Here is a 72,089-nt window from a genome sequence, read left to right as displayed (position 1 = left end):
TTGAAAATTGTTTTTAATTATATATAATTACACATGAACTATGTAGTTCTCACAAACTTTCATTTTTGTCTTGCAGAGTGGATCTTCTCCTCATTCTCGTTCACATGACTTGAAGAGGAATCTAGAATGATTTAGGGCTTGTCGTCTTCATTTTAGGGGCTATATATATATATATATATATATATATATATATATATATATATCTTTGTTACATGTACATATCTTTCATGCAGTTTACTAACATTTGATCATTCCATCCCATGGGACTTATTTATTTTGTGCACTTTGATTATATATTTCATTTTGAGCATGGACTTGTTTCATCACACATGGACTTGATACATGTATGTGTACATGGACTTGTTTATTTTGCGCGTACTTTGATTATACTTCATGTTGACCACATGTGGACTTGTTTCATCACACATAGACTTGATATACATATGTGTACATGTGATATATATGTTTTACGAAAACTTCTAGTACACATACATACATGTTTTATGGATATTATATTTATTTATTTATAATCATCTGGACATACGTGTGCAATGTTAAAAACGATTGACATACATATGTATATTAAATTTATACACAATTTAATTTAAATCTATATATATGTATGTGTAGGTGTACTAAAAATAAATAAATACATTAAAAATAAATGAAGCTTGTAATTGTTTAACTAGAGAACGTACACATATACACATGATCAATTGATATTTATAAAAATAGCACACTTGTACACATGTATACATTAAAAATAAATGAAGCAATTGATTATTTTTAAAATAACACATGTACACACATTTTATACATTAAAAATAAATGAAGCAATTGATATTTTTTAAAATAACACATGTACAAATATGTACTAAAAGCTTATATGAAAAAGTTTAATCTGTGCATCTCTTAAATCTATATATTAAATCTATATATTAAAGAACTCAATATTCTAAAATCTAAAGTATTATATAAGTTTGATCCAATCTAAGACATTAAAAGTAGTTTCAAAAGTGATCTAGATAAACTAGTCTCCGTAGTTTCAAAAGTGATCTAGATAAATTAGATCTCCATAGTTAAAGCAGTTACAAGATGTAATACATGCGCACAATTTTTTTTTAATCAGAACTTAATTAGAATTAAATTATTATTTTTGGCAAAAGTGGGAGACTACTTAAATATATTAATATAATAATAAAGATGTTACAGACGAGCATACCAAAAGAAAAGAGCTAGGGGAGAAAACCCCCGGGTATAGCTCGACTCGACAAAGTAGAGACCTAAAAAACTAAAGATTAAATCCTAAATCCTAATATCTAAAAGCTAAAGGGTCATTCCCAAAACTAGGCCAATGACCCTTTTACAAAGATGATAATCAGTAATCATCATTGAAAGCCAAGTAAGCCCAAGTGATGCTGACATATATTAGTTGCAAACTTTCAGAAGCTGGCCAATTAATAAAATACCAAAATCCGCTAAAGGGAACATCAAGTTTCTACCATAGATTTTTTTTTTGAAACAGTGCCCTTCAAATATCTATTCTTTCATAACCGTTGGAAACCTTTCCAAGTCATCATGTAAATCAATAGGTAAGATCATACTCCCAATGACCCACTAAGGTGAAGTAGAACCAATTTTGCAACCATCCAAAATAAGGCTATGTTGAGGAGGAGCATTGAGATCTGGCACGGGATTATGCAGAGCAGCCGATTGAGCATTCAGGTCTCTTGTATCACCAGAAGGAGCGTGAGGGAGAATAAGACGGGCATTGAATTTCTACTTAATTTGAACCATCATTTCATGCCCAATGTCCCTATAATGTCTGTCTAAAATCTTTTGAATAAGAGCACAATTCTGCATTTCCAGAGAGTGTTTGATGTTGTCATAGATTGAAAGGAAAACATGCCTATTAAGGAGGAATTTCTATAGAAAGATACCACCTATGTGAGCTCCCCCAACCCATAAGTCATACCTCTGCACTGCAAGCAAAAGCTTATTGTCTGGGAGGAAAGCATCTCTGACCACTTTAGCAACTATAATTTCCAGTAGAGACATGGATTGAAGAAGGTCAAGAGCATTAGAGAGGAAAATTGAAACCAACTGAGAGGGGAAAATGACTCTCCTTGATTGGGGAAACAAAATATGCTCCCCAATTATCCTTTTGATACTCTTCCGCACCTGGTAACTATGGGAAGGAAAGACCGAACCAAGATGTTCATTTGTTATGTGTTAGGAAAAAGGTTGCTCCCATTCTTGCACCAAAATCTTAACCTTGTAATTATGAGGCATGTATTCAAGATACTCTCTTCAGCATGTATGACATACTAGAGAATTATGCATGTCACCCATCCCTTTAATTTCCCTATCTAGCTGCATAAAGAAAACGTTAGCTTGCAAAGCGAAAAAGCTCGCCGATTGAAATTGGAATAAACTTGCCAGAAAATTGGTGGAGAAGATAATAATAGCAATGTGTCTGCTCAAGCCTTGGATTTCAAGGGTAGAAAATACTGGCACATGGAGCAATGTTTTCACAGGCTCAAAGATAACAAATCAAGATTTTTGGCATGGGAGCTGCCACCAACAGGCCAATTAATAACATTTTGCACATGTGACCATATGGATTATGAATAATATCCCAGTACGCGTAATATATTTCTTGCAGAAAATCATGTCAAAGTAAACCCAAAAAAACTTGAAATGATGATTAGAGTATTTTTTAAGGAACTAATATTTTCCTACAAAGACCAAATCCGACTTTAATGTATCATCTAGGTAAGAAATGATAAAGTTTAAATTAAACCCATCTTTTGTCGAGTCAACAACTACACCATCACAACCCAGGTTGGCTAGCCTATCTGCGAGCCTATTTCCTTCCCTATATGTGTGTGACAAATGAACTTCCTCAAAAGAGTCTAATAGATTCTACACTTGAGTGAGAACATAATGAACATGCCAATCAAAGGAGCTCCTACACTTACAAGAATTAATAATAATAGAGGAATCCCCCTCAAAATGAATTTTAGTGTAGTCCATTTGTTTGGCTAGAATCAACCCTTGAAGTAAAGCCTGAGATTTGGCGAAATTGTTAGTACCTGGAGGCAATGTAGATGATTTGTAGGCTCTTAATCTCCCTTTATCATCCCTAATGCAAGATCCAACACCTAAAGTACCTGGATTCCCTTGAGAAAAGCCATCAAAATTAATTTTAATAAAGTTACTCTGAGGAGGTTGCCAGATGATAGAGGCCCTGTAAATTTTGATTTTATTGTCTGATGATGGCAAAATAGAAGTAGGAAAAACAACCTATTTCCATTCCTTAAGAATGTTTGCATCCCATGAAGTGAATAATGAATGAGCATGCTTCTGCACAAAGGAATTAACCAATTCCGAAATTGCTGATTCTAAATTTTCAAGAAAGGATTCAATAGAAGATGACTGATTCCTGAAGATTCTTTTGTTCCTTTCCCACCATACTGACCATAGGACTGTTGCTGGAATTATCCACAAGATGCAAGAAAAAAGGGAGGATCTAAACAAAATTGGCCATGATTGAAATAAGTCCCAGAGGGAGATTGGGAGGGGCATAGAGAGACTCAGTTTTTTCAAGATGAAACACCAACATTGAAAGGAAAAAGAACATTGGAGAAACAAATGATCAACATCCTCATTGGCTTGGCCACATAAAACACATAAAAAAGGCTAAGCAATCTATAGTTTATGCAGTTTGTCACTAGTAAGAATTTTTTTTGAAGGGCCAACCATGAGAAGCATCCTGGTTTTGGTAAAATTATATTGTTCCAAGAAAAGAAGAAAGGCCTTTATTTAATTTGTTGAGTCACCTTTTTTTATAGAGCTTTATAACCGAGCTTAACTAAATAAGAACGATCTTTAGAGGGAGCCCAAATCACTTTATCTTCCTTATTAGACAAAAAATTACTCGATAAAGATTCAAGGACTAATCCCAAAGCATTATTATCATCAATTATTTCAGAGAAATTTTTCCAAATTACCTTACCTGAGTAAAGTTCAACTACAACTACATAATCAATAAGTTTATCTCCCCACTTTTGGATAGTAGATGAAATTACACCTTGTAAAATTTGCAGTTGGGATAATGGAGTATACCCATTCTAGGAATCATTCCAGAAAAGGGTTGATTCACCATTATTCACTTGCCAAAAGATATAGGATGTGATCACTTCTCTGGATAGCATCATGAAGTCCCACATAGCAGAACCTTTGGGGGGATTAGAAATTATAAAGATTCTATTGGGCTGAGAAGAGTCAAGGTATTTCGTTTGCATAATTTGACACCATTTTGTGTTAGGTTTAGCATACATTTTCCATACCAACTTGCCTCCAAAAGACAAGTTTCATTTAGAGAAATAATGTAGGCCTACCCCTCCCGAGACCTTATCATTCAACATGCTAGATAGGGAAGCAAGAGGAATCTTGTCTCCTTGAGATAAGTTACCTTTCTAGAGAAATTCTCTAATAATTTTCTCTATCTAAGTTATAACAGATTTAGGAGCCTTGAGCACAAAGATGTAATAATTAGGGATTGTAGTTAGGACAGTTTAATGAGGAGTATTCTTCCTGAGAGAGAGAGCCATCTAACTTTCCAGGCTGCAATTCTATCTTTAATTCTATCTATGACACTTTTCCAATAAGAAGACCTATTAGCTCCCATGAAGAAAGGGATGCCTAAATAGGTGTAGGGAAGTTCCTCAGTCTTGAAACCAAAGATTTAAGTAGTCTATTTTCTAACAACCGACCTTGTATTGAATATGAATATTTTGGATTTGTGTGCATTAATCCTCTGATTTGAAACTAACAAATAAGCTTCCAAGGAATGTTTCATGTGCTTAGCTTCAGAGATAGATGATTTACCATAGAGAAGGGTGTCATCTACAAATAAAGTATGGGTGACAGCAATGTTAGTTCTTGGAATTATAATCTTGTGCCAATTTTCACTATCATTCTTAGAACTGATCAATCTGCTAAGGGCTTCAGCCATGATTATGAATAAAAAAGGGGATAAAGGATCCCCTTGTCTAAGGCCTTGAGTCTCAGAGAAAAACCCCAATGGGGACCCATTGATGATGACTGAAAAAGTTGCTCCTGATACACATGCCTTGATCCATTTACACCATTTCTCTGAGAAATCAAATTTGTGAAGAAATTTTAAGAGGAAATTCCAATCCACCTTATCATATGCTTTCATCTTGTCAAGTTTAACAATAAAGGAAGGCAATTGAGATGAATGAATTGAGTGCAGAACTTCATGAGCAACTAGAGAACCTTCAAAAGTTTCCCTTCCAGGAATGAAACCTCCTTGTTCAAGAGATATAATTTTTGGAATTAGATAGAGAAATCTGAGATAGATGGCCTTAGTGATTATTTTATAGATAGTGTTGCATAGTGAAATAGGTCTGAATTTTGCAAAAGTCTTTGGGTCCTTAACTTTGGGGATGATTGCAATATTTGTGGTATTGAACATTTTTAAAATTGAAGAGGTTCTTCTTGATTCTTCCAGAACAACCACTAGATCAACATAAATTACATCCCAACATTTTTGGAAAAAAAGGGCCGTGAATCCATCAGGCCCCGGTGCTTTATCTTGAGATAGTGAAAAAAATACCTTATGCACTTCTTCTAAAGTGAAAGATTTCGCAAGAATATCATTATCTTGCTGTGATACTAAAGAAGGAATGGGGGCTAAGACTTCTTGATCATTAACATTGGCATTATTAGCAATTGCAGAGGGAAGAGGAGCTAATAAGGAATTGAAAAAAGTAACTCCTTCATCCTGAATCTCCTTCGCATTAGTGAGGACTTTACCTGTCTTAGCATCATTAATTGAAATAATAGTGGCTGCTTCTCTTTTTTCTTTTGTAGATGCATGAAATTTTTTTGTGTTCCTATCCCCTTCTTTCAACCATAATTCCCTAGATTTTTGTCTCCAATAGATTTCTTCTCTTTTGCTAAGTTCTTCCCATTTGGATTGTAATTCTCTTTTCTTATCATAAGTGGAAGCATCCATACCATAAAAAATGATATGCTGATGAATATTATTAAGTTCTTTAGTAATTGATTCTTTTTCCAGGAAAATATTTTTGAATGAGAAAACATTCCAAAGTTTAATTTGTGCTTTAACAAACTGCATTTTCTTGAAAAATTGGTACATCCTAGATCCAATGAAACGTGGAGCACTCACCCACCATTGTCTCAATAGAGGGAGGAAATGTGGATGCCTGAACCACATTCTCTCAAACTTGAAATTTGGACGATAAGAGGGTATTTGAGAGGTTGAAGAAATGGAGAATGAAAAAGAAAAGTGATCTGAGCAAATAAGAGGTAAAATGTCTGTTTCAATTTTAAAATTTTTAAGCAACATATTTTGAGAAATAAGAAATCTATCTAATCTCTCAGCAATTTGTGCAAAATCTCTTCTCTTATTTGTCCAAGTAAACAAGCCTTTCTGAGGGACTATATCTTGTAAGGCATTATCAGAAATGAAACTTACAAAGTCATCAATGGTTTTTTGTGGAGGGATAATACCTCCTAATTTCTATTGAGCAGAGACAATGGCATTAAAATCCCCACCCAAAATAAAATTCTGATCAGGGGATTGCTGAATAACCTCAGATAAAGAGTCCCAAAGCTTCTTTTTCTCATGGGTCTGGGTAGGATCATAAACATTAAAGCTTTTGAAAGAGAGATCAAAACACTGAACATTTATCATTTGCCAATTACTGTTTTCACCGACAATCTCTAAAGTTAACTTCTTTGGATTCCATAAGACTAATAGACCTCCAGATGTCCCTATAGATGCAACATGAGAAGATTTCCAGTTAGACCATTTACAAACCATAGATTGAAAAGTATCTGAAGATAATTTTGTCTCCTGTAAAAGTATAATATCTGCACCTGAAGAGTCAAGCTGGAGCTTGACTTGATTTCTTTTGTTAGAGGCATTAATGCCTCTGATATTCTAAGAGATGAAATTCATTGTTGTCAAGGGGAGTGAAATGCTCTCCTTGGTCTTTTTGTAACTGAAAATTTCACATCAAGGGGAGTGAAATGCTCTCCTTGGTCTTTTTGTAACTAAAAATTTCACATCTAAGGTGGATTGTATTCCAGCCTCAATCTCTTCTTTAAGTTTAGCTGCACTTATTTTTCCCCCTCTAGGATTTGGAGAATACTTTACATGATCTTGAAGAGATGGAGACTGGAAGATGGACAGGGATTGTGAGAAATCAAAGGATGATTCAAAATGTTTTGGAGTACTCAGATCCTGATTATTGGAATTCTCGTCCTCTTGAAGATTAGATACAAATGGTGATTGACAACAAGAATGATGCATATTATCATCTTCATCATGATAAGATAAATCAGAAGATTGTGGTCCCTTTGTAACAAATGGAAAGCCATTAACAATATCAAAATCAGGGGACAAATCATTGTTCTTATGAAACTCCATTTCAATTTGTGTGTCACAATAATTTCTTGGAATTTCATTAAGATGGTGGACTTCAGGTACATCTTCTTCTTGCAAAATCTCATCAACAATTTCATCAAAAAGTTGAGATCCTACAGATCGAAGCAAACCATAAGCTATTAACTCCAGATCATCTGAAGGATTTTGGGGGGCTGGGTGCTGGTACCATTGAAGGTAGGAATATTTCTTGTGGTAGTCTGAATGAAAACTGTTCAGAATATGGATTCGTACCTTGTTATGAACAACCTCATAAACTAGGTTTTCAAAGAAATCCATTCTCTCTTTTTTAGGACTCAAGAAGGTTGGCATGTGAAAATTTCCCTCTTTTAACATTAGGAAAATTTCCTTAGTTATACTAAACTTGCGACATGTCCAAACAAAGATCTCAAGGGGAGCTAAATACTGGATAGATTGATTCATCTGAGATGCATTTCAAAAGGAAACAAAGAATTCCACTAGTGACTTGAGAAAGATAAGGAAAGAGTGCTCTGATTTATAATTGGAAAACCCTTGATAGTCAGCCATATGTGAATTAAATTCATAATGTTTCCAACAATTTTGAAGAGAACATGTTGAAGGGTCAGAAGAATGATCTTGACACACCTTAATCTCTGAATAAGGTGGACCTTGACATTGAAAGTTAAAATGACCCAAAAAATCTGATTGACAGTCAAGAGCAATTGGATCTTGTAGAGACACTATTTTCTCCCAACAACCATATTTTGAAGCAATAGAGATTGAAGCCAGAAAATCCTTGGAGAGATCCAATAGTAAACACACTCGAGTAGGGAGATAGTGATGAATACTAAGAGGGGGGGAGGTGAATTAGTATGCCAAAAATCTTTGCACTTAAACACTTTGCAAGACTGACAGTAAACCGGTAAAAAATTTTAGCAGACAAACCGGTTAACATACATGCAAACCAAATAGCTAATAATGCATTCACCCACAGAAGCACAAACACCATAACAAAAGAGATTTTGACGTGGAAACCCAAATGGGAAAAACCACGGTGAGATGGAACTCACAAGTAACTATCTGTAGAATAGGAACTAGACCGGTTAAGGTCTTACAATGTTCTTTACCAGAACAGATCCTGTTAGGAATCTCAATCTCTGTTAGGAGATAAGTCCGATTAAAGACTACCTTGCTAGAGGATTTTAGATCCACAGATGTGAACCACCTTGTTAGAGGATTTACAAAAGGCTTTTGGGCCTACCCGGTTAAGGGCTACAGACTTGTCAAAGATGTGAGTAATCAACAAGTGTTTGATCTAGCTAGTAGCATAGACTACTTGGTTAGATCCTTGGTAGCTCATTCCTAATGCACTCCAGAATTACTTCAGTCTTCTACACATTCATATTCTCTCCAACTCCTCAATCACCTTAAACCCTAGCAACAACATAAACTTTCACTATATCCACATCAACAACCTAAAACCCTAGACATGATGTCCTTATAAAGGAATTTGATTTCATGTCGGTCCAATAGGATTACATTAAAATTTCCTAGGTTCAATGAAAATGGACATACTTGGTACCACGACATGAAAAGGCACCGTTAATGTGTCGGCATCATCAAACAATCAGTGGATGGTAACTCATCACAAAATGTTGGTTGGTAACTCATCACAGAGTATTACCGGTTCATACAAAATGCTGGTTGCTGGTTTGACAAAAATGAAGACTGGTAAAAATGTGTTATGCCGCTTTAGTCCCTCCTACCACTTAGTATCCATGAACCACTTGGGGTCAACATGCCACTTCAGACCGGGAAACACATTTTGCAAAACATCAATAGTCTAAAGGCTATTATACAACATACCGGTTGGAACAAATACCGGTTGTGCTCAAACTCATACATATAAAGGAGATCTCAATGCAAGTGTGTGTCCATCAATGACAATCACAACATAAACATCAAAAATGCCAACAATCTTCCCCTTTGGCATTGATGGCAACACTTAGGAAAATAAAATTTTGACATCTAAGTGTTTTACAACAAAATCATGCCATTAGCAAAATTGCTCCCCCTAAGCATATACACTATCCCTTTGGCAATACAATGTATAACAATTTTGCATATAGAGCATAAACATTGAGATATTTAGAGCATATAATCAAAATTTTGACTACCAGATACTTCTCCCAAATAGAATTCTTCTCCCCCTTTGCCAACAATGACAAAGTACAACCCTGTTTTCATTTGATATTAGAATAATAAAAGTTTATGACAATAAGGAATGATACTTGTCAAAAATAGATTTAAAGTCCTGCAAGAATTTTTTCATCGACAAAGACCAGGACTCAAGTAGGGAGGTGGCTACTTCTTTTTCTGTCTACATTAGGGAGACATTTTCTTCCATGGCATCAATTGTGCTCATCTCCTGTGTAACTATCAAGGCATCCAGGTTCAGATAGCACTTCTGAAGAATTTGTAGTCGTGGGAGTAGAACCAGTTGTAGCTCCTACAAATCTCTAGACCCGGTGCTGATCTCTTACACCATTTTTGCTAATTGGATGTCAAACTGGTGAACGGTTTGCCCATAAGTTGTAAAGGAATCATAAGGTGGCTTGAATGTGCTCATGTAGGACTGCAAGTCCGTTTGAAGCTTTTGCTTATGAGCTAGCACATCATCATAGAATAGATGGGGTTGGCAGATCTTGCTGAGTAGCAGATTCCCCTCATCCAGAGCGTCCCTTATATCCTTTTGTTCTTTCTTCAGTTCAGATCAGAGCTCATTCAACTTCTTCAATAGAGCTATATTAAGAGCTTTTTGATGCTCCTTTTTGACATTTGCCTCTGCTGCCTCTTCTAGGCTCTGCACCTGATCATCCACTACTGTGCATAAGAGCTTAAGTTTAGCTAGTGATGAATCGGTGTTGGGAAGATTTGTACCGGGTATCAAACCGGTAAGAGTTTCCACAGCTGCTTGAATTACATCCTGCTCCTTCTTCCTTCGAATGATTTCAAGGTGCTCTTGAGCTACCTTGATGCTCTGCATTAGCTCTGTTTCACTTGTAGACTAGAGATCGATAGGAGTGGTGAGATCAGCTGGTTTAGCTTGACTCCTGGTTGCCTTCAGAGTCTCCATCTGGGTGCTCTTCTCCGCTTCTCCTACCTTGTCCTCTTCCACTTTCTTCTTCTCCTCTTCTCTCCTCTTCTCCACTTCCTTGTCCTCCTCAACCTTTTTCTTTTCTGCTTCCTTCTTCTTCTCCTGTTCCTTATCTTCCTCTTCCTTCTTCTTCCTCTCTACTTCCTTCTTCTTCTCCTATTCCTTATCTTCCTCTTCCTTCTTCTTCTTTTCTTCTTCTTTCTTCTTTTTCTCTTCTTCATCCTTCTTCTTCTTCTCCTCTTCATCTTTCTTCTTTCTCTCCTCTTCATCCTTTTTCTTCTTCTCTTCTTCATCCTTTTTCTTCTTCTCTTCTTCTTCCTTTTTTCGCTTCTCTTCTTCATCCTTCTTCCTCTGCTCTGCCTCTTCCTTTGCCACTTCTTGTCTGTCCTCAGCTTGCTTATCAACTTGTTTAGCTTGTTGGTCTTGTCCTATTGACTTAGATGGTGTTTCCTGAGTAACATCCTCTACGTCCAAATCATCGACAACAATGGTGTCGATCTGTTCAACAACCGGATTTCCTTCATCATCAAATACTTCGTCCGGTTTGGATATAACCGGTTCTTTTTCAGCTTGTCGGTTGGCTAGATGCTCCTTGTGAGACTGGACAATAGTTGTCATATAGTGATGAGTGTCTTTTTTGACATCATCAATTCTACCTTCTAACAGCCAGAGTCTTCTTCTTCTAGTGAAGAAGAGTCCTTTATTTTGGTCAATAACATCAAATAATTCAGAATTTGATAGGTCAGGAAAGTACTGTGCAAAAAATTTCTCCCTAATTTCCTGTTCCTTTTCTATGGCAATGTGCCATCTATTGTCTAATGACATATACAAAGAATCTGGTGTCTGAGATTTAATCTCTGAGGGTGACCGGTCATTAACACATAAGTATTGAATTATTTCCTTTTCAATTGCTTCCTTTTCATCATCATTAAAGTCATCAAAACACTCAATTAAGTCATGTAGCACTTTTCTCCTAATATTCTTTATTGTTCTTTGACAATGTGTCAAAGGTTTATAGGAAGAGATATCTATATTTATCGGTGCAGATGATGCCGGTTCATTCTTTGTCTTTCTCTTTGTTTGACGTGTTTTCTTTGGCTTTTCCTTAGACACAGTTTCTTCTGAGTCTAGAGAGGTATTCCTTGTCTTCCTCTTTCTCTCAAACACTTTATCCTGTGTCGCTTCCGGTTTCATCTTGGCTAGTGACCGCTTGGTCACTTTTGGAGTTGCAGTAGTAACCGATGCTGATGCTACAGGCACTACCTTTGCCTTCTTTACTGCAGGTTCTTTTCCTTTCTTTGCAGAGGGTTCCTTGATCGGTGTAACCCTTTCCAGATAGGTTCCGGTCCTCTTTTCCTTAGGATCAAGAGGTGAGGCAATAAGGGTAGAGGCATACCCTTCCAGCATATCATACATCACCTCATAGCCCATTGGCTCCACTTCTTCCTGTCTAGGCTCAACAGCCTCCATTATGCATGGATCCACCTTGATGGTGAAACAAATATCGTCCTCATATTTCTTGACAATGTCACTAGATATTCTCATTCTTTGGCTCATTTTCCGTCTGAACCCATCAAAATACTTGTTCAGAATATCACGGTAACCGGTTCCAATTGCTTCAATGCTTTCCTTGATTTTCTTGGTCATCGGTTGTTCAACAGACCACTAGACATCTCCTACTCTTGGAAATTAGCCTTGGAAATAGAATAACAACCCAACCAGTAGTTGCCCAAACTTGAACCTTAGTGCATTATCCTGTTTGATCGACTTCAGATTCAACAGGAGTTGTCTCTGCATACCGGTGCACAGATCAAATGATGCATCCTCCTTTATCATCCAGTAAGCGGCATTTACTGCTGCAGCAGATACAAAGTTAATTCTGCTAGCTGAGAATGTTCGGTATCCAATCACCATACATGCATACTTCACAGATCATCCCTGATATAATTGACTGTCATGCCTCGTGAGTCGCTCACTGAACCGGTGAGCTTGGACATTTCAGTTTTGCTTACTGTCCTTAGGGTTGACACTTCCCCTGTGTTGTAGAATCCAATGACTGTATGAATTGCCTATGGCATGATATCATGTGTTCTCTCTAGGTACATCTTATCACCATGGACTCTGCTTAGAATGATCCTTATATGATCCTCTGTGAAATCCTCTAGGAAGTAAACAACATTGTGGAGCTTCTTCTTCTCCAAAATATTAAAATTCAGTTTGATCTTCTTATCCTTTCCACAAAATAAACCTAACTGGGAGTGGATAGCTAGAGACCCTAGGTCTTCAATCTTGCAATCAAATTCCCTCTTCTACTATCACACCAGCCGAGACTTGTGATAGGGCATTATACTTAGACTTTCATTGAATAAAACTTGTAGACTTGATAGATGCACTAGAACTGGTATGAGATGCGGAAGCCATGATAAAAATTTCAAGAACTCAAGAAATACCTTTTGAAACACGTGAATTTAGGGTTGCTGAATCACCACTTTGTGTTCTCCACTTGACCATTTGCAATTTGAATTTGAATCTCCTTTGTAGTTTCTCAATTTCTCAAAATCTTAGCTCAAATCACCTTTTCGTCGCTCTACTCTTTGAAAAACTTTTCTTCACTTAAAAATTGATAGTGAGAAATGATTTGAAAAATCCTTTTAATCATATTTCTCACCTACCGCAATTAATGCTCCTCAATTAGGGCGTAAACCCTAATTCGCCTTTTTTTACCATTTTCGATCTTCTGCTAGACGACATGTATCACATACCGGTTAAGGTCTTTTACCGGTGTAAACCGGGGGTTTGAAACATTTCGCCATTTGCTCCCCCTAAGCTTTTCTGAAGCTTAGTTTGCCAGTTTCGTGATTTCCACACTAGGTGCAGAAACCGGTTCCTCTTGTAACACCGCTGGTTTCTTCTTCTAGGTTTTGTTCATGTCCACTTGAATAGTGTCAACATCAATGTTTCCTTCCAGAGTGACCGATATATCATCAGATATGTCCTTTCTTGATCTAAAGAATCTGGCAATGTGACCTGGTTTGTTGCAGTGATAGCAAACCAATCTAGGTGCTCTCCAAGGTCCATTGTTCATGTTTCCTTTCTTCCTTCTGCATGTTGCAGCAGTGTGACCATGACCATGACATACCATACAGTTTTCTCTCCATCCGGTTGCCACTTGATAGCCACCACTTCTTTGCTGATGATTGAAGGCATTAAACCGGTTGTGATTCCGGTTCACATAAGGTTCAGGACCAACTCCTTGGGTCCTCTGAGGATATCTTCCAGTGTTATTCATAACAGACCTGCATTCAGATGCTCTATGCCCATACTTGTTGCATGCATAACAGTTACCATCAAATCTATAGGACCCAGGCTTATCATTTAGGAAATAAGGAAAATTGTTGTAAGCCTTACTCCTACACACATTTGCAGTATGTCCTTCTTTAAGACAGTTAAAGAAAACAAGTTTAAACTTTTGCTTACCTTTATCCGTTGATGCCGGTTGTTTCTTTGATGTTCCAACATTTGTACTAGAGGTCTCACCTTCCTCATGACTGGAATAACCAAGTCCATTGGTATTCTTGACCAGTTTGGCAGATTCAAGCTTTTGCTCTAGCTTGACAGTGCTCTTGTTGAACTTAGCAAGTATTTCCTTTGACTCAAAGAGTTCTTTGGAAATAGAAGCATTTGTTTCCAATAGGTTTTCATTCTCAGAGATGGAAATGTTAAGTTCTCCTTGCATGTCTTCCTTTTCCACTTTGCTTGCATGGATTTGAGTAGTTAGGGCACTGATCTCTTGTTTTAGCTTGGAGATCTCATGATCTCTTTCTCTCACTAGATCTTCAGCTTTCCTCCGGTTCTCAAGCTCTTGACACATCCGGATAGTTAGTCCTTCCACTTCCTTTCTTAGGTTGGAGTTTGATTCATTCAACTTATTTACTTCTGCAATTAGGGCTTCCATGTCTGCTTCATCTGAAGAACTATTTTCAGATAGCTCCATCAGCATTTTTGCATGTTCTCTCCTTTTTGCTTGAGATGCCTTGTATTTGACCATAAGATCATCATAGGCTTGCTCAGAATGAGTGAGCCGATGAATAAGTTCCCTTATAGAGTATTCCCCCATATCTCTTTCCAAGTGGTTAAACTTATAGAAAGGTAGGCTCTGATACCAATTGATGAATACTAAGAGGGGGGGTGAATTAGTATGCCAAAAATCTTTGCACTTAAACACTTTGCAAGACTGACAGTAAACCGGTAAAACAATTTAGCAGACAAACCGGTTAACAAACATGCAAACCAAATAGCTAATAATGCATTCACCCACAGAAGAACAAACACCATAACACAAGAGATTTTGATGTGGAAACCCAAATGGGAAAAACCACAGTGAGATAGAACTCACAAGTAACTTACCGTAGAATAGGAACCAGACCGGTTAAGGTCTTACAATGTTCTTTACCAGAACAGATCCTATTAGGAATCTCAATCTCTGTTAGGAGATAAGTCCGATTAAAGACTACCTTGCTAGAGGATTTTAGATCCACAAATGTGAACCACCTTGTTAGAGGATTTTCAAAAGGCTATTGGGCCTACCCGGTTAAGGGCTACAGACTTGTCAAAGATGTGAGTAATCAACAAGTGTTTGATCTAGCTAGTAGCACAGACTGCTTGGTTAGATCCTTGGTAGCTCGTTCCTAATGCACTCCAACATTACTGCAGTCTTCTACACTTTCATATTCTCTCCAACTCTTCAACCTTAAACCCTAGCAACAACATAAACTTTTGCTATATCCACATCAACAACCTAAAACCCTAGACATGATGTCCTTATAAAGGAATCTGATTTCGTGTTGGTCCAATAGGATTACATTACAATTTCCTAGGTTCAATGAACCTAGAAATACTTGGTACCACGACATAAAAAGACATCGTTAATGTGTCGGCACCATCAAACAATTGGTGGATGGTAACTCATCACAAAATGCCGGTTGGTAACTCATCACAGAGTATTACCGATTCATACAAAATGCCGGTTGCCGGTTTGACAAAAATGAAGACTGGTAAAAATGTGTTATGCCACTTTATTCCCTCGTACCACTTGGTATCCATGAACCGCTTGGGGTCAACATGCCGCTTCAGACCGGGAAACACATTCTACAAAACATCAATAGTCTAAAGGCTATTATACAACATACCGATTGGAACAAATACTGGTTGTGCTCAAACTCATACAAATAAAGGAGATCTCAATGCAAGTGTGTGTCCATCAATGACAATCACAACATAAACATCAAAAATGCAAATAGATGGGTCATCTCAAAAGGTATAAGATCATGCTTTACAAAAATACCCATCTAATCTGAAAAGAGTTCAATTAATTTCAGATCTTTGTATTCTAAAGGGAGGGTAGGAAAACAAATCCAGAATGGGGCAAACTTGCATATGTTTGAATCTGCTTTGAAATTAGGAATCCATGGAATAGTAAATAAACCAAATCCCTTGCAGAACCAACCTTTAAATTGGTGGATCTTATCTCAATTTTATTTTGACTCAAAAATTGCAATGAAGAAATCAAAACCATTATCAGTATAAAAAATCTCTTTAATTCCCGCCCAATATTTTTTACTCCAATCTTTTAATTCAATGGGTGATGGAGAGGACTTCCAAAAATTACCAATAAGATCCCATTCTTTAAGATGGGAGACTTGTGGCAATAGTAGATATTCAGGGAGCGTGATCGAGCAAGCAACCTTTTGCCTGACACTTTCCGCCATGAAAGCATATTTCTTGTGAGGTATCTCATTACCATGTAGCTGTGTGGGGGAAAAAGCGAGACTAGGTTATCATGCCCTAATCCTACCTTTTGTCACACATTACGGAATACGAAAGAGCCTAGAGGTATCACACAATTGGCTACTTCTTTTTGTGAAAGAGAGAGCCACGGGCTACCTATTAGGATTTCTATTCCTTTGTTGTAATTGAAAGGTAAGATTATGCAAGTTCAATTCCTAACCCTAAAATGCAAGTATGAACTAATGATAAGATTGCAGAATTGAACTTAAACAATGGAAAGCTGAAAACACAGGGACAAAATAAGAATGCAGATGCGTACCTAGAGTCAAAATCTGACTGAAAATGTTCGGGATGGGGGCGCGGGCGCCACTGTCCTGATTCTGCACCTGAAACTGCACCTGAAACTGCTGTTTTTGCACTCTGGAAACTGTCCAAAATGCTGTCTGTCAGGAGGACCAGGGCGTCCAGCGCCTCTGTCCCAGGGACCAGGGCACCCAGTGCCCCTGTCCTGGTAGGACCAGGGTGCCCCACACCCCTGTCCTGATGTTCTGCTCTGCAATTTGGTGTGGGGTGCTGTCTCGACCTGCTTTTTCTGGGTCTGCAACCTGTGGCATCGCCTGAGTCTCGAAACCTGCACTTATATCTGAAAAAGGTGTTTGGGCGGCTATATAGGGTTTTGCCTTAGTCAAACTCCCGCTTCGGTGATTTCCACCTCCACGAATAGCCAAGTTGTATTGTAAAAGTAATGTGTGTGCAGACCTTGTGTGTGTGCAAGATCTAAAATGCAAGTAAGCAAACTAGAGCAACCTAGAAAGTAAACCCTAATTGCTTGTTAATGATAATGTGAACGCTCTAAATCAAGATGAAAAGTGATCTAAAGCATGAATAAATGAGATATTGAAGCTTATGCAAAGACATGAAAACAACATGAAACCATACCCAACCCCCAAGGGAGAGGTACAAGCCAATCTTTAGTCGGTGATCTCCTATTGTTCTTCAATGTCTTCCAAGCCCTAAATGGATGAATGGATTTGATAAATGCTTGATAGAGGGATGTTGAAAGTTGTTGAAGTCTTCAAAGATCAGCTCTTTCACTGCATATGAGGTTCCTGAAAACAAAATTCCGATCCCTTCAAATGAAGAAAGAGAGCTCTTATGTATGAAACCCTAGGTCGTAATTTCGTCTTTTGGCCGACCTAGAGATTGAATATCTCGCCAATTTCTTGGGGTTAAGCTTTATTTTATGATTGGATCACGCTCCTAAAATTTTGGGAAAAATGTCCGGGACCGTGTGCACTCCAGGCGCCACGGTCCTGACAACTTTTCACCAAATTTTCAGGGCCATCAGATATGATGATTTTAGAGAGAATCCCGAAGTTACAGGTGATTTCGAGATGTTTTGACCCCCGAAATCAAGCCCCCAAGCTCAGAATAGGGCCTAATTAGGATTTTTGATTAAGTAGTGTATTGGAAGAATAAAATGAAAGGGGCATGCTTTAATGAAAGGGCCCGACTTTATGATGTGGAAAATGATGAAATAGAACCTTTAGACCTAATTAATTTGATTAATTAAGTGCTAAAGGGGAAATGCAATGCAAAATGCAACTGCGCCAAGGCGGGTGCTAAACTAGGTGTTAAATTGTACTGCTTTAGCAAGTGCATACAATTTATGACGTTACATTTACTTTAGCGGTCATATGAGTACTACGTGCATATGCAAGCTAAAGTACAGAAAGTAAACATCATTTAAAAAAGGATATATCCATAAGTTGTCGGACGAAGCCCCCAGCGGTATCTGCAGTACACAGTTAGGAACTGCACCCTACAAAATACATGTTAGATCACAAAATCAACTAATGCTTACTAAGGAAGGTGATGAAATTTGTGAGTAGCTATATGCCCCCCCCTGTTTCGACTTGCTTATTAGGGAGGTGAAACAGGGTAGCATGTTTACTTACGACAAATTGTGTAAGAGAGTATTGATGAGGGATGTTCACTAAAAAGGCTTCATCAGAGCACTTTTTGGAACATCCCGAGAGTAGGGGAATGAAAATATGATTCCTACACAACAAACAGTTCAAAAATCGCATCTCCCAAACTCAAGTTATGATGAAATGAGTGAAAGAGGAAAATTAGGGTTTTGAAAGTAAATGTAAAGGAATGAACGTATATACCTTGAAAGAGACATTTACATTTGTCACTTTGTTGATTCTGAGTATTGTTCATTGCAGCGGAGCCCACATAGCCATCATCATGCCTTCACGACGATCGGAGCATCCCACGAGGATTGAGATCATGTGACAGGCCGTGATCGACGACGAGCCACTGGACGAGGTGAGTTGACTGAATGTTGACTTTTGATTTTCTGCATTTGACTTTCTGTGATTGTTTGTGGGCCCTGAAACCCGACCGTGGGTCCCACACAGGGCACCATGGTCCCTTGAGGGCGCCATGGTCCCTTGAGGGCGCCATGGTCCCTGACAGGGCGCCATGGTCCCTTCAGGGCACCATGGTCCCTGACAGGGCGCCATGGTCCCTTCAGGGCACCATGGTCCCTGACAAGGCACCATGGCCCCAATCAGGACTTGGCGAGAGATGCCAGGGTTAGCATACGATGTTCGACAGTTTTGCATGAATGATTTTTGATGTTTGACTACTGATTATAGTTATGTTTTTATGATGCAGGGTCTCCCGTATATGAGAGAGCACACGGTGGGACAGATTCTACGCAGTTTGTGAGATCAGATTCCCCGACTCACTCAGGCAGAGAGAGACACATTGTCGATAGTAGGTTTGTGGTATATGATTCTTATGCCGGCCATCCGATTTCATCCTGCGATGCTGATGGCATTCATAGAGCGATGGGATCCTGACACATGCACGTTCCAGCTTCCAGTAGGGGAGATGACGGTAACACTTGAGGATGTGTACCGCATTCTTCGCCTACCGATCAGAGGAGCTACCGTGACATATGCGACTGATCGGTCAGTAGAGGATCATCAGAGGGAGCAGGTATATTGCATAGGGAGAGTCATGCCGAGCGAGACGAGAGGTCGTATCATGGTCAGCTGGCTCTTACATCCTACATGAGAGGTGCCCCTCATGAGACGTCTTATGATAGCCATCATTGCACTAGCTGTCTGCCCTAACGGGCGAGGTACACACATGCATGGGGGTCTCACGTGGTGCATCAGGGCTATGGAGAGACATAGGAGAGTATATGCCTAGGGTCGGAGTATGCTTGCACATCTCTATCACGACCTCGAGGAGTATGTTTTCGGACAGGGTTGCAGCTTGATGACATGCACACTTCTGCAGGTGTGGATATTTGAGCACTTTACATGCACCAGGCCTGTCAGCTATCTGATGAGCACGGCTAGCGAGCGACCTAGGGTATTTGCTTATCCACGTACCAGCGAGTGGAGATTTGGAGATCTATTGTATTGGAGAGTGATAGTTGACAGATTGACAGTCGAGGTGACCGTGTGGAGACCATGTCTGCGGATGCACAGATGGGATGGGATGGAGAGACAGTTAGCATGCCTATAGAGGAACCGCCTACTGAAAGGATGATATCCACACATCATAGTCCCATTCTACTTCGACCGAGTATGGAGGCAGTTCGGGCTAGAGCAGTGTGTCCCAGCCGATGTGCCCATCTACACTCGACACTCGCGAGTCCTTCCTAGACCCAGAGCAGTAGCGAGATCGACGATAGATGATATCGAGATCACAGATATAGAGGGGTCCGATCAGGATGTGGTCATCGATTATGCTGCAAACCCCGGGGCACAGCATAGGTACCATTCCTAGTTTGTGAGATCATACCCAGGGCCTATCTTTCCACTAGATCACCCGACAGGCCATCCAGGTCCATGGAGGCATGGAGACCGAGATGAGGATCAGGGATCCAGGTCAGAGGAGCCAGAGGAGGGAGAGGGTCATGAGGAGGCAGGAGGTCCTGATCTACCTATAGGAGATCAGCCTAGTGCCGAGGAGGAGGAGGACGAGGATGACGATGAGGAGGAGAGAGATGATGATGAGGAGAATGAGGATGCAGATGAGGATGAGGATGACGAGGAGGATGAGGATAGAGAGGAGGAGGAGGAGAGAGATGATGAGGAGGAGTCAGATGCAGCTCCTCACCACTCAGGGGATGATACCGTAGCCTTAGATCCTCCCATTATTCCCCAAGAGGGGGAACACGAGGCGCTACGAAGACCTGCACCTATCGTGCACAGATCGTTCGAGCGTGGGGAGCCTAGTAGTTCCCAGTCACAGATGCTACCATATCACGATCCCTACTGGCGTGAGGGAGATCTAGGTATAGTAGGTTTATATTGATTGATTGATGTTTTGATGATATAAAATGGTACTAACACAAAATCTATTCTACTGCTACAGCTAATGTGCAGGAGTGGCGCTCCTTGATCCAGCAAGCAGTGACAAATATCTCCACGACAACGTAGATCCCTAGTTCCTCACAGGTTGCGTATAGACCTCAAGGGAACGCGGGTCGACATGATGATTTGTTTTCCCAATTTCGAGTACAGGTAGAGATATGGAGGGAGAGAGAGCGGGCTCTATCAGAGGACCTTCAGCGAGCACAGCGTGATCTAGTAGCAGCTCAGGCCGAGGCTACCTCGTATCACGCTATCCTTATGGATAGGGATCGTAGGAGTTCCTCTTGGAGCCATTCACGATCTATATCACGGTATACCCCCATGGGTCCACCTGCACGGCCGGATTAGGAGGGAGCATCTAGTCGTCACTCTCTAGCCACCAGCCCTAGGGATAGGAGATGATTTTATGATGTAGGGTAGGTCACATTTTGGATGTGTAGTGACCTACCTTTGTATATTGATCCACATATATATATATATACATGCTTCTTTGTTTCAAACGTGTTATCTTTAATGCCTAAACAATGTGTATTGTGATTACAGTTAATACATTTGGTAGATGTACATGTATGTTCTGAATTTAATTTCCATGTGATTGATTTCTCAATGCTCCATGATTAAATTGATACATGTGTGACTTAATTAAATTTTTTTAATCAAGTACTACATTGATGATAAGGAAGAAAGTATGTATTAAGCCTACGAATCATATAACCAATGTGATTTAATTTGAATTTAAACACAACATGACATGATTCAACTTAACACAAAAACATTGTATAATATGTCAACATAATGAAAATGTAAATCTTTCGTAATTTACATAAATGAATTCAAGACAAACCATAAAGTAAAGACACATGCTTGTTAGGAACGAAGCAATATAGATTAAACAAAACATCATTTAATTCTACTTGCTCTAACAAAGATATGTTAACATATTATCCAATTTTGAAGAAGTGAGAAAGGAAATAGATAAATGATAAGGAATGAGGAATTAAGCATAGTATCTACGCAAGTGCATAGCGTTTATAGGGTCTTTAAGAGGCGTACCATCTACATCCGCTATTTTGTAAGCACCTGATCCATAATCTTCAATAACGATATACGGTCCAAGCCAATTAGGACTGAATTTTCCCTTTTCTTCAGGTAAGGCATTCACATTGCGCTGATTCTCATAGAGCACTAAGTCACCCACTGAGAAGGAATGTTGAATAACCTTATCATTATAGTTTCATTGTAGAGTTTTGTGATACGCTTGAATATGCTCAAGAGCATTTATACGCTGTTCATCAAGCATCTCAAGCTGTTGAAGTCTTTGTTCTCTATAGGAATCATCATCTATTATACCTTTGAGAGAAACTCTAAGTGATGGAATCTCTAATTCTAAAGGCATGATAGCATCAGCACCATAAACAAGATTATAAGGAGTAGTTCCCATGACAATTCGTACACCTGTTCGGTAGGCCCAAAGAGCATAGATTAGCTGATTACTCCAATCCTTACCATGCTTAGTTACGGTTTTGCGAAGAATTTGTTCGATTATTTTATTGGATGATTCGGCTTGACCATTTGATTGAGGATAGTATGGTGTAGAAAATCGATGTTTGATATGATATTTCTCGAGGAATTGCTTCACATCTTTATTCTTAAATGATGTCCCATTATCAGAGATTATAGTGGAAGGTATTCCAAATCGAGAAATAATGTTTTCTAGAAGAAATCGACAAATCACTTCAGCTGTAGTGGAGCGAAGAGGAACAACTTCTACCCACTTTGTAAAGTAATCTGTTGCAGTTATAATGAAAAAATGTCCTTGAGATGAAGGAGGAGAGATTTTACTGATGAGATCCAACCCCCATGCAGAGAAAGGCCAAGAAGCTACCTGAGAACGGAGTTCTTGGGTAGGAGCATGAATCAAATTATTGTGTTGTTGGCATTGATGACATTTCTTAACAAATGAAAAAGAATCCTGCTGCATAGTTTGCCAATAATATCCCATTCAGAGTAATCTTTGAACCAAGGATTTACCTCCAAAATGCCCCCCATAGGCACCTGAATGCACCTCTTCAAGAGCAATAGGGATTTCTGATTTGTTAAGACAGCGAAGGAGAAGACCGTTATAACCCCTTCGGTAAAGAACATTAGAGAGAATGATATACCTAGCAGCCAACTTGCGAACTCTAGCCCTGGTGTTCCTATTGGCAGAATCAGGAAAGGTACCATCAGTCAAGTATCTTACGATATGCGAGTACCATTCATCTGAGTCTATGAAGTCGCAACATGTCACCAGGCTGGAATCATCCACAATAGCTGGAGAAGTAAGGTTGTGAATAACAAATTTAAGATCAACCACAGGGTCCTCTAAAGATACAAGAGAAGCCACACATGCCATTGCGTCCGCATGTCGATTATCTTTTTGAGGAACAGGTTCTATGGTGTAAGAATCAAATTTTTGTAACAAAGAGATAGCAAGGTCTTTATATTGTGATAACTTGTCTTGTTTCACTTGATACAGTCCTGTTACTTGTCTTATAATCAGTTGAGAATCTCCAAAAATATGTATGTGTTTTATATTCAAAGCTGAGGCTACCTTTATTCCTGCTATAAGAGCCTCATACTCAGCAATGTTATTGGTACATAAGAAATTGAGATGGTAAGATAAGGGAATGGACTTCTTTGTAGGAGAAATCAGAACAACACCTGCCCCCGATCCCATACGACACTTAGAGCCATCAAAGTATAACTCCCAAGTTTCATCTTTTTCTGTACAAAGGATGAAATCGTTAGGAAAAGACTCAGGGTTAGGGAAGGAGAAAGGTGAAGGGGCCTCAACAAAGTGATCAGTCAATGCTTGCCCTTTAATTGCTCTTTGTGAAACAAATTTAAGGTCAAATTCAGTTAACATCATAACCCACTTAGCTAGGCGTCCTGATAAATCAGTTTTAGAGAAAAGATGCTTCAACGGATCAAACTTTACCATGACGTGGACTTCTGAATTTAAAAGATAATGTCTCAATTTCTGAGTCGCAAACACCAAGGCCAAGCATTGTCTTTCTATCGCAGAATATCGGGTCTCATAATCGAGTAAGGTACGACTTATATAATAAACCGGACACTCCTTACCATCTTTATCATGTTGTGCCAATAATGCTGCAAGAGCATGAGAGGAAGCCGCTGTATAAAGAAGGAAGGGTTGAGAAGGTTCGGCCAGTCGAAGGATAGGAGGATTAGCCAAATACATGTTTAAATCTTCAAATGCTTGCTGACAATCCTCATTCCATTGAAAAGTGATATTCTTTTTGAGAAGTTGAGTGAAAGGAAAAGTACGATCCGCAAGTTGAGATACAAACCTACGAATAGCTTGAATTTTTCCTTGTAAGCTTTTGAGTTGAGACACATTTCTAGGAGGTGGCATGTTGACAATAGCATCTATTTTCTTAGTATCCACCTCAATCCCACGATGCGAAACTATGAATCCTAATAGTTTTCCACTATCCACACCAAAAACACATTTTCGGGGATTCAAGCGCATGTGATATTTACGAATCCTTTCAAAGATTTGACGAAGGATCTTAATATGATCTATGCGAAGAATGGATTTGGCTAAAACATCATCAACATAGTCTTCTAGAATCTTATGCATGTGATTGTGAAAGATAAGGGTCATCGCTCGTTGATAAGTTGCACCGGCGTTTTTAAGTCCGAAAGGCATCATTATCCAACAAAACGTACCCCAAGGAGTGGTGAAAGTAGTTTTGAATTGATCTTGAGGGTTAATGAAAATTTGATTGTATCCTGAAAAACCATCCATGAAGGATAATAAGGCATGTCTTGCCGTAGAATCAACTATCATGTCAATGTTCGGAAGAGGGAAATCATCTTTTAAAGAAGCCTTATTTAAATCCCAAAAATCGGTACACATTCTTATTTTATTATCTGGTTTAGCCACAGTGACAATATTTGAAATCCATGGGGAATAATCAATAGGGTGGATAAATCCAGCCTCCAATAACTTTTCAATCTCAGCCTTAACAAGCAAAGCCACCTTAGGATTCCATTTTCGAATCTTTTGTTTCACGGGCTTAGCATCAGGGACTAAGACAATATTATGAGTAACAATCTTAGGATCTATACCAGGCATGTCAGAGTATGTCCAAGCAAAGATCTCAGGGAATTCATGCAATAAATCTTCATATTGTTTTTGTTCCTCTTCATCCAAACATTTCCCAATTTTAATAACTTTTTCTTCATTGCAAGGATCCATCTTAACATTAGTGGTGTCACTTATGAGAAGATTACTTTGTTGAGGAGTATCCTTTAGCTGAGGGAATTCTTTCACAATCTCATCGTTATCCGTCTCTTTTCCAAAATAGGCTTCAGTGTTCAAACAATAAGGGAGTCCCCTATTGTGATGATAACGAGGAAGAGTATCATATGCTCCTAAAAATTCAGCTAAAGCATCATCGGTAGGGAAAACATCAAAAGCACAAGCACACGAAGGATCCTCATCAATGTACTCGGGGTGTTGCATTGACAGAGAGGTAGAAATAGCATTAACACTAATACAGGGTCTTCTAGAAGCTTTAGTGCGCTTACAGGGATTGTAGCCAAGTCCAAAGGCATGGTTGTGAAGATTATTCTCTAGAGGAACCTTTATTCCTTGTTCGTGAGCACCACAACCATTTCCATGATACCCATGCTTAGCAAAAATGCGAAAACCACGACCATAACGATCAGCCATTTCAGAAAGAGAAGGTGGTTTTTCATAAGACAACGAATCAAACTCTTCAGAATTAGAGGTGCGGGGAGAAGAAGTTTGAGAAGCGGCCACAAAGTTATTACTCATAGGTTTAGGTAATGTTGATTGATTTTTAGCTTCTTCCTTCTTTTTAGCTTTAAGATCTCTAGAAGGAACCTTATATTCACCTACAAAGGTAGGATTAAAATCAAGGGATCCCCAATCATCGTCTGCGAGAACTTTCTCAGGATCAAAATCCTTCTTATGTGTAGTTTCAAGTCGAGAAGAGTCTTCTTCAGGAGCTCCAGACTCATCCAAAGAATTTTGATCATCAGAGAGTGAGGATTCACCGATAGGTATCTTATTTAAAGAGTCACCACCAGACGAGGGCGGCTTAGAGGCACCCCCTTTGGAAGTAGATGTTTGCAAACAAGCTTGAAAGTTGGTATCACCTATCAAGGTATATGTCTTATTGTTGTAGATAAACTTAACTTGTCTGTGCAATGTAGAGGGGACAACTTGCATACTGTGAATCCAAGGTCTCCCTAATAACAAGTTGTATGTTAGATTTCCCGACATAACATGGATAGGAGTAGGCAAAGTAACAGGCCCCACTGTGATGGGTAAGGTGATAGTACCTAATGAAGTTTTAGCCACATTATCAAAGCCTTGAATAGGATGAGAGTCCGGCTCAATTAGAGATGTATCCACATTCATCTTATGCAAAAGATTAATGCTACACACATTAAGACTAGAGCCATTATCTACTAGTGTTCGTCTTATAGCAGTGTCTTTCATGATAACCACAATCATCAAGGGATCATATTGATGTTGGATTTCACTAGTAGGCAACTCATCTTGGGTAAACACAATTTGAGCTTTAGGATTCATCACAGAGTTAACCAAAGATGCTATATTATTAGATGTATTCGGTGGAGGAACATTCAAATCTTTCAAGGCATCTTGTAACATTCCATGATGAGCGGAAGAAGTTTGAATCAAATCCCAAAGGGATATCTTAGCAGGGGTAGCTTTAAGTTGTTCTATAAGATCATATTCCTTGCCAAGAACTTGTGAAATACGCGGAGCTTGCGGAAGAATTGGTTGAGGATTCGGAAGAGAAACTGGAATAACAGGAGGAGGACTAGGCTGCCTATTATTTCTGGTATGATAAGTATGGGCAACCGCATGATAACTCTCTCTAGTTATTTGCTTGGCATAACTATAAGGACTTATAAGTTTTATTCCTTGCATAGTGATGATTGGTTTATTCGGAGTACGAAAGGAATCATGATCATACCCTCCTTGGACAGTAAGGAGAGGTGATTTAGGACCTTGAAAGGTGGGAGAAGGATAAGCACCTTGGACTTCAAAGAGAGGCTTTTTATGCTCATTCAAGTTTATCATGTTAACCAATTTAGAAGTTTTGTTTTTGTTTAGAGATTTCGATAAAGCCACAAAGTCATCAAGAGCATCATCCAACAAAGCATGATCATATCTATTAAAAGGTTTATCTTTTGATTCAAAAGGAGACATCTCCTCATAGAGGGGATTGTTGAAAACAACCATGTTACTAGATTTAGTGGAAGAGTTGATAGGAATGTACCTTTGAGAGGATTCATTCAACTTATCTTTCTCATCACAACGAAATGGCATAGTAACAAGGTTTATGAGTTTTTGGTAAAATGAAGGTTTGGTATCTTTAGGGTTCAAAAACTCATCTAAAGCTTCATCTAATTCATCTTGGCTATACTCATAATAATCATCATAAGAATGAACATTTTGCAAATAAAAGTCGGACATTTTGAAATAAAAATTGCATGAAATTTAAACACACAATGCAAAGAAACACACTCTTTTTTTTTTTTCTTTTTAATAAAAATGAAATGAAAACACACTAGATCTAGATCTAGATCTAACAAATGCAATCCAAGAAGAAACAATGATAGATTCACGTCGGGTTCACCAAAATGTGTGGGGGAAAAAGCGAGACTAGGTTATCATGCCCTAATCCTACCTTTTGTCACACATTACGGAATACGAAAGAGCCTAGAGGTATCACACAATTGGCTACTTCTTTTTGTGAAAGAGAGAGCCACGGGCTACCTATTAGGATTTCTATTCCTTTGTTGTAATTGAAAGGTAAGATTATGCAAGTTCAATTCCTAACCCTAAAATGCAAGTATGAACTAATGATAGGATTGCAGAATTGAACTTAAACAATGGAAAGCTGAAAACACAGGGACAAAATAAGAATGCAGATGCCTACCTGGAGTCAAAATCTGACTGAAAATGTTCAGGACAGGGGCGCGGGCGCCACTGTCCTAATTCTGCACCTGAAACTGCACCTGAAACTGCTATTTTTGCACTCTGGAAACTGTCCGAAATGCTGTCTGTCAAGAGGACCAGGGCGCCCAGCGCCTTTGTCCCAGGGACCAGGGAACCCAGCGCCCTTGTCCTGGCAGGACCAGGGTGCCCCATGCCCCTGTCCTGATGTTCTGCTCTGCAATTTGGTGTGGGGTGCTGTCTCGACCTGTTTTTTCCAGGTCTGCAACCTGCGGCGTCGCCCGAGTCTCAAAACCTGCACTTATATCTGAAAAAGGTGTTTGGGCGGCTATATAGGGTTTTGCCTTAGTCAAACCCCCGCTTCGGTGATTTCCACCTCCACGAATAGCCAAGTTGTATTGTAAAAGTAATGTGTGTGCAGACCTTGTGTGTGTGCAAGATCTAAAATGCAAGTAAGAAAACTAGAGCAACCTAGAAAGTAAACCCTAATTGCTTGTTAATGAGAATGTGAACGCTCTAAATCAAGATGCAAAGTGATCTAAAGCATGAATAAATGAGATATTGAAGCTTATGCAAAGACATGAAAACAACATGAAACTATACCCAACCCCCAAGGGAGAGGTACAAGCCAATCTTCAGTCGGTGATCTCCTATTGTTCTTCAATGTCTTCCAAGCCCTAAATGGATGAATGGATTTGATAAATGCTTGATAGAGGGATGTTGAAAGTTGTTGAAGTCTTCAAAGATCTGCTCTTTCGCTGCATATGAGGTTCCTGAAAACAAAATTCTGATCCCTTCAAATGAAGAAAGAGAGCTCTTATGTATGAAACCCTAGGTTGTAATTTCGTCTTTTGGCCGACCTAGAGATTGAATATCCCGCCAATTTCTTGGGGTTAAGCTTTATTTTATGATTGGATCGCGCTCCTAAAATTTCGGGAAAAATGTCCGGGACCGTGTGCACTCTGGGCGCCACGGTCCTGACAACTTTTCACCAAATTTTCAGGGCCGTCAGATATGATGATTTTAGAGAGAATCCCGAAGTTACAGGTGATTTCGAGATGTTTTGACCCCCGAAATCAAGCCCCCAAGCTCAGAATAGGGCCTAATTAGGGTTTTTGATTAAGTAGTGTATTGGAAGAATAAAATGAAAGGGGCACGCTTTAATGAAAGGGCCCGACTTTATGATGTGGAAAATGATGAAATAGAACCTTTAGACCTAATTAATTTGATTAATTAAGTGCTAAAGGGGAAATGCAATGCAAAATGCAACTGCGCCAAGGTGGGTGCTAAACTAGGTGTTAAATTGTACTGCTTTAGCAAGTGCGTACAATTTATGACGTTACAGTAGCTTCTTCCTCCAAACTTTGAATGAATCCTGAGGAACCCTCTTGAATCCCTCAAAATATGGCTTCTGCATAGTCTTAACATGATTTGGATTAAAGAGTGGTCTAGGGCTAGAAGAAGATGCTTGAAGTTTATCATGATCATGCAGAGGGATATTATTTGGAAAATTCAGAAAGCTAGGTTTATGTAGAGGAATAGAGTTAGGCCAAGAGGGAATCAGGTTTTTTAGAGGGATGCAGTTAGGCCATGAAAAGGGAGATCAAGGAGGACCTTTCAAAGGAAAACCATTAGGGTTTCTGTATTTTAAATCTGACTCTTCCCTAGATCACAAATTTTCTAAGAATACCGAGTTTCTATCTGGTTGTTTTGAAATAGGGGGCCACTCCTCCTCGCATATGTCAAAAACTGGTTATTTTTCCTTCGACAACCACTTATAAGGGTGAAAGCAATTTGATGATAGATGGTGTAGACCTCTTTCTCCACCTACCCCTTGTTGGTAAACTTTTGGTGATGAGTGATTTCCATGATGGCCTCTAAACCCTCCACCTGCTCCTTGTCGATAACCACTCTATTCTCTACCACTGTACTGAGTCCATGCCTGGGATGAAGTTTGAAATTTTTTTCCCACCCAAGTCCATCTCCCCTTCCTCCACTCCATTCTTTCTTGGTACCCCCTCATTATTAAAATTCAAACCTAATACTTTGACAATTTTCCATTGAAATACTTGATAGATAAGTCTGAGTACAATTAGAATTAAATTATTAAATGTATGTATATTAAAATTAATTCAATTTCTTGAGGTCAAATTCATAAATTTAACAAATAAATGATGCCTACCAATTCATTAGAAATCCTGATATAATTAGATGTTGGACCAACTTGACATTTATTTACCTAAGATATAAACCTAGAACAACAATTGAAAACAGTTAGATGTAGAAATTAAAAATACAAAAATTAACTAAGTCAAATTTAACCAAAAAAATGATGCATGTACCAATTAGGACATGACTTAAGGGGATGCACACCTTATTGGGACATGTTGCAAGAAAGGGGATCAAAGTAAATAGGACATGTGGCTTTACAAGGGGAATGCATTTGAAAATAGGACATGGCTTAAGGGGACATGTGGCAAGGAAGGGGATCGAATTAAATAGGACATGACTTAAAAGGGGAAATCAACTAATTAGGACATGTGAGGCTTAAGGGGATCAAACTAAATAGGACATGTGACTTTTAAAAGGGGATCATTTGAACTAATTAGGACAAGGAAAACTTTAAGGGAATCTATCTACATAATTGGGACATGTGGCAAGGAAGGGGGTGGAACTAAATCGTAGACATGGATTAAGGGGACATAAAATTAGAATCTAGATGGAAACTTAAAAAATGGTTTCAGAATTTATTAAAAGAAATTTAACAATTTATCATTGAAAAACATCAAATATAAAAATTAAAACTAAACATTTAACAAAAAAAATGATGCTTACCAATTCATTGGAAATCTTCATTTAATTCTAAAGATTCATGAACTCGTTTCACATGCCACCAACAACAAAAAGCTACTAAAGATAAACCTATGACAACAAAAAATAGTTAGATATATATTATATATAGGAAATAGGGGGGTGAATTTAAGTTAACTAGGACATGGCTTAAGGGGAAATTAACTAATTAGGACACATGAGGCAAGCTGAAGGTGATGGGCATAATTGAGACATATGGCTTAAGGGGATCAAACTAGAAATAGGACATGTGGCTTAAAAGGGGATCATTTGAACTAAATAGGACATGGCTTAAGGGGAAATTAACTGATTAGGATATGAGGCTTAAGGGGATGGGTGTACAATTGGGACATGTGGCTTAAGGGGATCGAAATATTAAGGACATGGCTTAAGGGGACAAAAAAATTAGAATCTAGATGGAAGTGCAAAATAGTTGTTCACAATTTAAATGAATTATGAAAACCTATATTTAAAAAGCAACTTATCAATTTATCATTAAAAGACATGTACTTTTAAAAACAAGAATACGTACCTCTATATATTAAGTACTTATTCCATTACATGTACCACAGTTGTGTAAGAGCTCTCAATAAGGGGATGGACCTTATATATATCAAACAATAATATTTAAACCATAGATCAAATGGTACAATAAAAAGAAATTATATATATATATATATATATATATATATATATATATATATATATATATATATATATATATATATATATATATATATATATATGTACATACATACATACCTCTTTATTTAAATATTCCATTGTACCATCTGCATCCTCTCTTTTTTCCAAAGCATCTATAATTGTCTCGTGATCTTCCATAGAAATTGTCCACAACTTTTTTATTACTAGGTCTGCTGCAATATATCACTAGTTGTATATTTGTTGCAACAATCAAATGTGAGTAGTGTATTATCTTCTTATGTGTTTCATAATCTTCAAAAGTAGGCAAACCATTCTTCCTTGTCAAATATTTCCTTAGCCAAGTTCCAACAACTACCACTGAACCAGTCGGATAATGAAAACTATCATCATCTTCTCGAGGATTAACTAATTTGTGTTTTGTCTCAACACATCGAGCCAACCAATATTCTGTTTCCTCTTCATTGTCCTCAGGTGCAACAGCAACATACGCATTTCCTACAAACAAAAAATTAATAAATTATCAAAATTTAGAATAAAAAAATTACCATTTTTAATTTACATTAAATATAAAAAGTTTGAAACTAATTTTATTAAATGGTCAACAAAATAATTAAATGATTACCTTTTTGTATAAGGTTTGAAACACGATCATAATCATTTGATACAAACAATTGATCATTATCTTCAATTATGTTAATCTGATCTTGTGCTTGAGTAGGATTCAACGATCTTTGATTCCAATCTTCAACCCATTCGGTATTCTCACATACATCAGAATCACTTGAAATAAAAAACTGGCAAAAACATGCAAGTTCCCTAATCCATATAGTCCATGTGCTTGCATTTGAGCTCTTAAATGAATGCCATTTTACTAATCCGCTAATTGTCTCACAATCAAGTTTGGGCACAATGTTTTTCTCTTCAACTAACCAAAATAATCGCTGAATTGTAGAGTTCACACCTAATCCAATAGATAAGGTTGTATTGCACCAATCTATAATTGCACATGCATCTTTAAATTTTAAATTATCTTCAAATTTTAATTTCTCTCTAGCACGAATTCTTTTAACGAATGCACTAGCTCCATCATGTTCTCCTTTACCATGTCCAACTTCAAAAAAACTCCATATATGTTGGATATGTTAGACGATTTAGATAACCGGAAGACAACTGAGAGGGGGGGGGGGGGAATCAGTTGTCACAGATTACCAGAAGCATTAGAAATTTAAACTCTAATGCTGGAACCCAAAATAATAATACTGGAATAGCAGTTAATCCAATTAAGCATAAACAATAAATATAGATTAAATACCATCCACACAACACCAAGATTTGTACGTGGAAAACCTGATAAAGGGAAAAACCACAGTGGGAAGCCTACCCACAGTCAGATAATACTTCTGCACTAAGTATGTGAATTTACAATGAAGGGGCCTGCACTTGCAGGAAGACCAACAACCTAGAGCACACTGCTCATCACAAAAGGAGTCTCACTAACTACATATAAATCCAGACTACAATCCGGAGAAGTGTTGAACTGAAAATAATAGCATCTCCTATGCTTGAGTATAGTTCCGGTTAAGCTCAATATCAGAGGACTAAATCCTCTTATATAAACCCAATTCTATCTCCAATGATCAACCAACTCCTCTCTCTAAATGATATTACATTATTCACACATTACATTCCTTGACCATGACCTCTTACAATAACCATGATGATCTATAATGAGATCTTACATCTTATTTATACAAACCCTCAACCATAAACAATTAGGTCGGCTACCAGACAATAAACCAATTACATAATTACAAACCATGTCGGCCTTAGACCAAAATAAATAATATCCAACACATAAGACATCCCAGAAATACAACAATAGGTCCTATCCACACGTTTCATTAATGCCGGTCCATAACCTAGATCAATCGGGACCAAGTATAGGTCCACACACTTCAACAATGCTCTCCAAAAGCCAAGTCTCAAACATGATCACCAACAACATCCTGAAACTCCATCAGAAGCTGCACCAACACCAATTATGCAATTCATCAAAGATCTCCACCGAAAGCTCTGTCAGTGAAATCCTCGCTGGAACTAGAAAACAATCTTCTAAGTAAGCAAGATAGCATCCAATCACCAAACCAAAACCAACTGACCAAATATGAGTATAAGCATTATGAACAAGCCAATTCCATCACCATATTATACCGGAGTCAACTGGATCATGCCAGATCCAAGTTAACCAGAAACTACTCAACCTACCTAGACCAGAAGGGTGCCAGTAAAGCATCCAAACAACTAATGTTGACATCAATGACAAAAAATCAATGCAACACATAATCAATTCCACCAAATGGACAACAATCTCCCCCTTTGGCATTGGTGGCAACATTGGATGTGAAAAACATCTAATTACCAAGAAATGCCAAACAAGTCTCCCCCTGTGGAAGACAACCAACAATCTCCTGCATATAGCTCTGAATATCAATAAATTTCCCCCTTTTAATAATATCTCTATAAAGTTTTGAATTTCTTTTTCACATCACTATCTCGCCCCCTTTGACATCAATGCCAAAAATCTGACAAAAATATCAAAGCAAAAACATAAACCACTGAATCACAAAGCTAACTACTCCCCTTGAGCAATAGCATCCCCACATCAATGTCGGAATGAAAAATATCTCTGATAATGCATACCGAACTGATGCTAAACCGCATCAATCAAGTCTCTACCGGAGGGGTAGAAACTCCCAATCTGCCTCTGAAGTACTCAAATGATTCCTTAGGCAAAGGTTTAGTGAAGATATCTGCAATCTACTCTTTAGTGTTCACATAGACCAGTCTAACTTCATTTGCTTCCACCTTTTCCTTCAAAAAGTTGTACTTGATAGATATGTGCTTTGTCTTAGAATGAAATACGAGATTCTTTAAAATATCAATAGCAGGAGAGTTATCACAGTGAATAATCACCGGTGCATTACAATCCACATTCATATCCTTCAACATTTGCTTCATCCATAGAACTTGTGTACAATTAGTAGCAACAACAACATACTCAGCTTCAGCAGTAGATAAAGAAGTACATGATTGTTTCTTGCTGATCCATGAAACCAACTTCTTTCCAAGAAAGAAAGCTCCATCGGAAGTACTTTTTTGGTCATCCACATCTCCAGCCCAATCAACATCTGTATATGCACATAATGTAAAGTCCTCATTTTTAGGGTACCATAAACCATATTATGATGTACCTTGTAAGTATCTAAAAATCTTTTTCAGCATACTCTCATGATTTTCTCTAGGATCACTCTGAAATCTTGATACATTACAAACAACATTCATTATGTCAGGCCTAGTCTGAGTCAAATAAAGCAGACCTCCAATCATAGATTTGTATCTTGTAGGATTTACTGGTGCAGAAACATATTTTCTTGTCAATTTCCCACTTGTAACCATAGGAGTACTTACCGGTTTAGAATCTCCCATACCAAATTTCTTCAACAATTCCCTAGCATACTTAGTTTGACAGATGAGAATACCTTTATCAGTTTGAGTAATCTGCAAACCTAGAAAAATTTCATTCCCCAATCATAGACATTTCAAATTATTTCTCCATATTCTTAGAAAATTCGATGCATCATAACTTATCTTCACCTCCAAAAATAATGTCAGATGCAACAAATACTTCAATAATCATTATATCATCATCAGTGATCTTATAATATAAATTATTGTCAGCATTACCCTTAGTAAAACCAAGCTTCAAAAGATATTTAACCAACCTTGCATACCAAGCTCTAGGTGCTTGTTTCAATCCATATAAATATTTCTTTAACCTAAAAACCATGTTTGTATAGTCTGATAGTGAAAAACCATCAGGTTGCTCAATATAAACTTCCTCATCAAGATCCCCATTAAAAAATGCACACTTAACATCCATCTGATAACCTTGAAGTTTTTATGAGTAGCATAGTCAAGAAATAATCTTACAACTTCAATCCTAGCTATAGGTGTAAAATTCTCTCCATAATCAATTCCTTCCTTCCGAGAATATCCTTTACAAACCAATCTAGCCCTATTCCTTACAACTTGACCATCCTCATTCAATTTATTCGTAAAAATCCATTTAGTTCCAATAACATTCTTATTTTTAGGCCGTGGAACCAGAGTCCATGTGTTATTTTTCTCAATCTGATCTAATTATTCTTCCATAGCTTTCAACCAATATTCATCTTTACATGCCTCAATTACTGATACTAGTTCAACTTGAGAAATTAAACATACCACATTAGTTGTCAGTATTCTTCTTATCATTACTCTATTGTTCTTATCCCCAATGATCTGATCTTTTGAATGATTCAATCTCACATACCTAGGAGTCTTCTGACTCTTTGTTCCTCTTCCCGGTTCTTCAGTTACTGTAGAGTTTTCTGATACTGCCAAAGTAACTAGTTCAACACTCTATTCTGGTAAAGGTGCTACCAGTTCAGATATAATCATTTCCACCACCGGTTTTTTCTCATAAACTCTGATTTGACCTCTACTTAGCACATCCACTTTGACATTAGCACTCTCCACAATTCTCTGCAATCTCTTGTTATAACATCTATATGCCTTGCTTTCATTAGAATAACCAAGAAATATGCCTTCATCACATCTAGGATCAAATTTTCCAATGATATCATCTCTTCTGATATAACATTTACTACGAAATATTTTGAAATATTTAACTGTAGGTGTATTGCCAAACCATAATTCATAAGGTGTCTTACCGATTTCCCCTTTGATATGTACTATGTTGAATGTATAAACCACTGTGGTCATTGCTTCTCTCCAGTAGATATGAGGTAGACTAGCTTCCAACATCATTGTTCTAGCAGGATCCAAGATAGTTTTGTTCTTCCTTTCCACAACTCCAATTTGATGAGGTGTCCGAGGAGCTGAAAATTGTCTTCTTATACCATGCTTCTCACATAAGTTATTAAACTCACCGGATGTGAATTCTCCACCATGATCTGACCTCAAACATTTAATCTTCAATCCTGTCTCATTTTCCACTTTAGCCTTAAAGATCTTAAACTTTTCAAATGACTTAGATTTTTCCTTTAGAAAAGTAACCCACATCATTCTAGAATAATCATTAATGATTAGCATGAAATATCTATCACCTTGAAACCTTTTAACTCTAGCAGGGCCACACAAATAAGTATGAATAAGATCAAGAACATCATTAGATTTATCTTATATACTCCTAAAAGAGGATCTGACCTGTTTACCCATTTGACATTCTTTACATACCAGATTATAGGGCTTCACTGTTAGGCCCTAGAGATAACTGAGAGGGGGGGGGGAGTGAATCAATTATCTAATAAATTCAAACCAAAACAACTTAACCAACCTTAATGCTTAATACCGGTAAACCAAACTTTATACCAGTAGATAGTTTATCAGTTAATTGTAGTACCGACAAAGATTAATGCATGAAACAGAAAGACAATAACATCCACAACACATAACACCAATATTTGTACGTGGAAAACCTGTAAGGGGAAAAACCATGGTGGGAAACCTTACCCACAATCAGATGATACTACTGCAGATAGTATGTGTATACAAATGGGGTCTACACATGCAGAAAGGCCAAGCACCTAGAGCTCAATGCTCAAACACAAATAGGAGTCACACTGACTACAACTGGATGGTTACATCCAATAATGATGTACTGCTTAAAATAGCATCTTCATATGCTGGATTCAGTACCGGTGTAGTTCTGATTGCCTTCACAAAAACCTTGCTTCACCTTCAAATGATGTTTGCGTGTATAGCTTTGCTTAATCTCGCATATACCTTCTTGCACTTCCTTATCTCAATCGCATATCGATCTTACAAATAAGATCTTACATATATACCATAACCTAAGACCAATTTTAGTAGGTCGACTCTAAAAGATATTACAATAAAATAATTACAAGTAAATCAATAACCAATGCAATATCAAATTCAACATGTTGGCTTAATGCATTTACAAAAACAACAAAATCATCTCCAAAGCGTGCCGTGCTGATCTGGACAAATAAGCCTGCCGGTGCTTATTCTGGACCTATTTGCCGGTAACAACAAATATGTAAACATGAATAATCCAATGAATAAATCTCCAAGATAAAGTGTCCAAACGATGTCTTCAACATAACCAGATGTTTTCCATGTCATTCCAAGTGTCGGTGAACAATATATCCTGTCGGTGAACCAGATACCGATGACTGTGCATAAAGTCACTTGCTTGCCGGTGAACATTGCCAATACTCTCAAAGTGCTAGATTTGATAAGTGTTAAAGGTGTTGACATCAATGACAAAACCATATCAACATAACCAAAATACCAACAATCTCCCCCTTTGGCATTGATGGCAACACAAGATGGAAAAACCATCAAAGTGCCAAAACAGAAATGCCAAAAACCAATAAACCAATAATCTCCCAAAAGAGATCATAACCAGAAATAAAAAATTCAGATCCAAAGTAAAAATCTCTCCCCCTGAGAGTAGCATGTGTTTTCCTTGTGTTTTTCCATATCAATATCTCCCCCTTTGACATCAAATGCCAAAGACAATACAAAAATCAGGTTCAAATACAAAACACCAACCAACTCAGTATGCCAACTACTCCCCTTGAGAAGTAGCTCTCCTCATCAAAGCCAGACTAAAATATTTCTCTGTTAATTCGGCTAGTTGATGAAAAAACATCAATTGTCTAAGTCTCTACCGGTGGGGGTATGACCCCAAGCTGATCTCTGAGATATTGAAAAGTCTCCTTAGGCAAAGGCTTAGTGAAAATATCTGCAATCTGCTCTTTAGTATTCACATAAACCAGTTTTACTTCTTTTGCTTCAACATTCTCTTTCAAAAAATTCAATTTGATAGAAACATGTTTAGTTTTAGAATGTAGAACTGGATTCTTAGATATATCAATTGCTACAGTGTTATCACAATAGATAGTTATAGGTTCCTTGCATTTTACCTTTATGTCCTTCAACATATGTCTAAGCCATAATACCTGTGTACAGTTATTTGCTACTGCAACATATTCTAATTCTGTTGTTGATAAAGATGTGCAACTTTGTTTCTTACTAAACCAAGAAATTAATCTGCTTCCAAGAAAAAATGCTCCGCCGGTGGTGCTTTTTCTGTCATCCACATCTCCTACCCAATTTGCATCTGTGTATGCACATAATTCAAAGTTTTCATCTCTAGGATACCATAAGCCAAGATTTGTAGTGCCTTATAAGTACCGGAAAATCCTTTTTACTGTTGATTCATGATTTTCTCTAGGATTACTTTGAAATCTTGAAATAATACATTTTGCATTCATAATATCAGGTCTTGTTTGTGTCAAATACAGTAGGCCTCTTATCATAGATTTGTACCTAGTTGGATTAACAGGTGTAGATTCATCCCTTAGTGATAATTTGTCATTTGTAGTCATAGGTGTGCTTACTGGTTTAGAGTTTTCCATCCCAAATTTCTTTAATAATTCCTTCAAGTACTTGGATTGACTCAAGAATATACCTTTATCAGTCTGTGAAATCTGCAATCCTAATTTTTTTTTTATCTCTCCAATCATAGACATTTCAAATTCATGCTGCATTTCAATAGAAAAGTCTTTACATAATCCATCTTCTCCTCCAAAGACTATATCATCAACAAAAACTTTTATAACCAAGATGTCATCATTTGTCACTTTATAGTATAAGTTGCTGTCAGCATTACCTTTACAAAATCCAATCTTCAAAAGATATTTATCCAATCTAGCATACCAAGCTCTTGGAGTTTGCTTCAACCCATACAAAGATTTCCTTAACCTGCAAACCATATCTTTGTTATCTGTCAAAGAAAATCCATCAGGTTGCTCAATGTAAACTTCTTCTTCAAGATCTCCATTCAAAAATGCACATTTAATATCCATTTGATATACTTTGTAGTTCTTGTGTGCTGCAAAAGCCAAGAATAATCTATCTACCTCAATTCTAGCTACCAGTGCAAAGGTTTCATTATAATCAATTCCTTCTTTCAGAGAATATCCCTTACACACTAGTCTTGCTTTATTTCAGATTACCTTACCATCTTCATTAAGTTTGTTTCTGAATACCCATTTTTTTCTGATCACATTTTTGTCTTTAGGCCGGGGAACTAATGTCTATGTGTTATTCTTCTCAATTTGTTCTAGTTCCTTTTCCATAGCTTTAATCCAGTGTTTATCTTCACATGCCTCATTAATTGATGATGGTTCAATTTGAGAAATAAGACATACCTCTTCATTTGCTAGTCTTCCTCTTGTCATAACTCCTTGATACTTGTTCCCAATTATCTGATTTTCAGAGTGGTTCAATCTTACATACCGAGGTGTCTTCGTTTGTTGCTATTCCTTAGTTACAGTGGAATTTTTAGATGATACCGGTATAACTGGATCTTCATTCTGTACCAGTGGATTCAATGTAGGTTCATTTGTCAGTATCTCTGTTGTCGGTTTAGAGTCTATATACCTTGAAGTTCCTCTAAACTGTTAATCAATCTTCACATTTGTACTCTCAATAATTTTCTGCAATCTATTGTTAAAACATCTATATGCTTTGCTCTTAGATGAATAACCAAGAAATATTCCTTCATCACTTCTAGGATCAAATTTGCCAATATACTCATCTCTTCTAATATAGCATTTACTTCCAAATATTTTGAAATATTTAAGAGTAGGAGTAATACCAAACCATAGTTCATGAGGGGTCTTACCGGTTTCACCTTTGATGCGAACTTTGTTGAATGTGTAGACCGCTGTGCTTACTGCCTCTCTCCAATATACATGTGGTAGATTTTCTTCAGATAACATAATTCTAGCTGCATCCAAGATATTTCTGTTTTTCCTTTCTACAACTCCATTTTGCTGTGGTGTCCAGGGTGCTGATAACTGTCTTTTTATTTCATTCACTTCACAGAATGTATTAAATTCCTTAGATGTGAATTCACCTCCTTGATCCGATCTCAAACATTTGATTTTCTTACCTGTTTCATTTTCTACCATTGTTTTGAATAGTTTGAACTTCCCAAGTGCTTCTGAATTTTCTCTGAGAAAAGTAACCCAACACATTCTAGAATAGTCATCAATGATTAGCATGAAATATCTATCACCTTGTAAGATTTTAGTTCTAGCTGGACCACATAAATCAGTGTGAATTAAGTTAAGAGCATTATTGGATTTTTTGGGAGTACTTTTAAAAGATGCTCTAACTTGTTTTCCAAATTGACATTCCTTACATGCCGGATTGTGAGGTTTAACAATCTTAGGTAAGTCTCTAACTACCTTAGTAGTATTGATTTTTACCATGCAATCAAAGTTCACATGACAGAGTCTCTTATGCCATAGCCAACTTTCATCAATGTCTGCAATCAAGCATGTCTTTTCACTGTTATTCAAATGAAAGATATTACCTCTAGTTTGATTACCGGTTGCAATTTCCAAACCAGTTTTGTTCATAATTTTGCATTTTGCATTCTTGAATTGTAACTGAAATCCATTCTCAATTAATTGACCAACACTCAAAAGATTATGCTTTAAACCTTCTACATAGTAAACATTGTCAGTATTATGCTTACCATAAAGAGATATAGTACCTTTTCCTTTGATCAAATAAGCTTTATCATCTCCAAATCTTACCAGACCTCCATTGTATTCCTGAAAGTTCAAGAATTTACCTTTATCACCAATCATATGATGTGAACATCCGGAATCAATGATCCATCATCCTTAACTTCAACTTTAGCTGCCAGGGCCTGCTCTACCAGTTGAACAGTAGGTGTCGGTTGATCTTCTGTTATAGAAACAAAGACCCATCCATTGTTTGTCAGATCCTCATCAAAATCATTAGTGACTCCTTCATCAACAAGATAACAAGATTTATCTTTATTCTTCTTAAATCTGTATCTCTGATATTCAGGGTTAGGCTTGTATGTTCTTCTAGCTTCTTCTCTTAGTCTAGCATATCTATCAGGGCATGTTGAAGTCATATGACCAATCTTATTACAGTTAAAACATTTAAAGGGTGCTTTACCTTCATACTTACTTCCAACTGGACCTTTAGGCATTTTCCTTGCAAATAGTGCTTCAAGTTCTTCAAGTTCTTCATTTTCTCTCCTTCTTTCCTCAAGTTCTCTTGCATAAAAGGCTTTCCAATCAGATTTGTCAAAAGATGGTGTAGATTATGTTGATGCCTTAAAAGCTAGATCTATGTTTATAGTAGCAACAGGACCAAATTACTCAATTTCAAAAGCTAAAAGTTTTCCAATCAATGTATCCCTAGTTACTGATGTATTAGGCATTGTTCTCAACTCATTTATAGCAGTAACTTTCATTTTATATGTCGGTGGCAATCCTCTTAAAATTTTTGAAACAATTTCATCTTCACTTAAGGTTAAGGTTCCTCCACAACATTTAATACCCAAAACAATTTCATTTACTCTTTCCATAAAAGTAGAAATCCTTTCATCTTCTTCCATTTTTCAGATTTTCATACCTGACCCAGAAGCTTTCAAGTTTTGCAATTTTGACTGTGGAATCTCCTTCATTCAATGTTTCCAAATGATCCCAAATAGGTTTAGCAGTAGACCTATCTAATAATCCCATGATTTTATGATCTGATAATGCACTCAAAAGTGCTTCCTTGGCTTTGCAATCATTTTCTTCATCTTTTCCTAAGGTAGGTGGATTAGGCTGACTTTGAGTAGGAGAAATGTAGCCATTCTTTGTAACATCCCAGATGTCCTTTCCAATGCAATTTAGATGTGTCTCCATTCTGATCTTCCATATGCCATAGTTGGTTCCATCAAGTTTAGGACTGTCCTTCCTGAAATAGTTAGTAGACATTGGATCTCCTCAAGTTGTTAAACTTCTGCAAAAAGAGGACTAAGCTCTGATACCAATTGTTAAGTCCCAAAGACAACTGAGAGGGGGGGAGGTGAATCAGTTGTCTAATAAATTCAAACCAAAACAACTTAACCAACCTTAATGCTTAATATCAGTAAACCAAACTTTATACCGGTAGACAGTTTATCAGTTAATTGTAGTACCGATAAAGATTAATGCATGAAATAGAAAGACAATAACATCCACAACATATAACACCAATATTTGTACTTGCAAAACCTGTAAGGGGAAAAACCACGGTGGGAAACCTTACCCACAATCAGATGATACTACTGCAGATAGTATGTGTATACAAATGGGGTCTACACATGCAGAAAGGCCAAGCGCCTAGAGCTCACCGCTCAAACATAAATAGGAGTTACATTGACTACAATTGGATGGTTAAATCCAATAATTAAGTATTGCTTAAAATAACATCTTCATATGCTAGATTCAGTACCGGTGTAGTTTTGATTGCCTTCACAGAAACCTTGCTTCACCTTCAAATGATGTCTGCATGTATAGCTCTGCTTAATCTCACATATAACTTCTTACACTTCCTTATCTCAATCGCATATCGATCTTACAAATAAGATCTTACATATATACCATAACCTAAGACCAATTTTAGTAGGTCGGCTCTAAAAGATATTACAATAAAATAATTACAAGTAAATCAATAACCGATGCAATATCCAATTCAACATGTCGGCTTAATGCATTTACAAAAACAACAAAATCATCTCCAAAGCGTGTCGTGCTGATCTGGAATAGATAAGCCTGCCGGTGCTTATTCTGGACTTATTTGCCGGTAACAACAAATATGCAAACATAAATAATCCAATGAACAAATCTCCAAGACAAAGTGTCCAAATGATGTCTTCAACATAACCAGATGTTTTCCATGCCATTCCAAGTGCCGGTGAACAATATATCGTGCCAGTGAACTAGATATCGGTGACTATGCATAAAGTCACTTGCTTGTCGGTGAACATTGCCAATACTCTCAAAGTGCCAGAGTTGATAAGTGTTAAAGGTTTTGACATCAATGACAAAACCATATTAACATAACCAAAATAACAACATTCACAATCTTAGGTATATCTCTAACTGCTTTAGTTGAATTGATCTTCACAATTCAATCAAAATTCACACGACACAACCTTTTATGCCATAGCCAAATCTCATCAATTTGTTTAATCAAACATGTCTTCCCATCAAAATCTAAATGAAATATATTACCTTTTGTTTGTGTACCATTTGCAATCTCCAGACCAGATCTGTTAATGATTTTGCATTTTCCATCCTTGAACTGTAATTGAAATCGCTTATCCACCAATTGTCCTACACTAAAAAAATTATGCCTTAAACCTTCAACATAATAAACATTGTTAGTATTGTTCTTACCATCCAATGATATAGTTCCTTTTCCCTTTATCATACATGCTTTGTCATCTCCAAATCTAACTAGATCACCATCAAATTCTTGCAAAGATAGAAAATTCCCTTTATCTCCAGTCATATGATGTGAACAACCATTGTCAATTACCCATTCATCCTTGTCTTCAATTTTAGTAGCAAGTGCCTTCTCTTCAGGTATATTCTCTTCCAGTGCCTGAACATATTCCTTGATAGACAGGAACAACTATTCCTTCCCATTGCCAGAACCACTAGAAGAGTCTTCTGCCGGTTAATCATCTGAATCAGTAATGCCTTCCTCATCCACTATGTAGCATTTGTCTTTGTTTTTCTTGAATCTATACTTGTTCTGATATCTTGGGTTAGGTTTAAATGATCTTTTAACTCTTTCTTCAAATATTGAATTTCTTTCACGACATCTAGATGCAAAATGACCAATCTTATTGCATGCAAAACATTTAAAATGTGCTTTTCCTTCATACTTACTTCCTACCGGTCCTTTCAGTACTCTTCTAGAAAATAGTGCTTCAAGTTGCTCAAACTCATCATCTTCTTTCTTCATATCTTCTAATTCTTTTGCATATAAATCTTTCCAATCTTGCTCACCGGTTGTAGATGTAGATGCATGAAAAGTAGGTTCAGTCTTCACGGCTCTAGAAGATCCAAATTCCTCAAGCTCAAAAGTAGATAGTTTCCCAACCAAAGTATCTCTGTTGACAAATTTATTAGCCATAGTTCTTAACTCATTAATAGCAGTAGCCTTCATTTTGTAAGCCGATGGTAGGGCTCTCAGGACTTTAGAAATAATCTAATATTCGCTCTGAGTTCCACCACAACATTGAATTCCCATAGAAATCTCATTTACCCTTTCTATGAATGCAGTAATCCTTTCATCTTCTTCCATATTCAGGTTTTCATATCTCACCTGGTAACCATCAAGTTTAGCAATCTTCTTTCTAGGGCCACCTTCATTAAGAGTGTGTAACTTATCCCATATAGCCTTTCAAGATGATTTGTTTGTTAATCCCATTATTTGTTGATTAGAAAGTGCACACAAGAGGGCTTCTCTTTCTCTACAATCATTTTCAAGTTCCTTGTCCAAGTTTTACAGAGGAGGATTGCTAGATCCTAGATTAAAGGGTGTGACACCATTTAGTGTGATCTCCCAAATCTCCTTGCCAAGACATCTCAGATGAGTCTCCATCCGAATCTTCCATATTGTATAATTTGTTTCTTCAAGCCTTGATATATCCCTTCGAAAGATAGCTCTAGAAGAACTGGATGAACTTGAACTGTTAGTCACCATAGGATCTTCCTCAAGTGGTTAAGCTTTCTGCAGAGAGGACCAAAGCTCTAATACCAATTGTTAGATAGTTTAGATAAATAGAAGACAACTGAGAGGGGGGGGGATGAATAAGTTGTCACAGATTACCAGAAGCATTAGCAATTTAAACTCTAATACCAGAACCCAGAACAATAATACCAGAATAACAGTTAATCCAATTAAGCATAAACAATAAACACAAAATAAATACCATCCACACAACACCAAGATTTGTACGTGGAAAACCCGGTAAAGGGAAAAACCACAGTGGGAAGCCTACCCACAGTCAAATAATACTTCTACAATAAGTATGTGAATTTACAATGAAGGGGCCTGCACTTCTAGGAAGGCCAACAACCTAGAGCACACTGCTCATCACAAAAGGAGTCTCACTAACTACATATAAATTCAGAATACAAGCCAGAGAAGTGTTGAATTGTAGCATCTTCTATGCATGAGTATAGTTCTGGTTAAGCTCAATACCGGAGGACTAAATCCTCTTACAAAAACCCAATTCGATCTCCAATGATCGACCAAATCCTCTTCCTGAATGATATTACATTATTCACACATTACATTCCTTGACCATGACCTCTTACAATAACCATGATGATCTACAATGAGATCTTACATCTTATTTATACAAACCCTCAACCATAAACAATTAGGTTAGCTACCAGACAATAAACCAATTACATAATTACAAACCATATCGGCCTTAGACCAAAATAAATAATATCCAACACATAAGACATCCCAAAAATACAACAATAGGTCCTATCCACACGTTTCATTAATGCCGGTCCATAACCTAGATCAACCAAGACTAAGTATAGGTCCACACACTTCAGCAATGATCTCCAAAAGCCAAGTCTTGAACATGATCACCGACAACATCCTGAAACTCCATCAAAAGCTACATCAACACAAATTATGCAATACATCAAAAATATCCACCAAAAGATCTATCGGTGAAACCCTCACCAGAACCAAAAACCAATCTTCTAAGTAAGAGGGATAACATCCAATCACCAGACCAAAACCAACTGACCAAATATGAGTATAAGCATTATGAACAAGCCAATTCCATCACTAGATTATACCAGAGTCAACCAGATCATGCCGGATCCAAGTTAACCAAAAACTACTCAACCTACTGGGACTAGAAGGGTCCCAATAAAGCATCCAAACAACTAGTGTTGACATCAATGACAAAACATCAATGCAACACATAATCAATTCCACCAAATGGCCAATACGATATTGTATTCCTTCTGAGCCCTTCTCAACCAATAAAACATTCGAGCATTCTTGAATTGTCCTGTACAATTATCTGACCATATAAGATGTTCTGTCATCTAGATTCCTCTTTCTCTTAGATTTCTATAAAATATGCTGAAATAATATTGAGAAAACTCTGACAAGTGCATCCTATTATCACTCACATAGAAATGATACTCCCTTAGGATTTTTCTATTATCCTTTTTGCTATCATCTGCATATCTATAAACAATATGAACAAAAATAGCAACTTGAGTGGAATTGTAATATTGATATTGAATTTCTTCTTGTGGCTTAAGATTATAGTTTTCTGCAAAGTCCACCATTGATAGCATACTTCCAACTGGAAATGTATTTCTACATGTGTGAAATTAAGAATCAAGCCATCTAGCATGTTGAGAGCATGTCGCATATTTTGGTGCAATCTTGATTTTAAATCCTGACATGAATGCATGTACAATAACCTTCTCTATGATTAAATCGACACACTTTCCTATTTTCCCATCCTTTAAGGGATACTCAACATTCTTAAATCTTCTAACATCCACTAGTTGCTGTCCAAAATCAGTTTCACTACTCTCATGCATACATTCTACTAGTGATGAAAAATTGCCACAACTAGAACATTGTCCAGAGATACATGAACGAAAATAAAATAATTGCCCATCAGTTCTTTCACAAAATAAACTTGTTACAAATTCCTTGATTGATTCAGGTGGCATATCAATACCATATTCCTGGATAAGCATGTTACTATGCAAAACACAACGTATGTATCGAAACATAATAGTAATGAAATTGCACGTGTTTTACAACAACAAGAGATTCTTTTCTTATTAATTTTCACATACCAGGGCTTGCCTTTTTCAATGATCTTTGACTTATAGTAATATTTCTAGGTAACACAACTTCATCAAATTTTTTTCTATAAAATTCAGTTTGAGTTGTGTCTAATAGATGTTTTGGATGAGGGTCACAAACTTTCGACCCCACTCTCAACTTTAGAACATCTCTAACATTAGATGACACCCTTGTATTATCATGCCAAAACTTTTCAACCAAATATTTCACTTCAATATTCAATTTTATATTTGACCTTCAAAGTCTACCACTAAAACTCCAACTTTGGTTGATTGGATCATTTTCAATACTTTCTCTTCTTTTAGCTACTCTAACCAATGTTTTAAGATGCATCTTTAAAATTCCACTAATGTTCCTTACCATCCTTTTATTCAAGGTTGCTTTGTTCACTATGGTAGTTGTTATAGCTTGTCGTGCCGCATTCTTATCTTTAGATTGACTCATTGTACCAATAGATTCAATGGCACTTTCAACAGTAGAAATAACATGGTTAACAGATTCATCTTTTTTTGATGGTTTCACATAGATGCCTATTCTTTCATCACTTTTCTCATTTTCCACATTCTCATCAATTGCATCATGTTGACATTGAATTGCATGTTTTTTTTGATAAAAAAATTCTTTGTATATTCTATTGGCATATGTTCTTATCTGTCTCCAAGAAATCTTACCAGGAAGATTATCCAAAACTATTTTTCAATTTTTATAAAAAAGTTTCCCTGATCTTCAACAATCGGAGGATTTTCATTTTCACCATGTTCAAAAGGATTTTCACTTTCAACATTCCAAGGAATTTCATCTTTACCAACATGAAGGTTTTCATTTTCATGGACAATCCTATCAATCTCAACATTGGTATATCTAGCTTCTACTAAATCATCAATATGAATATCACCTATAATCACATCATCCACATTTTCCAGAGAAGGATTTGAAGATGTACCTAGATAATTGGAAGATGTACCTGGATTTGACGATGTAGTACTTGGAATATTCTTGATAATTATTTCATTCACATTAACATCATCCATAAATGCATCATCTACGTCCATCTTATCCCCCAAGGCATCATCTTGAATGTTTGTCTCTTCCATTGTTGTGGATCTAGAAGCATAAGGATTATTCATTTGTTGAATCCTAATTCTTCTATCTTTTTGATGTTTGGCCTCCTCCTCTCTTTTTGCTTGAATTTCCTCGATGGTCAACTCCCTCATTTGTTTCTTCTTCTGACATTGTTTAGACCCCATGATTAAAAAATTATGCAATAAATGCCACCTTCAAAAAATGGATCTAAAATTGCAACAAAAGAGCATCCAAAGGACAACTAAATCATAAAATATTATGTAAAAACTTGCACATAAGAAGACATGTTTTATCATTTTTAATAACTCTTATTTATACAAATTCAATTTTTTTTTTAATGCAAAACAAAACGGGATCTGGTTTTGTTTGTGCATTTTTAATTAATTGGAAAAATCGAACGGGATCCCATTTTGGATACAGGATCCCGTTTTAGATACGGGATCCCGTTTGAATTTTTTTTTTTTTTGGGCCCGATTGTAGGTTCAGAATTTAGCTTGGAAAATGTTGGAGAGATGAACCTGAGGCTTGGACCTGGTTGACCTGCAACTTGAAGGCCAAATCAAGCTTCATACAAAAAATGACTTAAAAAATATATCTGAACACCTAACTTTCAGATTTTTTTAAACAACAAAAACCCATTATGATACACACTATCTACATTCCAAATATATAATTTTTTAAAATAATGGATCAATATTTTAAATTTTAAAATAATTTCTAATGAAAGAGGTCCATAAACTTGAAATAAGAGGGTTTAAAATTTTTTTAATAACTTTTTTGTGTTTAAGTTTTTTGAATTTTTTTTTATATGGAATCAAACTAGAGACGATTCTATATAGTTTCAACAAAAAAATTTAATTTTTTTTAAGTTTATGTCAAATTATGCTTGCCGTACACGCAAATTTTTCAAAACAGTGATTATGGCCAATAAAAAAATTACAAAAAAAAATATATACAGAAAAAAATTACAAAAAATTATCCTCATCAAAGGTGAGTGAGTTAAAGATCTTTTCCCAAAAGGATAAAGAAAAAAACTTTCATTTAGGTCAAATTATGCTTGCTATACATGGGCATGGTATGGTCTCGAAAAAGTGCCTTTTAACCTAAAGGTTTTAGTAATGCCTATTCAAACTTCATTTTTAAGATCTGGGTATTAAAATAAATTACATATTTGGAAATTAGAATTCAAGCACTACATTTTCTATTACTCATTTTTTTCAAGATTCATTCTTTAAGTGCCATATATATTTAGGTCAAATAGGACGAAATTAAAAAAAAGGGAAAAACCCACTTGTTGGCCAAAAAGTTGACACTTCTTGCAAGCACCCCAAGAGACCAACTTCTTTCCCATAAAAGAATGCACCACTTGTAGTACTCCTTCGGTCATCAAAATCACCTTCCCAATAAACATCTATAAAATCACAAAGTAAAGTCATCATTCTTAGATTACCACAAATGAAAATCAACTGTCCCTTTCAAATATCTGAATATTCTTTTTTATAGCAGTAACATGAGATTCCTTAGGATCAACTTGAAATCTAGCAACATGACACACAACATTCATTATGTCAGGTCTAGTCTGAGTCAAATACAACAAACCACCAATCATAGATCTATATCTGGCCTGATTAGCTTTAGGAGAATCATCACCTTTTGTCAGCTTACATATAGTTACCATAGGTGTACCAACAGGTTTAGAGTCTTCAAGACCAAATTTCTTCAACAATTCCTTCACATACTTAGATTGAGATATGAAAATACCTTTGTCCAATTGAGTACTTTGCAATCCCAAAAATAATTTCATTTCACCAATCATAGACATCTCAAATTCATTCTGCATCTCTTTATTGAATCCAAGCTTCATCAAATACTTATCCAATCTGGCATACCAGGATCTAGGGGCTTGCTTCAATCTATACAATTCTTTCTTCAACCGGAAAACCATGTCCTTTTCATATGTCAACTGAAATCCATCCGGTTGCTCAATGTAAACTTCTTCTTCCAATTCACCATTAAGAAAGGCTGATTTGACATCCATTTGATAAACCTTGAAATCTTTGTGAGCAACATAGGCAAGGAATAATCTAACAACTTCAATTCTAGCCATCAGAGAAAAATTCTCCTCATAGTCAATTCCTTCCATCTATGAATAACCTTTACACACAAGTCTAGCTTTATTTTAGACAACTTCACCCTATTCATTCAACTTATTTTGGAATACCCATTTAGTTCCAATTACATTTTTATCCTTAGGTCTAGGAACAAGAATCCATGTATTATTTTTCTCAATATGATTCAATTGTTCTTCCATATCTTTAATCCAATTTTCATCTTTGCATGCTTCATCAAAATTATTAGTTTCAATCTTAGAAATCAAACCAATTTATTTTGCAAGTCTTCTTCTAGTCATCACACCTTTATTCTTATCACCAATAATTTGATTTTCTGGATGATTCAACCTCCCATACCTAGGGGTTTAAGGATTTTCTTGAATTTTAGGTTCTTGAATTCTTCCTTCTGCACTGACATTTGCACCTTCATTCTCAGACTTTTTTGGAGCAATCTGAACTTGACCTTGGGTTTGCACTACCTTTCCTTTATCTAAACTGGCATCCTAATGATCAGAATCATATCCACAAGATCTAATCTATCTCAAATTACCTTCATCAACCTTCACATTAGCACTTTCAACCATCTTCCTCAATCTTTTATTATAGCACTGATAGACCTTACTTTTAGTAGAATAACCAAGAAAGATTCCTTCATCATATCAAGCATCAAACTTATTGGAACTGTGCCTCGAATTAACTTGACTTGTGTTCAGAGTAACCTATCCTGATGGAACAACTATTGGTGTGACTCTTGCCGACGGGCCGATGGAATCTTCTTCCTGTGATCGGTTAACAGGTGAGCAAGTCCGAGATGATCCAACGGCTGTCGCTATACCGCGATAGGAAGATGATCTAAAGTTATTCCCTGCAGCTTGGTGACAAAGCATGTACAAAAAGAAGCGAGTTAAAGACTATGCAGATCAAGGTTGATCCAACGATGGTCGCTAGGTCACGATGGGAAACTGCTCGTTAGAATATCCATCACGACCCAGCGACAAAGAAGAGCTTCATTCCAAGCAGTTAGTGAGGCCATGTTGAGGTGGCAGGGCAGGGACTCTAAAGCCAATCAGGAAGTGACATGTGGCATAAGTGAGTGGCCCAGGTGAGATAAGGGTCGTGCAAATCGAGAAGATCCAATGGTAGATCCAAGGAAGATCAACAGTGGAGTAAAATTCTGGGACTATCAGCGGCTGACGCTATACCAGGGTTGTGAGGTGCTCGAAATGCTATCCCTCGCGACATGGTGATCAAGTGGTGGGACCCAATAGGAGAGCGAATAAGGCGAGTTAAAGGCTGAGCAGATCACAACTGATCAAATGACAATTGCAGAAGATTCGACGGTGGTCACTAGGTCACAATGGGAAATTGCTCATTAGACTTTCCATCGCGACCCAATGACAAAGAAGAGTTTCATTCTAGGCGGTTAGTGAGGCCGTGCTAAGGTGGTAGGATAGGGACCCTAGAGCCAATCAGGTGGTGCCACATGGAAGAGCCACATTAGTGGAGTCACTGGTTCATCGGGAGATTGGAGCAATGCTTTTGTGGTCTTTCCGATGGCCGATGGAGTAGAGACTAACTATGGGTGTGCGCTTGAACTGGAGTCCAAAAGATAAACACTTAGACATTGAAGATGGTCTTGTCGGTATATATGAATACAAACTGACCCAACTTCCTGACGAATGTGGGATAATGGACGAGTTGTGAATATAATGATCAATGGTTAGACTTCTTGGCGGTTGGAGTGACTAACTATTGTGTGAACTACATTCGACAGATGTAATCAGAGTAGCCAGAGGAAACCGAAACACAATGTTGGTTAGGTGGATGGATGTTATTGAATGACAAACCATTGGAATCCATAACGGTTATACTTAATCGATATGTTGTAATAGATGGCTGATATATATATTACCAGGTTTGTAACCTAAAGGGTGAGAGAGGTTACTATGTGATGTATGGTGTGGAGTCCTGTATGTTGGAATCCTGAGTGTTTTGCATAGGTGATGACTATGATTAGAACATAGATTCTGAGAGAAAATGCTTGTGAAGAGGATTTGTAACTTTATTGTAACCTTCTGTTAACTGTGAATATAGTGATCTCTCTTTAGTGGTGGGTTTTTTACCCGTAAGGGTTTTCCCACATAAATATGGTGTTAACTCTCTATTATCTTTTCAATGTGATTAGTTTTTTCATTAGTCTGTGTATATCTTAATTTCTGCAAAAAATTTAAAGACATACTTGCTTGATTCTCCTTAGAATTGGTGTTAGGAGAGCATTTTCTGCACTGTGCTTTCCTTACAATACTTTCCAAGATCTTCATCTCTTTTGATATAGAATTTACTACCAATTTTTTTAAAATATCTATTAGTAGGAGCAAGACCAAACCATAACTCATAATGAGTCTTACTAGTATCACCTTTGACATTTAACCAATTAAGGGTGTATACAATAGTACTCACAACTTCTCTCCAAAATACATGTGGAATATTTCCTTCAATCATCATGGTTTTAGTAGCTTCTTGAACTGTTCTATTCTTTCTTTCCACAACACCATTCCGCTATGGTGTCCTAGGAGCAGATAACTATCTCTTACCTCCATGCTCTTCACAATACGCATTAAACTCACTGGAAGTGAATTATCCACCTCTATCAGATCTCATACACTTCAACTCCAATCTAGTATCAGTTTCAACTCTAGCTTTGAAAATCTTGAAATTGTCCAACACTTGAGACTTCTCCCTTAAGAAGGTAACCCACATCATTCTTGAATAATCATCAATCAATAACATGAAATATGTATCACCCTGCAAGCTTATCACTCTAGAAGGACCACATAGATCAGTATGCATAAGATCCAACAATCCATTAGAATTATATTTTTTTCCCTTATAAGTAACTCTTATCTGATTCCCTAATTGACATTCCTTACATATCAGATTAGAAGGCTTTATTAACTTCGGTAGATCTATCACTGCCTGAGTAGAAATTATCTTAACGAAGCAATCAAAATTTACATGACACATGCTTTTATGCCATAACCAACTTTCATCAATCTAAGCAATTAGACAAAATTTACCACTATCATTCAAGTGAAAGATATTACCTTTAGTCTTTATTCCTAATGCGATCTCAGTTCTGGAGCTACTCAAGATCTCACATTTGCCATTCTTGAATTGCAAGTTATATCCCTTATTAACCATCTAGCCAACAGTCAAAAGATTATGCTTTAAACCTTCAACATATAAGACATTATCAATATTATGCTTGCCATCAAGAGAAATAGAACCTCTACGACAGATTACACAATCTTTGTTATCACCAAATCTTACTATACCACAATCATACCTTTCAAAGTTTACAAATTTACTCTTTTCACCTATCATATGATGAGAGATACCATTATCAATTACCCATTCATCTTTCTCCTCTACTTTAGTAGCTAAAGCTTTCTCCTCATTAATGCAGCTTGTAGAATCTTTAGTTACAAGGTCATCTTCCTTGATAGCAATGAACACAAATTCATCTCCTTGATTACCCTTATCTGACTCATCATCTGTCACACCTTCATCAGTAGCATAATAAAACTTCTTCTGATATTTAGGCTTATATGGCTCAATTGGTTTTTCAGGATTTATATCTCTTTCCAGACACCTTGATGCAAAATGTCCTATCTTATTACATGAAAAACATTTAAGAGGTACTTTCCTTCATACTTACCGACACCTTTAGGCAATCTTCTAGCAATAAGTGCTTCAAGATCCTCAAGCTCTCTTTCTTCATCTTCCATCTCTTTCATCTCTTTCTCATATTGAGATAATCTTGTAGAACTCTCCCGAATTATATCTCTGCTTCCCAAAAATAGTAGCTTTGAATGCAGATTCAATCTTCGGAAGAGAGTCTCCAAACTCACTTAGCTCAAAAGTAACAAGCTTACCAATAAAAATGTCTCTTGTCACATTTGTCACAGTTTGGATCTCATCAATAGCAACAACTTTATGTTTGTAAGCAAAAGGCAAGGATCTCAACATTTTAGCAGCAATCTCAGATTCTTCCAAAACTCCACTGACACATTTGATTCCACACACAAGCTCATTCACTTTTTTCATAAAATAAGTAATGTTCTCATCTTCACTCATCTTCAGGTTCTCATATTTACCCTTCAATCTTTTCAACTTAGCAATCTTCACATGACTATCTCCTTCATGCAAGGTCTCCAATTTTACCTAGATCTCACGAGCAGTCTTTAATTCAATCACATTAGTCATCTCAGAATCTCCTGAAGTGGTCAAGATTCTTTCAGAGGATCTAACTTTGATACCAATTGTTGGCAACAATGCAGAAACTGAGAGAGGGGGGTGAATTAGTTTGCACAAAATCTTTCTACAACTTAAACCACAAAAAAAATCTGATAATTAACAGTTAAAGCATGAAACAACACCACATCAATAACACACATAACACCAATATTTTTGATGTGGAAAACATAGTTAAGAGAAAAACCATAGTGGGAACCTACCCACAATGAGATAATACCCTGCTAGGAGTAAATGAAATATTACAATGGGGAATGCACATGCATTCAGACACACTACCTAGAGCTCACTGCTCAAATAAGAAACCCAAAAAGGCTACAACCTTAAGGAAAGGCTCACTACCTTATAGGAAGTCTCACTGACTTACAAAAAAATTCGGAAAACAATCTGGATTACATGAACTGTGAAAATAGCATCACTATATGCCTGAGTATAGTTTCGATTAAACACATAGTTTGGTCTGCAACACTACTTCTCCTTCACACTTTCAAAAGATCAAATCACTTGTTCGCACATCCAACTCAATCACACAGTCATAGATACAATGCAGACATTCACATACATACATCTTACATGATTATAACATTTATTTATACAAACCCTCAACCTCAATTTCAAGGTCGGCTAAACCCTCTATACAAGTTACAAAATAATATCCTCACATGCTATAACAATACATGTAGACCAAAACAATGTCAGCTAAGAAATAGTTTGGACCCAAATTAATACTGCAAACACGCAACACCTCCAACAATTACGGCTCGATCATCCACAACACGCTACAACCACCAAAAATATTGCATAACATGAAGAACATCACCAGATCAGGAAAATATTCAATAATACGCACAAAAATCAATGCAGACCACCAATTTGCATAAAAAATGATCTAGAAACATCCATAAACCACATGAATCACAACCACAACAACTACAATAACTTGCATTACTAGAATCATCATCATCTCTCTAATGGAGCTCAAGAACACCAACATAACAAACTACCAAACTGAAAGATAAGATTATGGATCTCCAAATCATGAACCACTCGAATTGAGGACACATATCAATGTACAAAACACATCCCACACATCTGCAATAAAAAATATTATGATTCCGGAGCACAACATGCAAATTTATCAAAATTGCCAATACTGAACTGTTGAATAACCAACCACAATACCAGATCTCCTAACTTGATCAAATAATCATGCAGACCTCTGCAAATGGGAATGAACCATCTACAGACAACACACCATAAACCCTTTAAACCACATCATCTCATCTATAACATATAGGCTAAACCAACTTAACCAATCTGACTGCAATACAAAAACACATATTGACTTCACATATGTTGACATCAATGACAAAATATTAGCCAATATCCAACAATCTCCCAATACCATTTGCATCCATTTTTAGTCTAGTTTGCATACTCATAATCATGGAGCACATTCAAGCACCCTTAGAATCGTAGAAATCGAGAACACATCGAAGGACAAATTCTCATTAAAAGGAGCTATTAAGTTTGCATTTTCTTGCTCATTAGTTGTCTTTTTAGCTTTCTTTTTATCGTCCAATCTAGAATGTTTTTCTTGTTAATTATGTATCTAGATTGTTAAATAGGTTTCAATCCTTTTATTGCTCACATTTTCACGCACACATTTCTAGCATTCTCAGTGGGACTCACTTCACGAGTCCATCTCACATTTTTTGTTTGTTTTAGTGTGTTATATTGTATAATTTTGACACTTTTAGGCAAAAACATGAGAATACAGGTGGATTTCCATCCCGACAGAAGTCTATTTCATCTCAATTTCAATTTCTAGAAATAATGGGATTTCTTTGTGAAGTGGCTGGAATGCTGTGTGTTTTATTTTCTATCATTTTCTTGAATTATAATTTTCTTAGCTTGTTGCCAACTCACTAATCTGCTGATTGCTTTCTAGTTTTTGGCTAACATTTGGCACAGGTTTGATAGTAGATGACCCTAAATTCTTCAAACACTAACTTGTTTGTTGTAAGATCACCAAAGAGGGGTGTGCTTGGGAAACAAAATTTTTGGGATAAAATGAATCATTTGTCTTCTTTTAGTTAGAAAACACTTCAATTTCATAAGTGAATGAACCTCTATATTCTATGTTTAACACACTTGTGCATGTGAGTGGACCTATTTCTAACACACACTATCCTCTACCCTAGCTTTTGTGGTCTTGGGTGCAAGAGAAAAGTGTTAGTGACACTCAAATTTTTTATTTTTATTAGAGGGCTTGCCTCTTGAGAAGCCATTAAGGTCGGGTGAAAGGGTATGACCCAAGTGGTACTTTCTTTCAGTTTTTTATATAAATAATCATGGTTTTGGTGAAAGCCATAATCAACTGGTGTATTTGCATTATACCCATGGTTTTTCTCAGTATCTACATGCAAATACCTTCATGGTCTTGATGATAGTCAAAATCCCCTAGTTCTTATGTGGCAGATGCATAAAAACCTATGTTATATAGGTTGAGATATCTCTTAAATGAGCTACCTCCTGCATATATAGCCACCATATTTACCTCAAAAGTTCCCCCACTATGAACCAATATTTTTAGTAGCCCAAAATCTTTAATACTTGTTGGTGTAGGAGGTCGGACCTTCGAAGCTGCCCCAATTTGTACTATTAATTGTTGAGACAAATGTTCAAAAAATATCTTCGGATCTCTAAGGTATGAGATTTTGGTGCAAGAGAAGTGTGTGCCCTTTAAGGGGGAGCCAGTGAATCCAAAATCTCTTTTTGTCCACTTTGTTTCAGTATATGAAGAAATCCATGCGGGGATTCAACAAGTAGTATCCATATTCCAAGCCCTAGGATGTTTCATCTGATTTGTATTCATTTTTTGACCAGTAATTATAAGCACTTGGTCTGATTTAGGCCCTCATTATCTTTGTTGAGTTATAAACTTTGCATTTATGCTTAATGTGTTTTGTATCATAAAACTATCTTTTGCCAAAGAACAAGTCAAAAATCAGTTGTTCGAAGTCCAAACTTATTGTCCATCAAAGTCCCAAATTTTCATCTTCATGATTGTTATCCTAGTCCTATCATAGTCACCATTATCAGCCAAATTTGCACCATCGTAATTGTCATTTTTCATCCATCGTCATTGCACCAAAGTCACATCATTATTGCCTTCTTATTGAGTCATCAATCCAAACATCAAACATCAGTCAACCCAAACATTAAACATCCAAATATGAATATCAAAATTCACCCTCTTTCCAATTTCCTCAAAGTTAGTCCCCATCCTAGTTTTAGCTTGTCATTCATCCTATTCTAAGATTTAGTTGATGTCCATTTTCATGTTTCATCTCTCCAACTCATCAACTAATCATTATGTCACAATTTTATTATGATGATTTTTGACATCCTTCATTTACTTCCACTTCATCCTATTCTAATGATGATGCGAGTCTTGTTATTCAAGACGAATACAAAATTGAAAACCTTAATGCCCTCATCCTTAGAAATCTTGCACCAAGTGTCAGATACCAAAATCCAACTATTCATCCTAGGTACCCTACCATTCCTCCATGCACATCCATTCATAATCCTTATCACACCTTTGAGAAGGGAAACCCATTATGTTTTTTACCAAAAACTCCCTCATATATCACATCCATGTATCCCTCATATGCAAAATCCATGCCTCCATCTTCTCCCATGATCCTATCCCAACCTACATCATTTCATAACAACACTACCATTTAAATCCATAATCCAAATCCACCATCTCATTATCCCCAAATCCATTACATAATCTATAATCCTAATCCTCAATCCAATCCTAATCCTCCATCCAATACTAATACCCCATCCTACCTCAATCCAACATCATTCACTTCATCCTATCTCCATCCACCACCCACTTCATCTTACCTTAATCCACCACCATCTAGTTCATACTATCTCAACCCACCATCCACTTCTTGCTATCTCAATCCACCATATTCCACTCCATCATACACCAAAACACCTTCATCCACCCCATCCTACCTTAATCCACTTTTGTCTACTCCATCTCATCTCAAGCCACCACCTCCATGCCCTCGTCCATTTTTGCAACTTCCCTTCAACCTCCCACACCTATAATGCCTCTCCCACCTCCTAATGCCATCAAAACTCTCTCATCCATTGACATTGTACAACCAAAATCCCCATCTCCTACTCTTACCATCATTCAAATTCAACCCAATGAGCCTCACATCCTTCCTTCCACTCCTACCCTAATTGATGAACCTCCCATCCTTCCATCCACTCCTACCCTAGTTGGTAAACCTCCCATGCTTTCATCCACTCTGTCTACCCTAGTCGATGTACCTCCCATCCTTCCATCCAATCCATCTACCCTAGTTAAATAAGATCCTATCCTTCCATCCATTTCATCGAAAAGGTCTACCTACTCACCCCTCGTCACACCATCCACACCAATCCCATCATGCCAAGATCTTGTTCTAGAGTAGGGATAACTTTAATAAACCACCCCTCGGGAAAAAGTGTAAAATCCTGACGAATCAAGAAAAAGACTGACAACTAAGGAAGGAATTAATTATGGAGAGAATTTTGCACCCATAGCTAGGATTGAAGTGTAAGATTATTTCTTGCCTATGCTACTCATAAAAACTTCAAGGTTATCAGATGGATGTTAAGTGTGCATTTTTGAATGGGGATCTTGATGAGGATGTTTATATTGAGAAACCTGGTGGTTTTTCACTATCAGACTATACAAACATGGTTTTTAGGTTAAAGAAATCTTTATATGGATTGAAACAAGCACCTAGAGCTTGGTATGCAAGGTTGGATAAATATCCTATGCTTACAAGTGAGAAATTGACAAGAAAATATGTTACTACACCAGTAAATCCTACAAGATACAAATCTATGATTGGAGGTTTGCTTTATTTGACTCAGACTAGGCCTGACATAATGCATGTTGTTTGTAATGTATCAAGATTTCAGAGTGATCCTAGAGAAAATCATGAGAGTGCGGTGAAAAGGATTTTTAGATACTTACAAGGTACATCAGAATATGGTTTATGGTACCCTAAAAATGACAACTTTACTGTTGGCTTGATGATGATTGTAATGTATTCATCACTTGTTGTCATTGCTGAAACACTCTCACACACACATATGATTACATTGACTACCAGTGTAACTTCATTGGTATACATTGTTAACCGGTATGCTTAAGGTTCATCTCTAACTGGTACTCTGTGTCAACCGGTATGTGCTTAAGAGATAACCTGTGGCTACACTAAGTCGACATCAAAATGAAGATGAAGATGAAGATGAAGATGGAGATCAAGTGGAAGATTCCAGGACAACGGATCACATGTTTTGTTCCAACCGGTATTGACTATTCTAACAAGTATTTGTTTTTGTGATGAGTTACCAACACCATTTTCTTGGCGGTCATTTTTGTGATGAGTTATGACTACTTGTCTAGATACACTGCACCTAGGAAATTGTGTTTTGATTTCCTTAGGCCATCATAAGATTTGAATGTCTATATTAAGACATCTTAGTGAATCCTTTGAAACTGATAACTGATAGATATAGAGAGGAGATTATGTGAATACTGATATGCATAAAGACTGAAAGCTTTTGCTGAAGAGAAATCAGTGTTAAGATGAAGAGCAGTGTTGAATGTACTTAGAATGATTTGATCAAGCAAATATTGTGCTACTCAGAATAGATCAAACCATTCTTGTTGTTTTCTAATCAATACAACAAAATCAAATCCCCTAATCGGGTAAGCTCTAACAAGCTTCATTGTAAAAATCCTCTAACAAGGTGATCCATTAGTTTGGATTCTCAAATCCTCCAGTGAGGTTACTCCTAACAGGGTAGTACTCTTAACATGGTATAAGCTTCTAATCAAGCTTGGGATCTCTAACAATATTCGCTCCTAGCAGAGAACTTTGTAAGGCCTTAACTAGTCAGTTATCTATTACTGCAGATAGTTAACTTGTAAGTTCAATCTCACTGTGGTTTTTACCTATTTGGGTTTTCCATGTATAAACACTTGTGTTATGGTGGATGTTTTACTTATTGTGGATGCTGTTATTTCATTTTGGATAGCATGTATTTTGTTTAAATGCTTGGTTAAGTTCATCTACCGGTTAGTGTTTGTTTTTGTGTCACTGATTCACCCCCCCTCTTAGTGCTTTTCAAGTCCATCAATTGGTATCAGAGCCTAACTTCTTTGAAGCCTAACCTCTTAGAAGGGAATCTCAAAACTATCATGGGGGACATAAGCTACTTCGAGATGGTTAGAGAGCTACAAGCTAGCATAAATGAAGTTGAATCCCTTAGGGGAAAACTAAAAGTTTCTCAAGTCAAAAGGAGAGAGCTATCTAAAAAACTGTTAGAAATATCTGATAATAGTTCTTCAAATGAAGCCAATATTGAAGCTTTAGTAGATGAAGTTGAAAAGGTGAACGGTGTGAAACTGAATCTAAGAATAGAGCTAGAAGGTCTCACTATCCGGATGAGTTAGGAACTGGAAGCCAGAAGAGCTGCTGAAGATCTTATCAAGGTAAGAGATCAAGAGATTTTAAAGATCAAACGTGAAAAAGACACTATGCATGAGAACTTGATTGCTGAAACTGAAGAAAAGGAGAACCTAAAGCTAGATCTTGAGTTGGCATCGTCTCTGAAAGAGAACCTGTCTAAGCATAATGAAGATCTTGTCAAAAAACTTACTGAAGCCAATGAGAAGTTGGAGAAGTTCGTCAAAAGTTCTACCATGCTGGAAGAACAAATTCAATCACAGAGACTGAAGGTGATATCTCTGGACTTGGTTTTCATACAACTAAAAAAGGTGAATCCTGTGGTACAAAGAACAAAACTGCTCCTAAAGTCAAAAAGACTACCAGTAAGAAGTTTTTTGAACCTGTCTGCTTTGTTTGTCATAAGCCTGGTCATACTGCAAATGTCTGTAGAGACAAACCTAACAGAAATACAAATTGCAATACTAATGCTAGGTATGTTTCTAGAAAGTTTGAAGGTCATTGCTACACATGTGGAATGTATGGGCATAGACATATTCAGTGCATATATGGAGCAAACAATCCTATACTACACATGCATCCTAGACCAAATGGTGACCGGATAAGGAACTTTGATAATTGGGTAAATCTGAACTGGAAAAGATCCTATGGCAACTAGTTTAGTCAATTCAAGATGGAGAAGGTAATAAATGTTGTTTGCACCTTCTGTAATAACTTTGGTCATGTGGCTATGAACTGCAGAAGAAGAATAGGAAGAGGAAATGCAAGACCCTGGAGATCATCTGGTATGGTCTGTTACCATTGCAACAAACCGAGGCACTTAGCAAAGTTATGTATATCAAGAAATAGCAGACCGGTCAACTCTTTCAAGGATCAGAAAGGCAAGCAGAAAGTTGATGTTGAGGAAACCAGAGAAGATATGAATCAAATTTGGAAAAAGAAAGGTGATGACTCGCCTGGAGAAGAAACTGTTCCTTCACCTAGTGAAGAGAACCCAACACCAGTGACTTAAGCCTATTTAACACGGCTAAGGGAAACTTAATGGTAAAACATCTCCGGACCCCTTGTAAAATGAGTGGGAAAGAATTTTTGAATTATGAATTTTGGTGCCTTTTTGTTGACGTGTTATCAACCGGTTTTTCACTTAAGTGGTGAAATTAGGGTTTGTAACCTAAAGTGCGAGCATTTATTATAGTTGGTAAAAAGGGATAAAAGAAAGTTTTACTCTATCTTTTTTACCCTAACTCTTTCAAGAAAGAAATTTGAAGCGATTGTAGAGCCGAACAAGATTGTCTTATTGTCAATTGGAGAATTTCTTTGTGATTAGAGAAATCAAGTTGAATCGAAAGTTGTCGAGAGGCGAACAGGTGTGCATTTGGACATTTCAATCGGGAAATGGAGCGATGCACAAGAAACAAGGTATTTCTTTGAGTATACTGCTTTGAAACTTGTTTAACTAGAATGACATCTACTTCTAAGTTTGTAGAGAGGTTCATGATCACTGCTGAGCCTGAGGAAGCTCTAATGGTAAATGAAATTATGTCTTATAATGCATTGTTGCAAGTCCCGAGTGGTGTTGTGGTCAAAGGTGACTTGTCCAGCTATATAGATTGCAAGATAGAAGATTTAGGAACTCTACACATCTATACTCAGCTGAAATCACTCTGTGATAAGAGCAGAAAGATTGAAACAAAATATGCTAGGGTTTTTGAAAAAGGTTTTCATAATGCCGCCTATTTTCTTGAATATTTTGAGGAAGAACACATCAGGATCATTTTAAGTCGAGTCCACGGAGAGAATATGTATTTGGAGAGGACTCACACAATAACCAAGGAAGCTATTAGGGTTGTAACGGGTTATTTATCAACTAGTGAAATTCCTGTGCTAAGAAGAATTTCAAAGGGTACTGTCTTCAAATTAACCAGTTTTACATCTGATAAGCGTGCTTTTTCTATCAACAATATTAGAGACCCTGCAGTGAAACTAGTAGCAATGGTGATAGGATACCGGGTATTCTACTCCAGTAGACTTAACAGTGTTCCATCTGCAGCAATTCACACAACACATAGAATGATTGTTGATAATGCCAATTATGATATCTATGAAGCCATCGAAGTGCAATTATTTCAAAATTTGCAATCCATTAAGAAGGACAACACACAGAAGTTCAAATATGGTCAGCTATTAGGTGGGTTATTTTTCTATTTCAGAACTTCCTACCAAGTATAGGAGACATTGAATGGTCCTAAGAACAACCGGTCAATGCACAGATCAAGAACAACATTAAGGCTACGAAGAATACTTTTTCAGCTGCCTTGAACAAGTATTTTAATGAATTTAAAAAAAAAAGATGAGCATGAGAATGAGGTTGCCTGAAGATGTGGTAAAACACTTTGCAAAAGACATAATCTTCATTGCTACCATTGACTTTTGCTTGATGCAAGCAATTGAGCCTAGAGAGGAAGAGATGGAAGATATGAGCTATGATGTTAATCATGATGTGTCGGTCGGCTATGCTAATACCCTGTTAGCATCGCCTAAAGATAAACATAAGGCAAAATTGGACATTGTGGCAGTCCAAGTTGCACCAATAGAAACCGGTACTGCACCTATAGCTAAAGTGAAAGGAAAGAAAAATAAGTTTGATGAAAAATCTCCTGTGAAAAAGACCACAAGGGTGACTTAGAGTGTCCTAACCAAGAAGGAACTAGCACCTAAAGTATATGTAAAGAAGGAGAGTGCACCTAAGAAGAGAAATCGGAAATTGATTTTGCAACCTGAGTCTGAGGGTATAGATTCTAAAGAAGAACCAAAGAAGGAAAAAGCAACCAGAAGAACACCCAAGAAGGTAAAGGTAGTGCCGAAGGCAACTACACCTATAGATATTTCTATCTACAAACTTGACACAGTTTTTGAGAGGACGATGAAGACATTAGGAAGAATTAGGTTTGACAATGTCAAAGAATATTTTGATTCTTTCACTGAAGATGAGTAGAAGCAAGTAATCCAACATGTAATAACTTATTTGGGTCATTACAATAGATTTCCGCATGACTTGGAAATAGATATTTCAATCTCTTTGTATAATACTCTTTTAGATAAATGGGAGGAAGCAATTCAATTGGAAAATAAGATTATTGATGAAATATTTGTACAATATTTTCCCAACTTATCATCGGATGGAATTAGTGCTTTAGTTGAGAAATACAAAGTATATTTTGATTTTAAAATGAGAAGATTGAAGCTTCTTAATGCAAAAAGGGCAGTTATTAAGTGTGAGACACATCAGCTAGCCTGTGTAATCAAAAAGAGGGAAGCAGTCATCCACTCTAGCAATAAGGATGATACTACAAATGATGTTCCTCGACCGAAAATGGATGAAGAGGAAATTGTTCAAGCTGACATAGTCTATCCAATCAAGAAGAAGGATGATTCCATTATTATTGTTGATGAAGATGATCAGAATACAGTAGACCTATTTGGAGACATCACTGCACCAGATATGGAGCCTCCTACAATCACTAAAGTACAGGTTACATTAGTTGAACAACCGGGTATTCAACTAAAAGTGGGTAATGAATAGGCAACAGAACAACTGGAGAAACCCCAATCTCCACCGGTCATTGAAAATACTCAAAAGGAGTCTACTGAGAAGCTTGTCACTTAGTTACCTGGAGAAACAACAGAGCTGAACACATAAAGAGCTATCATTAAAAGTGTACCCCCTGAACCGACGAAGAAGAAACTACTTGAAGATGATGATGACGATTCTTTAAGTATTTCCAGACCCATTGACATGAACACCTTGAGTGCATAAAAATGATGAAGATTGCTAATGTTATGCAATCTCAAGCACACAAGAAGAGACTGAAAGAGCAAAGGATTGAAGTAGAGACAATCCAGAATGCAGTAGAAATTTTGTCTGGTTTACTACTGGAAACAGTTGTTGCACATCTTCTTACACCCATTAGCAAACTTGGTCAGTTAGTTGCAAATGCATCTGATCAAATCAAGTCGCTTGAAGATGCTGCTCAAATGTCTACTGAGAAGAGCCACAAGAAAAAATATGGAGATAAACTGGCAAAGAACATTGAAAGTGGCAAAATGGCTTTATCTAATAATGTAAGTCTGTTGAAGAAAGCTATTGAATCTGGAGGAAAGTATCTTGCCTCTACCTCCAATGTTACTTTCTTTTACTCTAACATTTCTAAGAGTCAAGTTGAAACTGAGCAAGAAATGGAAAGGTTATGCAAGGCATATGTCACACTCTAGGACTCCATTCATGCCTTTAACCGATCTATAGATGATTTGCATGACAAATTGGTCAGGAATGATAATGAGAAGGCTAAGAGATTCTGATCTCTAACAGAGCTCAAGAGTCAACTCACCTCATAGGTCGACATTCTTCAGAGAGCCTACTCCAATGCATAAGCTATTCTTGCTACTCCTGAAACCTGTACGCTAGACTCAATGGAAGAATTCCATTCCCAGTTGATGTCTACATCTGAGTATACTGCTAACATATTGGAATCATGGGAAAATGCTTTATCCCAGATGAAGCAGAACTTCAATGATATTTTTTATGAGATTAGCCAATGCATGAATCTTTTTTTAAGTTGTAATATATGCTGAACACTTTGATATAGATTTTCTATATATATGTATATATTTTACTTTATCATTTTGGCATTGTTGTCAAAGAGGGAGTAATAATATGTATGTGTGTTTCTAAATTTTTTGTATTTATGCATGCATTAAGGGGGAGTATTTCATTAAAGGAGAGTATGAGCACATGTGTAAATATATTGTGTATGCACACTTAGTGGTATTGTAATACTCTAAATTTTTTCTAAGTGTTGCCATCAATGCCAAAGGGGGCGATTGTTGGCTTGATGATGATTGTAATGTATTCATCACTTGTTGTCATTGATGAAACACTCACACACACACATATGATTACATTGACTACTGGTGTAACTTCATTGGTTTACATTGTTAACCAGTATGCTTAAGGTTCATCTCTAATCGGTACTCTGTGTCAACCGGTATGTGCTTAAGAGATAACCTATGGCTATACTAAGTCAGCATCAAAATGAAGATGAAGATGAAGATGGAGATCAAGCAAAAGATTCTAGGACAATGAATCACATGTTTTGTTCCAACTAATATTGACTGTTCTAACCGGTATTTGTTTTTGTGATGAGTTACCAACACTATTTTCTTGGCGGTCATTTTTCTGATGAATTATGACTACTTGTCTAGATACACCACACCTAGGAAATTATGATTTGATTTCCTTAGGCCGACATAAGATTTGAATGTTTATATTAAGACATATTAGTGAATCATTTGAAACTGATAACTAATAGATATAGAGATGAGATTATGCGAATACTGATATGCATAAAGAGTGAAAGATTTTGTTGAAGAGCGATAAGTGTTAAGATGAAGAGCAGTGTTGAATGTACTTGAATGATTTGATCAAGAAAATATTGATCAAACCATTCTTGTTGTTTTCTAATCATTACAACGGAATCAAATCCCCTAACTGGGTAAGCTCTAACAAGCTTCATTGTATAAATCCTCTAACAACGTGATCCATTAGTTTGGATTCTCAAATCTTCCAGTGAGGTTACTCCTAATAGGGTAGTACTCTTAATAGGGTATAAACTTCTAATCAAGTTTGGGATCTCTAACAAGATTCGCTCCTAGCATAGCACTTTGTAAGGCCTTAACCGGCCAGCTATCTATTACTCCAGATAGTTCACTTGTGAGTTCCATCTCACCGTGGTTTTTACCTATTTGGGTTTTCCACGTATAAACACTTGTGTTATGGTGGATGTTTTACTTATTGTGGATGCTGTTATTTCATTTGGATAGCATGTATTTTGTTTAAATGCTTGGTTAAGTTCATCTACCGGTTAGTGTTTGTTTTGGTGTCACTGATTCACCGCCCCTCTCAATGCTTTTCAAGTCCATTATTTACATTATGTGGATATACAGATGCTAATTGAGCTAGAGATGTTGATGATTGGAAAAGTACTTCCGATAGAGCTTTCTTTCTTGGAAAGAAGTTGGTTTCATGGATCAGCAAGAAACAATCATGTACTTCTTTATCTACTACTGAAGCTAAGTATGTTGCTGCTGCTACTAACTGTACACAAGTTCTATGGATGAGGCAAATGTTGAAGGATATAAAGGTGGATTGTAATGCACCGATAGTTATTCACTATGATAACTCTACTGCTATTAATATATCAAAGAATTCGATATTTTATTCTAAGACAATGTACATATCTATCAAGCACAACTTTTTGAAGGAAAAGGTGGAAGCAAATGAAGTTAGATTGGTTTATGTGAACACTAAAGAGAAGATTGTAGATATCTTCACTAAACCTTTACCTAAGGAATACTTTGAGTACTTCAAAGATAGATTGGGAGTTTCTACCCCTCTGGTAGAGACTTGATTGATGCGGTTTGACATCAGTCTGGTATGCATTATCAAAGGTATTTTTCATTCCGACACTGATGTGGGGATGCTACTGCTCAGGGAGAGTAGTTAGCTTTGTGATTCAATGGTTTATGTTTTTGCTTTGATTATTTTGTCAGATTTCTGGCATTGATGTCAGAGGGGAGAGATATTGATGTGAAAAAGACAAACTTAAGGAGTTGTATACATTAGGGAGAGAGATATATGTATAATTCAGAGCTTTACAAAGATATCATTCATGGGGGGAGTTTGGTCTTTATTTCAGAACTTCATTTCTATATCTTTGAGTGGGAGATTGTTGGATGTCTTCCATTGGGGGAGACTTGTTTGGCATTCCTTGGTACTTTGATATTTTTCATATCTAGTGTTGCCATCAATGCCAAAGGGGGAGATTGTTGGCCATTTGGATGAATTGATTATGTGTTGCATTGATGTTTTGTCATTGATGTCAACACTAGCTGTTTGGATGCTTTATTGACACCCTTCTGGTCCCGGTAGGTTGACTAGTTTCTGGTTGGTTTGGATCCAGTAGGCTCCGGTATGATTTGGTTATGGAATTGGCTTATTTATGATACTCATGTTCATATTCAGTTAGATGGTTTTGGTCTAGTGGTCGGATGCTATCCTGTTTGCTTGGAAGCTTGGCTTGTGGTTCCGACAAGGGTTTCATTGATAGAGCTTTTGATGAAGATCTTTGATGATATGCATAAGAGGTATTGGAGCAGCTTCTAGTGGAGATTAAGAATCCTATTGGTGATCATGTTCGAGACTTGGTGGATGGAGATCATTTGTTTAGCATGTGGACCTATATTGGGTCCGGGTTGATCTAGGTTATGGACCGGTTTAATGTAACATGTAATTTGGACCCCTCGATGTGTTTTCAGGATGTTTTATGTGTTGGATATTATTTGTTTGGTCTAAGGCCAACATGTTTTGTAATTATATAATTGGTTTATTATCTAGTGGCCGACCTGATTGTTTATGGTCAAGGGTTTGTATATATATGATGTAAGATCTCATTGTAGATCATGAGAGATATAAGGTTAGGAATGTGTAAGGATATGTAATATGCAAATAACTTAATATCATTCAGGCAAAGGATTTGGTTGATCATTGGAAATCAAATTGGGTTTATGTAAGAGCATTTAGTCCTCCGGTATTGAGATTAACTGGAATTGTACTCAAGAATAGGAGATGTTATCTTTGCAGTTCAAACACTTCTTCCATATTGTAGTCTGGATTTCTATGTAGTCAGTGAGGCTCCTTTTGTGATGAGCAGTGCGCTCTAGGTTGTTGGCCTTCCTACAAGTGTAGGCCCCTAAATTGTAATTCACATACTTATTGCAGAAGTATTATCTGACTTTGGGTAGGCTTCCCACCGTGGTTTTTCCCTTTACCGGGTTTTCCACATATAAATCTTGGTGTCATGTGGATGGTATTTATTTTGTGATTATTGTTTATGCTTAATTGGTTTAACTGCTATTCCGATATTTGGTTTAATCATATGGGTATTAATGTTTTGGGTTTTAGTATTAAAGTTTTAATTGCTTAAGGTTCCGGTAATGTGTGACAACTGATTCACCCCCCCCTCTAAGTTGCCTTCCGGTTATTTGAACTTTCTAACACAAGAGGAGGGGTTGTCTTGGTATAAGTGGCATAAAAACTAGAGTGGAGGCCAAATATTCTTTCAGGTTATTTAAGGCCTTTTGGCATAGGTAGTCCCACTTGAACTTAGTGTCTTTATGTAGGAGATGGGAAAATGGATGACACTTATTTGCAAGCTATGAAATGAATTGATAGATGGATTGAAGTTTTCCTTGGAGACTGCAAAGTTGTGTGAGTGTCCTGGGATGATGCGTTTCCATTATTGCTTTGACTTTGGCTAGGTCCACTTCATTTCCTTTATGAGAGACTATATGTTGTTCTCAAAATTTGATTCCCCTTAAAACCCTTATAATAAAATGATAAACTCTATCTGTAGAAGAGAGATCAAAGAGAAGGAAACTTCAGAGCAACATATGACAAGGTTTTACAACCTTCTACACTTCGAACTTATCCAAAGTTCAGGCGGGTATACCTTATGTGAATTGACTTCACACTTTTAAAAAGACAAATCCACAGTAAACCAGTCCAAAAACTAATGAATCCTATCACCTCAAAACTCACTGAAACAAATAAATAAAGCTTATAATCATGTTTAGTATTGACCTACAAGATATGTAAAAGATAACCACAATTGATACCAGTGCCTTATCCAGGCCACAGAGTCATCTAAATTTTAAACAATACTCCCATAATCAAATATCTCCACACATCCCATCACCTTGGCTTCTATAGAACCCCACATATGCCTGACATACATAAGAGTTTATCCTATTAAAACTAGACTGCATTCATCAAATTCAAAATCTCCCACAAAGGATTCACTGATAGAAATGCTTCATGCGTATTTAATTTCCCTCCTGGAGAGAAAAGCTAAGAAACACCTCTATTAAGACTACCTTACAATCCAATCCTCAAATGAATAACCCTAGATTACTCATATTTGATAACAGTAAATATTTGCAAGTAGACCAGAAGACAACACAAAATTTAGGCTCAAAAGTTGGTAGTTTGTATATTTGATATTAATTTTGAGAAAATATTACAAAACTCAAAGTATTCTCCATAACTCTAGAAATTCCAAATGTATTTCTGTAGAGTTTTCTTACAAATTCTTGTGATCATTTTTTAGAAGGTCCTGGTATCCATTTATAATAATCATGGATGCATACAAGCTTTGGACCTTTCAAAAGAAAGTTTGTTACAAACAACAGGCTTTTCCAAGAAGCGGTTATAGGCCCTTTTCAACATCTACGACTTCTTCTACTTGTTTTTCCATTGCACCCTCTTGTAACTGCTCCTGAGCATCTTCTATCTGTCCCATATACTTATCTTTCCACTCCTGATACACATCATCACTAGGCCAAGTAAAACTAGCAACCTTCTGTTTCATATCTTCTAGCCGCTTCCAAGTGACTCGTACATGCCCAATCTCTGTTTCTATGAAACCATAATGAGATTTCACTTTTTCAATTTCCTCAATTGTTTGGGCAAATAAGGATGTGTCATCAGTACTAATAATCTGATTGATCCTCAGGGACAAATTGTGGTCCACCTCCTTTAACCAAGTCTTCTCTTCCTTTAGCTGAACAGGACCAATGAAACCTCCTAGAAATATTTCAAATTTTTGATCTAAATATTCTTTTCTATAAAGTTGGGCTTTTCTTTTTATACCTGTTCCTTCCACTGAAAGAATATTCATCTCTTTTATAAACTCACATGTGGACCTAAGATTGTCATTCTCTTCTGCATTTGCATGGGAGGAACACATGAGCTCTAACTCTTTACCTCTAGGTACCCACTTATTTAGGATTGGTTCCAAAGTGGCTTCTTCTTCTTTGAATTTAATCAAAATCTCAAGAATCCTCTTCATATTTGTGTATACATTGGAGGTTTTGACTGAGTCAACAAACTTCAAAATGGTGGCTTTCACCTTCTCCTCATATTTGTTTGCATACAAGGTCTGAGCTTGTTTCAACTCTTCCAACTCATGTTGGACATTTTCAGGTAATTGGGAATTGGAAGGCATGGGAGAAGGGGGGTATTCAATGATGGGACTAGTAGGAGGGGGCCTTGCTAGAGAGGATGCTATCATGAGTGTAGAAGACTCACCTGGATGATGTTGACCTGCCAATTGACTTTGGAGTCTAGCAATTATGCTGTCTCTATTGGCTATTCCTTCTTTAGCATCATTGTAAGCTTTTAAAATAGTCTCCAACTTCAATTGGAGATTAGCCTTTTCTTGTGCCTCTCTCTACTACTACCACATTAAACTTTGCTGTCTCTAGTACTGTGCTAGCAGCTTCCACTACCCCTGTGTCTTGGACTCTTTTGACTATCATGCCTCCTAAGAGGCTAGAATTTGAGGTATCCCTCTTCTTTCTATTTTCATCCTTCTTCAATGACCACATGACAAGAGCAGCATTATCCCTGCTAAATGTCACTCCTTCCATAGGCTTTGTTTCTTTCCTCACTACATCAAGCACTAAAGCATCAACTATATACCATTCAGGGAGAATCAACACACCAGCCTTTGTTACCATCTCTCTTCCTTTCTCAGGGGTGATTGTTTTGAATTCTTCCATCATTTCTTGCTTTATTTCTTCTTCTACCTGAGTTGTATTTTTGAGAGGTTGTTCACTTTTCCTCTGTTCACATCTGACTCTGAATTGCTCCATGTTTTGCTTCCATACAAACTGTAGAAAGGCTTCTAATGTGACAAAATAGCTATCAGCTAGGAATTCTT

Source organism: Cryptomeria japonica, chromosome 8, assembly GCF_030272615.1.
Source record: "Cryptomeria japonica chromosome 8, Sugi_1.0, whole genome shotgun sequence".
NCBI lineage: Eukaryota > Viridiplantae > Streptophyta > Pinopsida > Cupressales > Cupressaceae > Cryptomeria > Cryptomeria japonica.
The sequence above is the reverse complement of the archived record's forward strand: the minus strand, read 5'-3'. Positions refer to the sequence as shown.